Source organism: Musa acuminata, chromosome BXJ2-6 (assembly GCF_036884655.1).
Source record: "Musa acuminata AAA Group cultivar baxijiao chromosome BXJ2-6, Cavendish_Baxijiao_AAA, whole genome shotgun sequence".
Taxonomy (NCBI): domain Eukaryota; kingdom Viridiplantae; phylum Streptophyta; class Magnoliopsida; order Zingiberales; family Musaceae; genus Musa; species Musa acuminata.
Window position 1 is genome coordinate 30329651 of NC_088343.1, and position 72089 is coordinate 30401739.

Here is a 72089-nt window from a genome sequence, read left to right on the forward strand (position 1 = left end):
AAGTCCACTTTGGGATTCTTGATGATATTTGTAGGAGGAGCAGTCTCTTGGTAGTCTAAGTTACAGAAGTGTGTTGCTCTATCAACCATAGAAGTGGAATACATAACAATTACTGAAGCCTGCAAGGAAGCTTTATGGATGAAAAAGTTTCTATAGGAATTGGGCTTGAAATAGGAAGGATATACTATTTACTGTGATAGTCAGAGTGTCATTCGCCTCTCTAAGAATTCAACATACCATTCTAGATCCAAGTATATTGATGTGAGATATCACTAGATTCGTGATGTGCTTGAGATGAAAGAATTACAATTGGAAAAAGTGCATACCAATGAGAATGGTTCAGATATGTTAACAAAGTCTTTACCTAAGGAAAAGCTTGAAGCATGTAGGCGAAGAGCGGGCTTGGTACAACCCACCATATTGTTGAATCTCGTATTTTGATGATGAAACCACTTGATATGTGTTTATAATTTAAACTGCATTTTGAGTGATGCAGGTCTACTCGATTAGGATTAGACAGTTGACGTAGGAGGAATTGACGTTGCGCCGGAAGAGATCACGTCAGGATATTGGATGGCTGAATGCTTCGGACGTCGGGCATCGGGCCAAGGAGAGCGAAATTGCGCCAAGGATATCGGGGTTGCGGAGGTCAACCGCCGATTGGGCAACCAGCCGCAAGAGAGGACGATGCACCGAAGAATCGGACGAAGCACCAACCAATGACGTGCCGAGCAATAGAATGTCAATTCGCGTTGTAATAATTGTCTAGATCGGAGTAGAGTTTTGGTTTGTGTGTGCAGGATTAACTACGATAACGATGAAGACATAAAGCGAAACAAAGTGCTGGAGTCAAGCGCGAAGGATTCGTTGGGAGTTCGAGAGTTCGACGGAAGTCCGAAGGTTCGTCGGGAATGTTGCCGGAACTAGCCGAGAATGAGTAGGGAGCTTGCCGAAGGGTTTTTCGGAAGCTCGTCGAAAGGTTCATTGGAAGTTCGCGGAGCTCACTGAGAAAGATCGGAGCTTACCGAAGAAGCTCGTTGGAACTCGCCAAGATCAAATCGTGAAGTCTAGGAGCTTGCCGGGAGTCCGCAGAATGGTTTCCGAGAGTTTATCGGAAGACCGTCGGAAGTTCGCCGGAAGCTCACCGAAAGAAGTCTTGACTTACGGACTTTGTAATAGCTTAGAAAATATCTTTTAATTCGTAGTTAGCTCATTAATTAGGGTTAGGATTAGGTATTAATCCTATAACCCAAGTAGGGGCCAATTGGGCCCGAGTTTGGACTGGTTTGGGCCAAGTTTGGAGCCCAACCAGTGAGCTGAATTGGCCTAGGCGGTGGCAGCGCCTAGGCTGGGCAGTGGCACCGCCCAGCACCCGAGAGCTGGGCGGTGACACCTCCTGGGCTGGGCGGTGGCACCGCCAGCATCGGGAACATAAGAGAATTCAAATTTTTGGAGCCCAAATTTGAATCCTCTTGAGGCCTATAAATACCCCTCAAATCTCAACTGAGATTACAACTTTTTGAGCAGCAATTGATTGAGAGAAAGGTCTTAGAAAAGTCTTAAAAAGTCTTGTTTTCAATTTGCTAGTGTTCACCTCCTTCCTTCTCAAAAATCTATAAGAGAGTGAACCGCTTGTAAAGAGTTGTAAGAGGGGTATTTACCCTTCCCTTTCAAGAGATTTGCTAATGGAAGGTGGGATCCTCATCGAAGAGGGGCCTTGCAAGTGGATGTAGGTCATTTGACCGAACCACTCTAAAATTGGAGTAATCTCTGGTTTGCGTTTACTTATCGTAATTTATCTTACTTCTTTGTCTCCGTCTTACTTATCTCTTCAAGTTAAAACACAATCGAAATGGTTTTAAACGAAACATTATTTTTATCGTACGAAAGATTTTCTAAAACCGAAGTTTTAATCCGCTGCACTAATTCACCCCCCCCCCCCCCCCCCTCTTAGTGCCGCTCCGATCCTAACAATTGGTATCAGAGCCACGTTTTTCTACCTTGGTTTAACACCCAAATAGAAATGGCTCTTTGCGGCTTTCAAGAGGGTCACTCTCTCATTTGTCCTCCCTTTTTCAATGGGACGGACTACACTTATTGGAAAACTCAAATGAGAGTTTTCTTACTTTCTTTGGATTTGAATTTATGGCACATAGTCGAAAATGGATTTGAAATGTCTTCTCTTCCAATGAACCAATGGAATGATTTGGAGAAGAAGATGTTTTCTTTAAACGCAAAGGCTATGAATGCCTTATTTTGCACTTTGGACAAAAATGAGTTCAATCGGGTTTCTTTATGCGAAACGACTTTCGACATATGGCACACTCTTGAAATCACACACGAAGGCACTTCTAGAGTTAAAGATTCGAAAATCAACATTTTAATGCATGATTTCGAGCTTTTTCAAATGAAGCCGAGCGAAACCATTGTTGACATGTACACCCGTTTCACGGATGTCGTCAATGGTTTACAAGCTCTTGGCAAATGTTTCTCAAATTTTGAACTTGTTAGTAAAGTTTTACGATCACTTTCTAAAGCTTAGGAATCAAAAGTAACGGCAATACAAGAAACAAAAGATTTAAATATTTTTCCACTTGAAGAACTTATCGGCTCATTAATGACAATAGAAATGGTGCGCAATGCACATAATGAACACAATGAACACTTGAACCACCTTCCAAAGAACAGGAAAGATTTGAAACCTCGGACAAATGAATACCACTTGAGCGATGACTCAAGTGATGAGGACAATGATGAACTTGAACTTCGAACACCAACTCTTAATAAGTTCATTAAACAAAAATCTAAAATAAACAATGAACTTGAATGGAGGAAGAGGCCAAAGAAAAGGAAGGCACCCAAGGATGAATCAAGAACTTCTAAAGGTGAAACGACGAATTGGGCTTTGACGGGCTTCGACTACAAGGTAAGTAACTCAACTCTCTTGAATTATTTTGAAATTACTTGAAGTTTTTCATGAGTTCTTAATTTAGATAGTAGGAATAGGAAATAAAAAAATTATTTTTCAAAATTTATATCATGTTTTTCTTTTTTAGCATCTTTGAAAAAATTAAAAATTTGATCAATGAAAAGTATATTGCTAAGGTTTCATGCATGTTGTTAGGATCGAGAGCACTAAGAGGGGGGGGGTGAATTAGTGCAGCGGAAATCTTTCAGCGACTAAAATCGAAAGCTGCGTTTGTTCGATAAGAACTGTTTCGATGCAAACGCCGATTCTAAGATTACTTATGATTGAGTACAGTTTACGTCTAAACACAGTTTGCATCTGAGCGCAGTTTACGCAGTTTGCGTCTAAATGTAGTTTGTGTCTAAGTGCAGATTGTGACTAAGCGCAGTTTGCATCTAAGTGCAATTTGCGTCTTAGGCTCAGATTGCGTCTAAGCACAGTTTGCGCAGTTTGCGTCTAAGCGCAGATTGCGTCTAAGCGCAGTTTGCGTTTAAGCGCAGTTTGCGTCTTAAGTGCAGTTTGCGTCTAAACACAGTTTTACGTTAAAACGTAGATTCGGAAAGATTTGAACTTAGACACTCGTTCATAAAAGCGCAGAAGTTAGTTTGCAGTTATAAATGGAATGTAAACGTAAACTGCAGAGAAACTCGTTCGTAAAAGCGCAGAAATCAGTTTGCAGTTATAAACATAATTAAGACGTAAACATAAACTGCAAAGAAACTCGTTCGTAAAAGCGCAGAGAGCAGTAGCTATGTAGGAGGTTTGCAGTAATGATAAAGTGCTCAAAATGAAAGCAAACCAGAGATTTAGAGTGGTTCGGTCAGTCTTGACCTACTCCACTTTTGGCTTCCTCCACCGACGAGGTCACTGACGTCGACTAGAAGCCTTCCTTCAATAGGCGAAGGCCAACTACCCTCTTACAGATTCACTCCTTTTGACGGGCTTAGGAGACAACCCTTACAGAAGTTTTCTCTCCTCTCTTTACAACTCAAACTTGAAGAATAGAAAGAGGAGAACTAGCAGTTTTGAGCTCTAAGAAACACAGAAAGATAGCAAGATTTCGAGTGTGTGTTCTGTGCTTTTAGTGCTGAATGGGTGGGGTATTTATAGGCCCCAACCCAATTCAAATTTGGAGATCAAAACGATCAAATCCCGGAATTCCGGGATCAGGCGGTTGCACCTCCTGACTGGAGAGGTTGCACCGCCTGGCAGAGCTCGAGGACTGAGCCCAAGCGGTTGCACCTCTCTGTCAAGGGCGGTTGCACCGCCTGAGTCTGGCTCGGAGACTGAGCCCCAGGCTGTGCCACCTCTTGACTGAGGCGGTTGCACCTCTCTACCAGAGCTCGAAGACCGAGCTCAGGCGGTGCCACCTCTCTGTCAGGGAGGTTGCACCGCCCAGTCTAGCTCAAAGACTGAGCTCAGGCGGTGCCACCTCCTGGCTGGGGCGGTTGCACCGCCCAGTCTCGCTGGGAGGCTTAGCCCAGGCGGTGCCACCTCCTGGCCTAGGCGGTTGCACCTCCTGGTGCAATCAGGGTCTGAATGGTTAGCTCCATTCGGCCCAATTTCAGTCTTTCAGGGGCCCAATTGCCCCAAGATTAAGCTAATGGGATCACCTCCCATTTTCTAACTTAATCAATATGCTAACTACGATTAGATCTAAGACAATTTCTGCAGCTTTGCTTCGGTGCGTCAATCGCTTCTTCCGGCGAGTTTCCGGCGAACTTCCGTCGATCATCCGATGAACCCTCGGTGATGCTCCTGCGGACTTCCGGCAAACTCCTGGACTTTGCGACGATCCACTTGGCGAGTTCCGACGAGCTTTGCTTGGCAAGCTTCTGGACTTCTCGGATCTGTTCTCGCAGAACCTCCGACGACCGTCCGAAGTTCCATCGAACTCTCGAACTCCCAACGTGATCATGAACTTGACTCCGGCGCAACTCCTGCTGCTTGTCTAAATTTCATCGTAGTTAATCCTGCACACTTAAAACAAAACTTCGATCGAGACAATTAATCCTAAGCAATTAACCAAGTTGTCCGGCATGTCATTGGTCCCTCGACGCTTCGTCCGATTCTTCGGCGCATCGTCCTTTCCTGCGGCCTATTGCCCAATCGGCCAGTTGGCTCCGCAACTCCGATATCCTTGGCACAATACCCGCTCTTCTTAGCCCGATGCCCGAGTCCACGGCCCGAAGCCTTCAATCGATACGTCGACCGATCCACCGGCCCGACGTCCAATCTTCTGACATGTTCCTCCGGCACAACATGATTTTCCTGCTTTAATTGTCTCATCCTGATCGAGGCATCCTGCGTCACTCAAAACGCAGATTAAATCATAAACATATATCAAGTAGTTTCATCATCAAAATACGAGATTCAACAATCTCCCCCTTTTTGATGATGACAACTACTTGATGACGGAGTTAAACTTAACTCCCGGAGTTTAAACAAACTCCCCCTATCAATATGCCATATTGATAGAAACTCTTAGATTCAAAAATCTAAGCTACATGTCATCATAAACGGAGTTAACCTTAACTCCTAGAGTTTAAACAAACTCCCCCTATTAATATGCCATATTGATAGAAACTCTTGGATTCAAAAATCCAAGCAACATGTCATCATAAACTTATGCATAACATGTCATGTCATCAACATACTTCTCCCCCTTTGTCATCAACAAAAAGGAGAAGTACCACAATCAAGTGTTTGTGATATTGGTTCAACTCATTGCATGAAAAACATAATATCAAGTTTTATCATCATGCAATTTTGCTAGAAAATATAGCAAGTTTTATAGCATACAAGATAGCACTTGGTATGAAAATTAGAGATGTTCAAGATAGCAAGTTCTACATCATGCAAGCTAGCAAATTAGAGATGTTCAAGAAGGCAACTCTTGCTTCTTGAAATATGAAAATTTTGTCCACTTTGCTAGATGCGCAAGTTAGCATGTTTTGCTTCTTGAGATAGGCAAGATAGCACCTTTGTTCTTTTTGTTTCTTAAGATGTTCAAGATAGCAATTTCTTCTCTTTTGAGAAGTGAAAATTTGCTTTCTTCTTGAATTGTGCATGCAAGTTATCTCCTCCTTAGTCATTGTCAAAAAGAAGGGAAAACCCTTTCTGTCAATTTCTAAATCATGACAAAGGTGAGTAATCATTCTTATTTCAAAATTCCATAATTGAGATAAACCTTGAATTCAAATCAAGGCAATTTTAATCAAGGTTCATATCATATGCAATACATTACATAGAAAGCATAAGTATTGCATGCATCATTTTAGCAACAAATCGTAGCATTTCATCACATGGCAAGATATCATCAAGTAGAATTACGATGCAAGTTCTTGATATCTTAATATGATGAAAATTCAAATATGGCACTTATAGTATCAATTCATATATTTCTCCCCTTTTATCATCAACAAAAGGAGAAGTAGCTCTAGCTATTTTAAAATATATGCAAGTTTTTATAACATGAAGCTATATTTTCATCACAACATATAAGCACAAAAGCATAGCAAGATTCTTAGGTTCAATCATGGCAATTCAACACTTGCTTCATGTGCAAGATTGCACTTGCTTTTCTTTGCATGTTCTGACTAGCAAAAGCTTTCTCCCCTTTGTTTTTGTCGAAAAGAAGGGAGAAATCAATGGCCAAAAATTTTTAATTATTATACAGGCCATATTACAAAATCTTGTCATGATATCAAGAAAGTTCAAGAAGGACATGATCCATTCAACAAATCCTTTTAATAGGGCAAAGGAATTATATAACCAAGAATCATGATTAAAATATTTCAATATCATAGATCAAGTCATGATTCGTGATTCATCATAAAGCAAATTAATTTTCAGTCATCACATAAGGCATTTAAAGAATTTTTGAAACATAGAAGAATTATTAATTTAAGCATGTAATTTTTCAATCAAAATCAAGTCATGAATACCAATACTTTCATATTGTGAGTATCAATTCATGAATACCAAAAGATATTATTTGTGATTTCAATTTTGCAAGATCATGATTATGATTTAGACATAACTTATTCAAATCAAATCGTCAACTTGAAACTCATAATCAAGTCATTAAAATTAATTTCGAAATTCACAAAATATCATGAAATCAAAAGACAAGTTGCATTTCATTTGAAGAACTCCTTTTTGATAAATGTAGGGAGCATAATGAACGATCTTGATTTATAAAGAGCTTCATGTTATAATTATCAAGATCATGATTTTAATAATTATTCTCTTTAGCAAAGAATCACAAAAGCACTTTATTTTTGCATAAGAAATCTCATTGTATTATGATTTATAAATTCTTTTTCTGCACATGAATCATAGGAGATATGTATGTGAAACAAATCTTTGCAAGCAAGGACACTATCATTCATATTTCAAGATGGAATTTATAAGCAGGAATCATTTCATCAAATCCATTTTAGAAAAATATTTTTCAAAAGTGTATGAGAAAATTGGATTGTTAGGATATCAATTGTTAAGTGAATCCGAAAATGAAATTAGTACTTTCATGCATTCGGATAAGATTTTGCTATAGATTTTCAAGTTCAATTATGAAGATAAAACATGCTCATGATCATAAAAATTTATGTATCCAAAACATATAATTTCCAACATGTTATAGTGTAAAATCATCATGGCAATTAAGTGTTTTGAACATTGAATCAAGAATGTCCGAAAAATAATCTTAACACGTTCATGCATTCGAGCACATTTTTGCCATAGTTTTTCAAATATACTCATGAGAATAACACATGCTTATCATCGGCTTAAAATCTCATGCATAAAATTGTTAATCAAAATATTTAATTTCATCATTATGCATTTCTTCAAATCAAACATGATCTTTAATCAAAATCGAGAAATAACAATGGAAATCAACGTAATACGCATTATTACTTCTTAACCATGATTTCATATTTTCAATCAAGATCATTTTATTTGTTTATCATAAAATATGCAATATTATCATTTTCGAAATTACTTAGTATGATCATAATAATTTTTTTTTTAACATGTAATTTTTAAGAAAATTAATTCTAAACTAAAAGAGAAAAATACATCATGAAAGCATCAAGTAATTTCAAAATAAATTAGGGGGATTTCGATCACCTCATCATTGTAGGCTGTTAAGGCGTAGTTTGCCGCCTTGCTTTTGTTGACTTTCTCTTCTTCGGAGGAGCTCGATTCATCCCAATTTTTGTTCTTCTTCTTGCGTTTAAAGCAAGTAGTTCGATTCTTTTTGCTTTTTAATTTTCGTTTCATTTGTAGTTTAAGTTCACCATCACTTGAGCTTATGCTCGAGTGGTCTTCAAATGTTCTATGTCCCAAATCCTTCCTGTTCTTTGGAAGGTTGTTTTGTTCATCATTGTTCTCATCACTTGAGTCATCGCTCAAGTGGCATTCATTTGTCCAGAGTTCCAAATCCTTCCTGTTCTTTGGAAGGTAATTGTGTTCAACATGTTCATCATGTGCATTGTGCACCATTTCATATGTCATCAATGAACCAATTAGTTCTTCAAGTGGTAAGTTGTTTAGGTTTTTAGCTTCTTGTATTGCAGTTACTTTTGAATCCCACTTCTTAGAAAGAGAACGTAAAATCTTGTTTACGAGTTCAAAGTCCGAAAAACATTTTCCAAGAGCTCTTAAACTATTGACGACATCCGTGAAACGGGTGTACATGTCGCCTATAGTCTCGCTTGGTTGCATTCGAAAAAGCTCGAAATCATGCAATAAAAAGTTAACTTTCGAGTCTTTGACACTACTAGTTCCCTCGTGCGTGATTTCAAGTGTTCGCCAAATGTCAAAAGCTGTTTCGCACGTAGAAATCCGATTGAACTCATTTTTGTCCAAAGCGCAAAATAAGGCATTCATAGCCTTTGCGTTTAAAGAGAAATACTTCTTCTCCAAATCCGACCATTCGTTCGTTGGTTTAGAGGGAAGTTGAAAACTATTTTCAACGATATTCCATAAATCCAGATTTAGAGAAATCAAGAAAACTCTCATTCGAGTTTTCCAATAAGTATAGTCTAATCCGTTAAAGAACGGCGGACGAAAGATCGAAAAGCCCTCTTGAAGAGCCATTTCTCTCGGGTGTAAATCCGAAATGAGAAATACCCCGCTCTGATACCAATTGTTAGGATCGAGAGCACTAAGAGGGGGGGGGGGTGAATTAGTGCAGCGGAAATCTTTCAGCGATTAAAATCGAAAGCTGCGTTTGTTCGATAAGAACTGTTCGATGCAAAAGCCGATTCTAAGATTACTTATGATTGAGTACAGTTTACGTCTAAACACAGTTTGCGTCTAAGCGCAGTTTACGCAGTTTGCGTCTAAATGTAGTTTGTGTCTAAGTGCAGATTGCGACTAAGCGCAGTTTGCATCTAAGTGCAGTTTGCGTCTTAGGCTCAGATTGGGTCTAAGCGTAGTTTGCGCAGTTTGCGTCTAAGCACAGATTGCGTCGAAGCTCAGATTGCGTCTAAGCGCAGTTTGCGTTTAAGCGCAGTTTGCGTCTTAAGCGCAGTTTGCGTCTAAACACAGTTTTACGTCAAAACGTAGATTCGGAAAGATTTGAACTTAGACACTCGTTCGTAAAATCGCAGAAGTCAGTTTGCAGTTATAAATGGAATGTAAACGTAAACTGCAAAGAAACTCGTTCGTAAAAGCGCAGAAATCAGTTTGCAGTTATAAACAGAATCAAGACGTAAACGTAAACTGCAAAGAAACTCGTTCGTAAAAGCGCAGAGAGCAGTAACTATGTAGGAGGTTTGCAGTAATGATAAAGTGCTCAAAATGAAAGCAAACTAGAGATTTAGAGTGGTTCGGTCAGTCTTGACCTACTCCACTTTTGGCTTCCTCCACCAACGAGGTCACCGACGTCAACTAGAAGCCTTCCTTCAATAGGCGAAGGCCAACTACCCTCTTACAGATTCACTCCTTTTGACGGGCTTAGGAGACAACCCTTACAGAAGTTTTCTCTCCTCTCTTTACAACTCAAACTTGAAGAATAGAAAGAGGAGAACTAGCAGTTTTGAGCTCTAAGAAACATAGAAAGATAGCAAGATTTCGAGTGTGTGTTCTGTGCTTTCAGTGCTGAATGGGTGGGGTATTTATAGGCCCCAACCCAGTTCAAATTTGGAGCTCAAAACGATCAAATCCCGGAATTCCGGGATCAGGCGGTTGCACCTCCTGACTAGAGAGGTTGCACCGCCTGGCAGAACTCGAGGACTGAGCCTAGGCGGTTGCACCTCTCTGTCAGGGGCGGTTGCACCACCTGAGTCTGGCTCGGAGACTGAGCCCCAAGCGGTGCCACCTCTTGACTGAGGCGATTGCACCTCTCTGCTAGAGCTCGAAGACCGAGCTCAAGCGGTGCCACCTCTCTGTCAGGGAGGTTGCATCGCCCAGTCTAGCTCGAAGACTGAGCTCAGGCAGTGCCACCTCCTGGCTGGGGCGGTTGCACCGCCCAGTCTCGCTGGGAGGCTTAGCCCAGGCGGTGCCACCTCCTGGCCTAGGCGGTTTCACCTCCTGGTGCAATCAAGGTCCGAATGGTTAGCTCCATTCGGCCCAATTTCAGTCTTTCAGGGGCCCAATTGCCCCAAGATTAAGCTAATGGGATCACCTCCCATTTTTCAACTTAATCAATGTGCTAACTACGATTAGATCTAAGACAATTTCTGCAGCTTTGCTTCGGTGCGTCAATCGCTTCTTCCGGCGAGTTTCCGGCGAACTTCCGTCGATCATCCGATGAACCCTCGGTGATGCTCCTGCGGACTTCCGGCAAACTCCTGGACTTTGCGACGATCCACTTGGCGAGTTCCGACGAGCTTCGCTTGGCAAGCTTCTGGACTTCTCGGATCTGTTCTCGCAGAACCTCCGATGACTGTCCGAACTTCCGTCGAACTCTCGAACTCCCAACGTGATCATGAACTTGACTCCGGCGCAACTCCTGTTGGGAAATCATAGGGGGGGGGCGACATCATATGCGCAGTGGAAGAACAAGAAAACAAAAATCCCCGATTCCCAAAAAGATGTTCATCGTCGTGCGAAGATTGGTGCGCAAAATCCGCAAAAACACAAAACTGCGTATAGAGATTGTGTTACCTAGGGAGATCGTATATCCCTGTTTCCTTGCAGATCCTTAGGAGAGGGTGAAGGAGGTCAAGCGTCCTCCTCTCTAGCGGTGATCCACACAGCAGGGTTGCGACGACGCTCCTCAAAACTCCAGGCCTACTCTGAGGTGGAGAGGGAGAGGAGAATAGGAAGGGCAAGCAAAGACTCTAGCCTATGAGGCTGTGAATCCCTCCTATTTATAGAGATCCCGTGTCAAAACCCTAATGGGTCCTTTCCCTAGTGGGTATTGGATCTGCATCCAATAAGACAAGGGCTCCGTCGGATATCTCATATCTGAACCTCTACTCATCGCAATGCCTACCATATGTGTGTGACCCTCTAGGCCCAATATCGAGCTGGCCGTGAGTCATACCTGTCAGAACTCCTTCTAACTAAGTGAATTATTATCTCTGTAATAATTCACTCGACTCATCGACTACGGAAGTACTAGGCCACTACGCCGTAGTCCCCAGACGATACAGGGGAATCCAATCCATTGGACCTGTCTGTCCTCAGTTACCATGTACCTATAGTCCCTCATCCATCTAATATCCCAGAGACCGTATATCGAGCATGGTGCTGTCAGACCCATACGGTTTCTTCTCGAGTCTCGCTCTAATCGGATTCTCCCGGAGAACTCTTTCTCTCTCAACCCGAATGACCCTGGCCAGGGATTTGTCTGAGCAAGAACACATGGGATATTCCTCTCATGATACCGAGAGTGGATGATCCTCTATCGACACTCAATAGCCCTCGTAAGGTCGACTACCACTCCCAATGACCAGCTGTACTAGATCTGGGAACAGCCAAACCTATAAGTCTGGTATCAAAGAGTGGAGCACTCATACAGGACATCCTTGGTGTCTCAAGTCTAAGAACCAGATACACCACTAGGACTACGGAATCGTTGTCTGACAATAAGGCATCATCAACCATCCAGCATTCCGTAAGCGGATCAATCAGTGAACTCATTCTCCAATGAGCACCTGTACTGTATCCCTAGTGTCCCTACACGAGCAGCTATGAGACCAGCTGCATCCATCATATGGACGGGTATACAGCACACCAGTCTATCCGGTTATCACGATGTCCCTCTCGAGTAACCTATGACCGGGATTATTTAGGATATGTGTTTAAAGGTGAATCGATCTCATTATCGTGATCTCATCACGATCCGATTCCCATTGCACAAATCCAAGGACATCACAATATATATGCATTTATGCAATAGTTATAAAGTGATATACGCCAAAATATAATAAGCAAAAAGATTCTGTATCAAGTCACACGTGCCATCACTCACGTGATTGGCTTGCTGGGCACTTATGACTAGCAATCTCCCACTTGACCTAAAGCCAATCACCTATGTGTCTGATCCCCATCAGACCCCTGTGACGCTCAAAGACAATCTGAGACAATGGCTTTGTTAGTGGATCTGCAATGTTATCTTCGGATGGAACTCTTTCCACTGCTACATCTCCTCGGGTCACGATCTCTCTGATAAGGTGGAACCTCCTCAGAACATGCTTAGATTTCTGATGAGACCTAGGTTCCTTCGCTTGAGCAATTGCCCCGTTGTTGTCGCAATATAGGGAAATCGGCTCCTCACTATCCGGCACGACTCCCAAATCTGTGATGAACTTCTTCAACCAGACTCCCTCCTTTGCTGCATCTGATGCAGCAATGTACTCCGCCTCTGTGGTCGAGTCAGCAGTGGTATCTTGCTTGGAACTCTTCCAGCACACTGCTCCTCCATTCAAGGTGTACACATACCCTGAATTCGACTTGCTATCATCGACATCAGACTGAAAACTTGAGTCAGTGTAGCCTTCAACCTTAAGGCTATTACCTCCATATACTAGTAAAAGATCATTAGTCCTTCTCAAGTACTTAAGGATACACTTTACTGCTTTCCAGTGCTCCAAGCCTGGATCCGCCTGATACCTGCTCGTGACACTCAGAGCATGCGCTATATCAGGCCTAGTACATAGCATGGCATACATGATAGACCCTATTGCTGAGGCATAAGGTATCATATCCATGTTCGCCCTTTCTTCTGGAGTCTTTGGGGACATACTCGTAGAAAGCGATATCCCATGTCTCATCGGTACGAGACCTCTTTTGGAATTTTCCATGCCAAACCTTTTGACAATAGTTTCTATGTACCTGGACTGGGACAAGCCAAGCATCCTTTTGGATCTATCTCTATAGATTCTAATCCCCAAGATATAAGATGCTTCTCCTAAGTCCTTCATGGAGAAGTGTCTAGATAACCAAGCCTTTATTGTGGATAGCATTCCTATGTCATTCCCAATGATGAGGATGTCATCCACATATAACACCAAAAAGCTAATAGCGCTCCCACTTACCTTTCTGTATACACAAGGCTCATCTTCGTTCTTAACGAAGTCATAAGATCTGATTGCCTCATCAAATCTTATGTTCCAACTTCGGGAAGCTTGCTTTAGTCCATAAATGGATCTAAGCAACCTACACACCTTATCTGGGCAGTTCTTGGACACGAATCCCTCAGGTTGCATCATATACACCTCCTCCTCCAGGTTCCCGTTGAGGAATGCGGTTTTCACATCCATCTGCCAGATCTCATAATCATAGTGTGCTGCAATAGCCAATAGAATTCTGATGGATTTTAGCATTGCTACGGGTGAGAAAGTTTCGTCATAGTCAACACCTTGCCTTTGACGATACCCCTTAGCCACTAGCCTTGCTTTATAGGTCTCTACCTTTCCATCTACTCCGATCTTTTTCTTAAAGATCCACTTGCAACCGATGGGTACAATACCTTCGGGTGCATCAACTAGGTTCCAAACCTTATTGGAGTACATAGAATCCATCTCAGAATTCATGGCTTCTTTCCACTTCCCGGAGTCTATACTCATAATAGCCTCCTCGTAGGTCTGAGGATCAATATCCTCTACATCCTCTGCTCTAATATGTCCCACATATCTCTCAGGAGGATGGGATACTCTATCAGACCTGCGTAAAGTTGAAACTTGTGTATTAGATACCTGAACAGACTCGGGCTGTAGAGTGGTGCTTGAGCTTGGTTCTCCAACCTCGCTCAATTCTATCATTCTCCCACTGTCTCCGTCAAGAATGTGTTCCTTCTCAAGGAACACTGCTCTCTTAGCTACAAAGACCTTTTGGTCCTCAAGATGATAGAAGTAATACCCACAAGTTTCCTTGGGGTATCCCACAAATTTACATCGCCCTGTCCTTGATTCTAACTTATCGGGGTTGTGTCTTTTAACATGGGCAGAGCAGCCCCAAATCTTAACTACTTTAAGATCAGGCTTCTTCCCTTTCCATATCTCATATGGTGTAGACACCACCGACTTAGTTGGAACTCTGTTCAGAAGGTAAGCTGCGGTTTCTAGGGCATATCCCCAGAATGAGATGGGTAGGTCAGCGAAACTCATCATGGACCGTACCATATCTAATAATGTACGATTTCTCCTTTCAGAGACACCATTGAGCTGAGGTGTATAAGGAGGTGTCCATTGGGATAATATCCCATGGTCCTTGAGGAAGTGAGTAAACTCTGTACTTAAGTACTCACCTCCTCGATCTGATCGAAGAGTTTTGATACTCTTTCCAGTCTGGTTCTCCACCTCATTCTTATACTCTCTGAATTTCTCAAAGGCCTTGGACTTGTACTTCATTAAGTACACATATCCATACCTTGAGAAATCATCAGTAAATGTAATGAAGTAGGAGTAACCTCCAATGGCATGAGTTGACATGGGTCCACATACATCACTATGTATGAGTTCCAACAACTCAGTGGCTCTCTCTCCAGTTCCACTAAATGGAGAGTTGGTCAGTTTTCCACGAATGCAAGGCTCACAAGTTGCATATGACACATAGTCGAATGGATCTAGATATCCATCATTTAGCAACTTTTGAATCCTTCTTTCATGGATGTGACCTAGCCTACAATGCCACAGGTATGCACTGTTCAACTCATCTCGTTTCCTTTTGGACACATTTATATTCATGATATGTGGAGTGGTGTCTAACATAAATAAACCATTATGCAATGTTCCTTTCGTGATGATCTTATCATCTAATAATATCGAACAACCATTGTTCTCAAAAACAAATTTATATCCACTAACTGTTAAACATGAAATGGAGATAATGTTTTTGATAATAGAAGGAACAAAATAACATGCATCTAATGCAATAAAAGCTCCACTAGGCAGATGTAGGGCGACCTCGCCAACAGCTAATACAGCAACTTTTGCTCCATTACCCATCTTGAGGTCCATCTCGCCTCTCTCTAGTCTCCTAGGCCTTGCCAGAACCTGCAACGAATTACATATATGATAAGCACTACCGGTATCTAATACCCATGTGTTATCATAAGAGTCTGACAAATGGAGACTGATCATGAATGTACCTGAAGCTTCATCAAGCTTTTATTTCGCCCTTTCTGCAAGGTACTCTTTGCAGTTTCTCTTCCAGTGCCCATCTTTACCACAGTGGAAGCACTGGCCTTTGTCCTTTGTTGGGTCTTTCTTAGCAACCTTTGCTTTACCTTGTTTGCCCTTGCCCTTTCCCTTCTTAAGGGACCTTTCTGCTTTCCTTTTCTTTCTGGTCTCACCAGTGTAGAGAACTGGCTTCTCTTTCTTAATAGTACTCTCTGCCTCCCTCAATATATTGAGGAGCTCTGGGAGAGTCACCTCAAGCTTGTTCATATTAAAGTTCATTATGAACTGTGAAAAGGAATCTGGTAGGGACTGAAGCACAATGTCCACACACAAGTTATCCTCTAGGACCATTCCTAGACCTGTGAGTTTCTCTATCCACTCAATCATCTTTAGGACATGGTTCTGAACCGGTGTCCCCTCAGTCATCCTAGCGCGGAAAAGGCTCTTGGATATCTCATATCGTTGAGTCCTTCCCTGTTCCTCAAACAATTTACGGATATGTAGGAGAATGGATCTGGCATCCATCTTTTCATGTTGTCTCTGTAACTCTGGAGTCATAGAGCCCAACATATAGCACTGAGCAAGAGTGGAGTCATCAATGTACTTCACGTAGCGAGCGATCTCATCCTCGCTTGCCCCTTCTTCGGGCGTAGGCATCACTGTATCAAGGACGTACACGATTTTCTCCGCTGTGAGAACAATTCTCAAGTTACGGAGCCAATCCGTATAATTTGGACCAGTGAGGCGGTTGACATCAAGTATGCCACGTAAGGGATTTGAAAGCGACATTTTTTGAAAATAAAGATGTAGCAAAAATGAATAACATGCAGATTTTGCAAGAAATAAACTATCAAGATATGGACTTCTATCTTAATATGCTCCCACTATTTTACTAACGAGTCACGCGACACCCTCAGCACGTGAAACGGAAGTCTCCGGCAGACTTCTAGTGGGGATCAGGATCCAATCAGCGTCTTAGTGTAACCTCGAGGGACTCGACCAATCACACTAAGCCTAAAAGGTAGACAACTCTTGCCGATCACAACTCCTTGTGATTCCCGTCCTGTTCGGCCTCCGAATCACCATGGCCTCGAGGGACTCGACCAACCATGATGCTCGGTTAAGTCAACACCTTCGTTACAAGATGAGTCTGATTTGATGATATACCCTCGAGGGACTCGACCAAGCATATCATGCCCTCAGGTCACCAGTGACATCTCTATGTCGTAAGCAAGATAGCGAATCGCGATATAGGTGAGTCTCGAGGGACTCGACCAACTCAACCTACACCGGGATTCGGTTCCTACTCATAACGATGGAAGGCCACGTGGGTCAATCTAATTGCCTCACGTTTACCGACTTAATATTATCGAGAGATGTTTCTATGATTTGGTCTCCTAATATGACATGTCACACATATACATATTTAATATATATCTACATCGCATGCAAATATATATACATATCTAGTATGTGTATAAGCAATCACACCAGATGATCATGGACCACAACCTAATATGATTAGGCCCGAGCCAGTAGGCCTAATCACTCACATCAAGATCTATGTGTGCAACGGTGCATCTCCATGCCTTGTGATCGTCCATCTCGTCCTCGTTGGTTCCGTCGACATCTTGATGCATCTTCATGCATCACGATCGTCCGTCTCGTGGGTCCCGCTATGGCTTCCACGCTCCCGCTGCGCCTCCTCATGTGATTACAACTTAATCATAGGCACGCAGGCCCGACAATAAACGAGAAATATAATGGAGGTTCGCAGACCTCAATAATAATAATCACAAGTACACACATCACACGGTCCATGATCATCCGTCCACTCATCATACATCACATGTATAAATAATCATCATCATGTAGGACTACTAGATAATAATAAAAATAATAATCAACTAAACCTTTTAATTAATTAATATTTTCTGAAATCAGGGATATATAGGGAATTTCTCAATTCCTAAGGGTATTTTCGTAATTTGGACAAAAGACAGAAACTGGAATTTCTAAAATTCCGAGGGGCAAAACTGTCTTTTGCGTAGAAAACCCTAATACCCTTTCCCCTTTTTCGCTGCTGTGACGCCGCCGCCGCCACCCTGCTGGCGGCGGCTTGTGCGGCGAGGGCGAGGGCACTGCCCTCGCCTGTAGGTGGCACGCCCGCTGGGGTCGCTGCCGCTGCAGGTGGGCGCCCCCGCGGGCGCCGCCGCCTTCGCGGGCGGTTCTGCCCGCGAGTCAGCGCCCGCAGGTGGTGCTGTCTCGCTGGCGGCCGCCCCTGCGGGGTTTTTGCCCGTGGGAGCAGCGGCCACAGGCACCGCTGCCCTGCGGTGCCTCAGCCCGCGCTGCTGCCCCGCGGCGCCTCTGCCCGCGGGCTCAGTGGCCGCAGGCGCTTCTACCGAGCGGGCTGCCAGCCCCGCCGGCCGCAAGCCTGCTGCAAGCAGACCGCCGGCCGGCTGCTGCAGGCACAGCGCTTGCGCATGCGCCGGCGTTGTGCTGCCTGGCTGCGGCTGCGGCTGGCTGCAGGCATGCAGATCGAGAGCAGCAACTGTTGCTGCCCGTCCTTGCTTTTGCGTCAACGATTTTGACGTCAATATTCTTCCTAAACACAACACACGCAGTTCAAAAACCAATCATTCGCACGAACAACCTGGCTTTGATACCACTGTTGGGAAATCATAGGGGGGGGCGACATCATATGCGCAGCGGAAGAACAAGAAAACAAAAATCCCCGATTCCCAAAAAGATGTTCATCGTCGTGCGAAGATTGGTGCGCAAAATCCGCAAAAACACAAAACTGCGTATAGAGATTGTGTTACCTAGGGAGATCGTATATCCCTGTTTCCTTGCAGATCCTTAGGAGAGGGTGAAGGAGGTCAAGCGTCCTCCTCTCTAGCGGTGATCCACACAGCAGGGTTGCGACGACGCTCCTCAAAACTCCAGGCCTACTCTGAGGTGGAGAGGGAGAGGAGAATAGGAAGGGCAAGCAAAGACTCTAGCCTATGAGGCTGTGAATCCCTCCTATTTATAGAGATCCCGTGTCAAAACCCTAATGGGTCCTTTCCCTAGTGGGTATTGGATCTGCATCCAATAAGACAAGGGCTCCGTCGGATATCTCATATCTGAACCTCTACTCATCGCAATGCCTACCATATGTGTGTGACCCTCTAGGCCCAATATCGAGCTGGCCGTGAGTCATACCTGTCAGAACTCCTTCTAACTAAGTGAATTATTATCTCTGTAATAATTCACTCGACTCATCGACTACGGAAGTACTAGGCCACTACGCCGTAGTCCCCAGACGATACAGGGGAATCCAATCCATTGGACCTGTCTGTCCTCAGTTACCATGTACCTATAGTCCCTCATCCATCTAATATCCCAGAGACCGTATATCGAGCATGGTGCTGTCAGACCCATACGGTTTCTTCTCGAGTCTCGCTCTAATCGGATTCTCCCGGAGAACTCTTTCTCTCTCAACCCGAATGACCCTGGCCAGGGATTTGTCTGAGCAAGAACACATGGGATATTCCTCTCATGATACCGAGAGTGGATGATCCTCTATCGACACTCAATAGCCCTCGTAAGGTCGACTACCACTCCCAATGACCAGCTGTACTAGATCTGGGAACAGCCAAACCTATAAGTCTGGTATCAAAGAGTGGAGCACTCATACAGGACATCCTTGGTGTCTCAAGTCTAAGAACCAGATACACCACTAGGACTACGGAATCGTTGTCTGACAATAAGGCATCATCAACCATCCAGCATTCCGTAAGCGGATCAATCAGTGAACTCATTCTCCAATGAGCACCTGTACTGTATCCCTAGTGTCCCTACACGAGCAGCTATGAGACCAGCTGCATCCATCATATGGACGGGTATACAGCACACCAGTCTATCCGGTTATCACGATGTCCCTCTCGAGTAACCTATGACCGGGATTATTTAGGATATGTGTTTAAAGGTGAATCGATCTCATTATCATGATCTCATCACGATCCGATTCCCATTGCACAAATCCAAGGACATCACAATATATATGCATTTATGCAATAGTTATAAAGTGATATACGCCAAAATATAATAAGCAAAAAGATTCTGTATCAAGTCACACGTGCCATCACTCACGTGATTGGCTTGCTGGGCACTTATGACTAGCAACTCCTGCTGCTTGTCTAACTTTCATCGTAGTTAATCCTGCACACTTAAAACAAAACTTCGATCGAGACAATTAATCCTAAGCGATTAACCAAGTTGTCCGGCATGTCATTGGTCCCTCGACGCTTCGTCTGATTCTTCGGCGCATCGTCCTTTCCTGCGGCCTATTGCCCAATCGGCCAATTGGCTCCGCAACTCCGATATCCTTGGCACAATACCCACTCTTCTTAGCCCGATGCCCGAGTCCACGGCCCGAAGCCTTCTGTCGATACGTCGACCGATCCACCGGCTCGACGTCTAATCTTCTAACATGTTCCTCCGGCACAACATGATTTTCCTGCTTTAATTGTCTCATCTTGATCGAGGCATCCTGCGTCACTCAAAACGCAGATTAAATCATAAACATATATCAAGTAGTTTCATCATCAAAATACGAGATTCAACACATGTTATGTTTTGAAATGTTGAATGATGTATGCAACATTATGGATTATAGTTATATGATATGTGATAATGCTTAGGATTAATCTATGCATGTGTACTTTGATGATTTTATGTCATGCATGAGTTTTTGAAGTGAATATTGATTTGATACTCTCATTTTGGATTAACATGTTTTTGGTTTAATCATTTTTATGATGAATTAAGATGACATTCTCATGATATATTAAGATGACAAAGTGTATGTACATCTATGTATGAATTTCTTGATAGTCTTTTGATGATAGATGTGATATCATGATGTTTTATTTTTGATGTGTTTGGTCTTGACGGCTTTATTACGAAACTTATATTTTGACTTTAAATGATTATACAATGTTTTCATAAAAAGACTTGAACACCCTCACATGAAATCAATTGTATGAAATGGAAATAAATTTTATATCCTATTGAGATCAATGAATTTATTTTACCAATCTTGTGAATCTTATGAAAATAAACATGATGAATAGTTTGAAAATAAATGAGTGTATCATGCATTTGGTCTTAATGAATTCTCTTGAACATACTTTTTGAAATCATACTTGATAATGAATATCAAGATATTAAAAGAATGTTATCATGGAATCATGCTTGATAATTTATTTTACGAAATTTACCTTTCTATCTTAAATGTTGACATTTTTTTTTAAACCAAAGGCATGCTCATAAGAAGCAAATCACATGAATAGAAATTTATAAAAATGAAATATAATCCTCTATCTTATTGATTTTTCAATAAATCTATGCTTGTCATATATAAATTTATTGAATGTAATTTTAAGGATGATTTCAGATTTGACAAATGCTTGATTCGTATTTACGACACAAGATACATTTTAAATATGAATCATGCTTCAATCATGTTAAATGCTTCAATCATTTTCTATCTCTAGAGTTCTCGGTTTTGAGGAAATACAAGTGATAAATTCATTTATGATATCTTGTAAATCACTTGAATTATAAATAAGTTTTTTTTTTATGTGTTAAAAGAATCACTTAAAATGAAAATTCTTTTCCCATCTTATCGAGATTAATGATTTCATGATATCGTGTGAATATCGAAATTGAGTTTGTTGAAATAGTAATAACGTTATTCATGTTATGAATCTCAAAAATGATGATTTGATTATGATTTTTTTTAATTAACTTGAATGAAATTTTGTTTTAACCGAATCATGAACTTTCCCTTGACTTCTTGACTTAAGAATTTTGAAGAAACATGATGATTACTTGATATTTGATTCTTGAAATTTCTTGTAAAATGTGATCTTGATAAGAATGTTTCAATTTGCTCTTTGTGCTATATCTTTTCAAATGAATCATGAGCCTTGATATCATGATATAGAAATTACAAGATTTCTTTGCCTTGTATGTCTTGTGTGATGATTGTACATCAATTTGCTTTATTATGAATTATATGAATCTTGATCGTGAACTTGTTAAGAAGAATTTTAATGAACCATGAATCATGTCTTTGGTATTCATGAATTGATCCTTATTGATATCTTTCATGAATTCTTTGCATATTTGGCTTGTTGAATGGTTGAAAATTTTAGCCATTGAGTTCTCCCTTCTTTTCGATAATGATAAAGGGGGAGTTAGTTTACTAGCCTGCATATTTCAAAGGAAGAAAAATTTGCTAGGTCGATTATTTCATTGAAAGAACTTGCTATCATAAACACTACCAATGAATTACAAATCTTGCAATATAAAGAGAAGCAAAGAATTGCTATTTCGAAAGAAGCATAAAAAAAAAATGCAAAATTTGAAAACTTGCACATTGCAAAAGAAGCAAAACTTGCAACTTGCACATTGCAATAGGAAGCAAGAATCATGAGCTTACACAAGAAAGCTATCTTGTATTTGCTTTCGTAATTTTTTTGCTAGCTTGTATGTAGTAAAACTTGCATATTGTAAAAATTGCTAGCTTATAGTCTAAAGAGAAGCAAATAGTTGCTATCTCAAAATGCAAAATATGCTAACTTGCTATAGAAGCAAAATTGCTAGCTCAAACATTGCAAAGGAAGCAAAAATTTGCTAGCTTGCAACTTGCATATCGTGAAAACTGCTAACTAGTAGTCTAAAGAGAAGCAATCAATAGCTATCTCAAGAAGACCAAACATGTTAAACTTACACATCTTTGATCATTAGATTGCATGATGATAAAACTTGATATTATGTTTTTCATGCAATAAGTTGAACCCATATAACAAACACTTGATTGTGGTACTTCTCCTTTTTGTTGATGACAGGGGGAGAAGAATGTTGATGACATGACATGTGAAGCATAAGTTTTATGCATATGTTCATGATGATGTGTTGCAAGTATTCATGATGAATATTGCAATGACTTGAATTCAGTTTGAAATCAAAGTTCTATCAATATGACATATTGATAGGAGGAGTTGGTTTAAACTCCGGGAGTTAAGGTTAACTCCGTCATCAAGTGGTTGTCATCATCAAAAAGGGGGAGATTGTTGAATCTCGTATTTTGATGATGAAACCACTTGATATGTGTTTATAATTTAAACTGCATTTTGAGTGATGCAGGTCTACTCGATCAGGATTAGACAATTGACGCAGGAGGAATTGACGTTGCGCCGAAAGAGATCATGTCAGGATATTGGATGGCTGAATGCTTCGGACGTCGGGCATCGAGCCAAGGAGAGCGAAATTGCGCCAAGGATATCGGGGTTGCAGAGGTCAACCGCCGATTAGGCAACCAACCGCAAGAGAGGACGATGCACCGAAGAATCGGACGAAGCACCAACCAATGACGTGTCGGGCAACAGAATGTCAATTCGCGTTGTAATAATTGTCTAGATCGGAGTAAAGTTTTGGTTTGTGTGTGCAGGATTAACTACGATAATGATGAAGACATAAAGCGAAACAAAGTGCTGGAGTCAAGCGCAAAGGATTCATTGGGAGTTCGAGAGTTCGACGGAAGTCCGAAGGTTCGTCGGGAATGCTACCGGAACTAGCCGAGAATGAGTAGGGAGCTTGCCGAAGGGTTTTTCGGAAGCTCGCCGGAAGGTTCGTTGGAAGTTCGCGGAGCTCACCGAGAAAGATCGGAGCTTACCGAAGAAGCTCGTTGGAACTCGCCAAGATCAAATCGTGAAGTCTAGGAGCTTGCCGGGAGTCCGCTGAATGGTTTCCGAGAGTTTATCGAAAGACCGTCGGAAGTTCGCCGGAAGCTCGCCGAAAGAAGTCTTGACTTACGGACTTTGTAATAGCTTAGAAAATATCTTTTAATTCGTAGTTAGCTTATTAATTAGGGTTAGGATTAGGTGTTAATCCTATAATCCAAGTAGGGGCCAATTGGGCCCGAGTTCGGATTGGTTTGGGCCAAGTTTGGAGCCCAACCAGTGAGCAGAATTGGCCTAGGCGGTGGCACTGCCTAGGCTGGGCGGTGGCACCGCCCAGCACCCGAGAGCTGGGCGGTGACACCTCCTGGGCTGGGCGGTGCAACCGCCCAGCACCCGAGCGCTGGGCGGTGGCACCGCCAGCATCGGGAACATAAGAGAATTCAAATTTTTGGAGCCCAAATTTGAATCCTCTTGAGGCCTATAAATACTCCTCAAATCTCAGCTGAGATTACAACTTTTTGAGCAACAATTGATTGAGAGAAAGGTCTTAGAAAAGTCTTAGAAAGTCTTATTTTCAATTTGCTAGTGTTCACCTCCTTCCTTCTCGAAAATCTGTAAGAGAGTGAACCGCTTGTAAAGAGTTGTAAGAGGGGTATTTACCCTTCCCTTTCAAGAGATTTGCTAGTGGAAGGTGGGAGACTCATCGAAGAGGGGCCTCGCAAGTGGATGTAGGTCATTTGACCGAACCACTCTAAAATTGGAGTAATCTCTGGTTTGTATTTATTTATCGCAATTTATCTTACTGCTTTGTCTCCGTCTTACTTATCTCTTCAAGTTAAAACACAATCGAAACGGTTTTAAACGAAACATTATTTTTATCGTACGAAAGATTTTCTAAAACCGAAGTTTTAATCTGCTGCACTAATTCACCCCCCCCCTCTTAGTGCCGCTCCGATCCTAAGACATATGAGTTGGAGGGGGAGAATTGTTGGGTCTAGCCCATATATGGGTTTGGACAATTGGGCTTTTGGAGCCTATATCAATAATTAAGAGAGATAGGGTTTGGTGAAGTGTGTGCAATGTAGCATGCAAGAGTATAGTGAACATGTGCCACGGTGTGCATAAGAAAGAGGAGAGAGAAATAGAGAGAGAAAAATTAGGTTTCTGAGTTTTTTGCTTGACGATCTGTGGCCAAATGTTGTCAGTTTCGACCCAAATTTTAAGTGGAGAATCCTTGCAACAAACTCTACAATACTAACATTGTTGATCTACAATTTACTCTCTCTAAGGTACTTTCCTGCGATATCCACTTTGTGAGATCTAGAATTCTCTTTTGAGGAGATTCATCTTATATGATGATATGCTAGAGCCAAGATCTATGTTCTTGATGTTATTATGATCCTCTAGTTATTCTAGAGAAGACCTACTGTAAACCTGTTATCATTATTATTGATAGTGGAAGTTTGAGGTGGACTACGGTCCCGTGATTTTTTCCACATTGGGTTTTCCACGTTAAAAGATTTGGTCTCACTGTGTGATTGATTTTTGCTCTGCTATTTATGCTGTGCTGGTTAATATTTACATTTGGATATTAAGTTGGTATTTTGATGAGGAACCCACACAGAGGGAAAAGAATATTATGCTTTAACGTGTTTTTCCCAACATTGTTTTTACTTGCAGATGGATGAGTGATATAACTGAGCTTTCCACAACTAAGTGTGTTCAAACCATGGTGCATATTGTAAGCTTAATGATCTCTAATGTATAATTCATTATTTTAAATTATCAGCTTAAAGGGTTCACCTTTGTGGTTTGATTTTTGTTACAGGATTTTAAGAAATTGTGGACTGTCAGGAAGAATCCCTGAATATATTGGAATTTTTGTACATATACTTGGTTGACCCTTTTTTGGACTATAATATATTCCAATTGTTGCCTTGCTATCGCACGAGTATATGATGCAGTTCAAAATATTTGCAAGACAATACTTGTCTCAGTTTCCCTGATTCCTGATTCCTGATTCCTGATTCCTGCTTCCTCCTCCTATATGGATGGATAGGGAATTAATATCTCTAACTGTTACCCTCAATCAAGATTTGAATCGGACATTGTAGATGGACTCGGACTGGAATAGATAGATCATGGTTCATAAATTCGTTCATTTGATGGAAAAAATTATAGCGTTACAAATGATTCAAACTGTTCACGAGCATCCTCGGCTCAATAAAGGCCCACATAGCTCGCTCAGTTGCCGAGGTTACTGAACCAAGTTTATCCTATTTCTAATGCTCACTTTTAAGTGACTTAATGACCTAAGATTGAACCAAAGACTAGGCTCGTTTAGGTTTGTGAGCTAACTCACTAATAACATTGTGAATAAGCATTCTTGTGGACTTGAGCAAACTCATGTCTAGACTTGTGAATGAGTTCACTTACAGGCTTGTAAGTGGAGAATCTACTTAAGGCAGTACTAACGATGGCCCCCACCCCATCCCTGACCCATGTGAAGAAGTACAATACCATCCCCGAACTACATTAAAGAGGTACCATCTTGGTTGTTCATCATCCTGCTTGATGAGAATAAATTTTGTGAATGTTTGTAAATATATTTTAATAAAACAAAGGAAACTATTTATATATAGAGTGAGGAGGATTTCGATTGGGAATAAATGATATCATCCCATCCCTAGCCCAATTCAAATTTTAGAAGTTATGTGCAACTCTGCCCAGTCCCTCGTCAGAGAGTAAATCCAACTGGATAAATCAGTACAATAGGTTTAGATTGAAATAAATATCTTGTCAAGTATAAAAGATTTAATTAGGTTTTAACCATAAAAAACCATCCAACTCCCATTGAATTGGAGATGCCATCCTACCCAAGCATAGGATGTCATAGGCTTGCACAATGAATGAAACAGATGCTAGGAGTTGACTATATTCTTTGACAGCAGCGTTTTGATGCTCACCAGCAGTAACTTGAGGACCCGCCACATGATTTTGTTGAGCTGACTATTCATCAATATCATAGTAGAGCTATTTTCTCTTGCTAATGAATCAGAATACCTGTGTACTTAATGGAAGTTCTGCAATCATGTCACAAATCTAACTTCGTCCATATCATAATTCTGAAGTACACTTCTGCTTCAACTTCATAATGCTGACCTGGAAGTTCTGCAATCATGTCACAAATCAAACTTCGTCCATATCATAACTCTGAAGTACACTTCTGCTTCAACTTCATAATGCTGACCGTAAACGACCTGCAAATAGAATGTCAGAGTCGTCAAGAAATGTTCCATCGAAGAGGAATGGATTACCGAAAATCACTACGTTTTCATTATCATAAATATCTAACATTGTCAAGATCATGATACTTCAGTGCTTCAAATGAAGAAGTTGCATTAGAACAGAGTATGTATCAATCAGATGATACATACACAGAAGTTACAGACCTAAAAATATCACAAAATGGTTTTTGCCTATGGATGGGTACAGTATCTATCTGTGTATGGGTTTCTAGCCGGACTAGCATAAATGGTTAGATATTTGCACCGATGCCAACCAGTTAGCATTGAAGTAAAAAATAAAGAGTTATATATTAATAGATTGTAAATCTCTAAGGCAGCCTGAAAGTACAAACACAAAAGACCCATGACCTAACCACACATATACATATCCATGACCTGAGAAGTACATGCATATAGGTGGTGCTTGGCGGCAGACTAAATCAGCATGTGCATGGTAGTAGTTTTTTGTACTTTTGTACTGTATGGACTAGATATTTTGTGAAAACCATTCAGGCCTGATGACATTACATGGATTACAAAGCAAACATCCCACAATGCTTCAAAAGTATCAAGATATCAGTCAAGCAATGGAGTTCATATGGTTCATCTAGTTTAGAAAGGAAACAAAATGATACATGTAAGAGATCCGAAAGGATTTCAATGTTTATAGTCCATTAATTATTAGGAAATCATAGAACACCTGACTATAATGTCTTCTGTAGTATGATTGACGTTTGTGTGTGCCTCACGTTTAATCAAAGTCTGATCCAAATTTATTAGAAAGGTTAAATATCAATTTCCTTACATTCATGACAAGACTGGTAAGATATTAGATGCAAGGTCTGCAATTTCGTACCATATCGAAGTTTTGACATTCACTCCGTACGGTACGAAATTGTATACCGAGCGGTATACCATTCGGTATATCGCTCAGTACATATATATATATATATATATATATATATATATATATATATATATATATATATATATATATATTTATTTATAACTCGGCGACGTCACCTCTCTCTTCTCTCAAACTCATTTATATATATATATATATATATATAAATTAATATATATATATATAAGATTATATATATATTTATATATTATTTTTTTTATTTAAAAGGCGATGTCACCTTTTCCTTCCCCACGCGAGGCGACGTCGCCGAACGTCGCCTTTTTCTAAAATATTTATATATAAGTATAAATATATATATATTATTTTATTATTATTTTTCGTTCCGCCTAGTAGCGGACGGTCCGCGTACCGGTATGCCATCGGACCGGTACGTACCACTCGTACCAGACGGTATCATTCGGTATTGCCTACCTTGATTAGATGAATGTTACAAAATTATAGAACCAGATGTCAAAAAAGATAAACTATATTCTCACTAGTCACTACAATAAGCAACTTGTTGATCATTGCCACTACTACATGCATAACTGTCATACAAATATACAATAGCCACATATGCTTTCAAATGAAAAGATAGCAATTAAATTTGACGTGTAAAAATATTAACAAAGTGAAAATGGAATGCTTTCAAATGAAAAAGAGCAACTATGTTTGAAGCATAAAAATATTAAAGTGAAAATAAAAAGCTCACCATTTTTGGAACATCGTTGAAGATTAGCAAGAGCAACTGCAATTTTTGCACCCACAAATGCATTATTCTTCACAAGTGTGATATCTGATACTTGTTAAGGAAAATCATCAGAAGAATATAACTGGACTTCTAAAATACAGAATGAAGTATCACAGTACTGGATGAAATTATGTCAACTCAATAATCAAGATCTAAAATGTCACCATGTAAAAAGAGCAACATTAACGTTCGTACAACAGGATGCTGGCAGCCAATGATACACCCCCAGTTAACTCATTGACTCTAGCAAGCAGAAAAGGTGTGGCAGCATTTCCTGTCACATTTTTTAGCCTGAGGTAACAGATCAACAGACGGCATTAGCACAATCCTGCTGGTCACTTTTCCATAGTTGGCATGTATATTTAGTTAATTATACATTACATATATAAAGATAAATCTAGTCAATGATGGTACAAGTTGAAGTAAAATTTAAAGTTCTATAGATTATCTTGGATCTTTATTACCATCAAAGATTCTAATAATAATGTAACTGCTCATGCATTACACATTTGAGACTTAAACAAAAACATAGTTGCAAGTTTCTAAGCAGAATTGGCAGGTACATATGCAAGTTGTGACATGAAGGCAGGTAAACAAGTACCTCAAGCCCAGCTTCTTGGTCTTCCATGTATATATATATGTATATATATGTATATGTATGTATATATATGTATATATATGTATGTGTATGTATGTATGTATATATGTATGTGTATTTATGTGTATGTATGTGTATGTATGTATTGTATGTATGTGTATGTATGTATATGTATGTATGTATGTATGTATGTATATATGTGTGTGTGTATATATATATATATATATATATATATATATATATATATATATATATAGATATATATATATATATATATAGATATATATATATATATATATAGATATATATATATATATATATGTTATGTAACAGAAGTACAACAGTAAGACACTGACAAAAAAAGGTTGCTAATAAATTAGGTTGTTTCTTTGAAACATCAATTGGAAAAAAAAACTATTAAGTTTAGACATTAATGTTGCTGCCTAAGGAAATATTGCCATTTAGGCATCAGATAGAAGAATGTCTTCTTGGTCTGCATTCAAGCATGTCAATTGAGAGACGGTTTTTGGTATACTTGAGCAGAAGAACCAGAAGGTCCACAATGATGCCATAAGCAAACACATGCAATTCACAAACATAACAGACTCGAGCAGATGAGAGTGAATCCTAAAAATAACATCATAATAGAGAAACAATTTACTATAGATTGCTAAAGGTATTATTACTTTGCTTCTTCTAGGGATTTTTGTATTGCAGATTCTATGACATTTCCTGCAGATACATGTTTTTCCGGGATAGGTACTGCAATTAGCATTCCACTTCCAAGTCCTAACTTCAAGTTTGCATCTGAGGTCCACAAGAGAAAATAAAGTGATATATGCGGATGGATTATGAAGCTTGGGAAAAAGATAAAGAATCAATATTGCTTACGTATGAGCCTAGCACACTGTTCTGGAGTGTCCACACGACAAGGCACCTGCATTCAGAAGATCAAAAGGACTACCAAATATTTGTGATTACACTATCGTACAATCTTATATTGCTATAAGAACTGTATTTTTTGCATAAGCACCCCCACGTAATGAATGGTTCCAAGATCCTAATTACTAATATGAAGGCATAAAATAGCCTTAAAGAATTCGATGATATGTAAAACAATGTGACTTCTTGGAATAAATCATAAATCATGCATTAAGAACACATTTAACAACGCAAATGTTGAGCCAAGTGTCATCATCATTTCTATCTATATAGCCATAAAGCAAAATCCAAGTCAACAAACACATAGAAGATAATAACTGAGGTTTGTGATTTGGTTATCAGCCCTCTAAGAAATGTCACATTCCTGATTAAGAAAAAACGACCTTTGTCAACGAGCCTTAAAGGATAGTAAATGGTTAAAAAATGTAATAAACCATATCACAATCAACCTCTCTCATCTGCCACATAGTTGTGATGCAATTGCATTGACCTATGGAACTATTTCAGATTTGAAACCTATACAGAGAGGACTAAAGGTAGACTAATCATAATTTGAGCTTCAATGACAGTCTAGGCTAGGTTTGACTTTGTCCAGAACCATACTTTACATGAAGACCTTGTCTTACAAGGTTCTTACATTATGAGAACGAATGAGAGAAGTTGATCAAAGTTCAGATTGTTTGATATTGTCAAACATAAGGTAAGGACCTGACTAGTCGACATAGGGCTAATAAACAACAAACTAATCAGCAAGTTTGGGGATTATCTCACGGATATATTTTATCCAGCTAAGCTTAAGTTAGCTTGGGACAATGTTCAACTATTTCACGGAGGATGACTAAACTATTCTGACTAGTAAATGAACAATATCCAACAGCATGCACACACACACACACACTCACTCTCTCTGTCTATCTTTTTATCTATCTGTCTCTCATGTGTATGTTTGCAATTCTATTAATGCCACTGAGACTACATACACATGGAAGAAAAAGAAAATTAGTAAAATATGAAGCATAGTACAGAGCATAGTAGATTATTTCATGGAAGTGTCAGAGATAATAAGTCACGACAATGCATCAACAACAAATGAGAGAAAAATAGAGTAAGCGCTTATTACTTTACATCCACTTGTTCCACTGAAAAATGCAGGAAACTCGTTGGTCTTGTAAGCAGCAACTGTCACTCCTTGAGTTTCCTGCAGTAAAAAGACGTTTCTGTGGTCAAAACAACATTAAGAAAAACTCTATATTAGATCTTGTTACTAGTCAAATTCCTTCCAATTGTTTAATTAAAACTCTCACAGTTTGCAATTTGCAAGTACTTGGTTTAACTTGATGCCAGTGACTAACCAAAACGCATATATTTGATAGATCACTAAAAATTGATTGGCTTACCTGACGATGATTCCAATAATTTAAGGGAGCCATATATTTCATTTTGAAATTTTCAGCCAAAGTCCAATTACTAACAATAGTTCCTAGAATTTGCCTTAGTTGGAACAAAAGAAGTAGACTGTAAATTCAAAGCCAACAGAATCCAACCACTACAACTATCATTACTCACTCAAATATTGAGGACAATTTAAAAATAAATGTTGAGGACAACTTAATGAGTAATAATAATACATAATCCTTGACTATTTATTGTATTCCAAAAAGGAAAACTCAGATTTGTCTCAATTAGGAATCAAATAAGACCTAAACTAAACCCATGGAAACCTATCACGCCATCACTGTGATTTAGGAGATAGTGTTGATCACCAATCAGCAACAAAATCATCATTCAACTTTTTGGGAAACACTACAGCTAATGCAAAGTTCACTTTGTTACATGAGACAAACAACCTTTTCTATACTTTTTTTAGGAAGACCTTCATTCAAGAGCCATAGTGGCTGTCAAAAAACATGGCTGGATACAGAAAGAGAGACAGAATCAACTCCCCAAGCATGAGTTGAGTTGCCAGATCTAGCAAAATTGGCCAAGTGGTGGGCCATCGCATTTACATATCTGCTGTGAAAGAAACTAGATGTTAAGGAGTTGTGCCAGAAACAAGATATCTGAGACTCTTGATTTTGACTCTAGGGAACTCCACTAGTTCAATTAAGCCAAATGATTGTTTCCAGCACATCAGATTTTACCCAGATGTTACTTAGACCTTCCTGCTTTGCTCTATTTAGAGCATCCAAAATTGCCATTCATTCCACCTCTTTACTGTTCTGGCCTTGTGACACTATACATTTGACCGCAATGATGCGGCCCAAGTGTTTTATACATCAAATGTAATTTTGCACTGTCATTCAGAATTATGTATATCATGCATTGCACCGAAATAGTCCCTGATGTATCCTCCCGAAAAGAAGACAAACAACTTTTTTATGCATCATATGCAATCTTTTGTCATTCAGAAATGTATATCATGTCATTCATCAAAAGACGTTCCCTGATATATCCTCCTTTTCTGATGATGTCAATCTAAAGGATCTTTTGAGATATATTTTCTTTTTTCTAACAATTACATGGACATTGACCATGGTATACAAGAAAGATGTGGACATCTTGATGATACTTATGTTCATGGTTCACCTTACCGATCCATACCGACTAGTTGTTGGTACAGTATATACCAAGTTGTACCGAGCCATATTGAGCGTACCGACACACTGTACATGGGGCATACCGATATACCGCCCATACCGATCTCCTGTCAGATCGATACATGTCGCCCATACTGAGCGGTACGCCACGGTACGATGAACCTTGTTTATGTTACAATTTTGTTTCCTTTATACATCTACTCAACAATAGATCATAACATATATTTCCTACAACAGCAAAGAACTCGAGTACCAGGTGTTCAAGGGCTCTAGTAACACTATATGTACTTGAGTGTAAATTTACTTGTACAAGGACAAAGCATCTATACCAGATACTCAAGGGTTCTGGGAATATCTAAAATTGACTTCACCCCAGCTGAGATTACTGCCACCGGGGTTTTGCCAAGCTCGGTGAGATCAGATGATATGTCCATTGCTGCATATTAAAAACAATAACATAGTAAGAAATAAAGACAGGTAAGTTTATGGTCAGAAATTAGGTTAGCCACAATGTTGATACAATTTTCAAAATTTAACTGGAAAAAAAGATCCAGTTCCAAGACATGTAGACCAATGATACATTAAACAGGCCAAGATTAAGAAACCGAACTTTAGTGGTTCTGAGGAAAGAAGCAACTAAATTTAGTTAACATCTTTTGATTTCATATTACTTCTTTTATCAAGAAACTGCAACATAACAAGTGACTGCTCTCAGATTACAGTTCCTTCAGCCAATTGCTTCATATACATTCTGCTGATTTTTTTAAAAATAACAAAAAATGAAGAAGAAGATATTCTTACTCGTTTCCCCATGTCTATGTACTCCTCCAATACCCCCAGTTACAAAAACTGGTATGCCAACCTGTAAGTGCAACATTAAGTATGCTAATTAAATAAAAACATCGTCTAAGATACTGTTATTTGCTAGTCTTGTATGATTGAGCAGGCAAAAATACATGTGAGAGCATATATGCTTACTCATCATAATATAGTTACCAAGTAGCCAGGTATCGAGAAATAAGATGAATATAACTAATGCATCTGTCAGTCACAATTTCCAACATATTGTCATGGACAAACTTCTAAACAGGATGTTTAATGTAATGCTTATGTATGTCCGTGTCTTTTGGTATGTTCATGCTTTGAACAGCATGTAGAGGGACGGCCGAAGGCTTAATAGTCCAATTTTAGTTGGTTTGGTGGCCGCTTTAGGCTTGTAAATAAAGGTTGTGTCATGTGGACACTTGTGAGAGATTTTCGGTCTGTAGTGGACCATTTTGACCCTTTGATGTGCAACTGTTCAGAGCTTGTAAAGTTTGTTTGTAATTTGCATTGTCTATGAAGTGTTTCATGGAATGTTTGCTTGTGGATCCCGAGTGAGGTGTTCTCTCTAACCCGTTTTCTTTTTTGTGGGTCCTAAGGGACCGTGGGAGGCTTCGGGGAGGCTGACCTTTGCGGACGGACACGCAAGGGTGCTGCACGACTTAGGCAAAACCAGCTAAGTCCGTGATAGATGGTATCAGAGCGGGACAAGCACTCATAGAAATAATTAGCATGCAAACGTGGGGGACCTAGCGGGGCTACGTTGAGGGCAGTCAGCACACGCGCGACCGTTTGGGGGAAAACGGGCATGGAGATGTAGGGAAAAGGAGTCGCTCGGAGGAGCGAGCATCTGAGATTGGCAATCAGAGGAATGGCCAACCCTTCGCGCAAGAGGCACCACGAGAACAGGCAAGCTTGGAAGAATGAGGAGCGCACAAAGGTAGGGATGGCTGAGTTTGAGCTACAGCTCAACGTTGACAACTATACTTGATGGTGCTCAAGGCAAGCAAGGCGCTTGGTAAAGGATAAGACCATGCAAGGTGGAATGAGTTGCTCAGCGACCGAAAGAGTTGTGCAAAGCTCACAGAGGTGAGGGGAATTGCTAACTCAAAGAATTTGGCACTCATACATGGGCTTGTATACGGACGATAGAATGTTTGCGGCCATCCCAAGCCGACCGAAACTCGGCGCCATGGAGCATTGAAACTTTCTCTTCGGCATGTGAGGGATACGTCCGTAGGAGGCTGAAGTGTGCAACAAGTTCAGCATGTTGCTAGGCCTTGAGTGGTGCAGCGGGGGCTGTATTGACGTGGAGTCGCAATCTAGCAAGTGCGTTTGCAGGAGGCAGAACCATGTACAATTTGTTTAGCAAATCGGAGTAGTCCAAGGGGATGGTAGTCTCCGAAACGAAGAGAGATGTTGCTTCAACAGGACAGTTATCCAGGAGGGATAAGTTTCGGCTCTCCAGAGAGAGAATCATGTGGGACAAACCACACAAATTGAGGAGGAGTACCTCAACAAACAACAACTCCACGAAGCTCAATGGACCGAGCAAGCGGCGAGGAGTCGTCGCATGATCTCGCTTGAGAGAATGCATTGGTGGATGCATTGCGAGATCAAGTGGGGGAGTGACCCAAAGCAACACAAATGAAGGCACACTTGGAGTCGATATGGAGATCGAACTCAAGGGAGGGCTGACCCGTGGAATGGTGGGCGCGAGGGCCACCATCAACTCAATGCAAAAACGAGGAGCGGAGCAACTTGGGTGTAACTTGGCGAAGTACCCAAGCCGCATGAAGAGAGACAGCATAGAAGATGGAACATGGAGCGGAGGCACAGTGCTTTCCTTGGACAGAGGTCAAGGACATGAACTCTTGTAGAGGCAAGAGCAGGGTCATGTTGTTCCATGGGTCCTTCATTCTAACAGAGCAGACTCATCTTGCATGGTGCCAAAGACGAAGGGAGCTTCTGGGCACATGCACCTTATCTCGGAAAAGCATTTGATGGAGGAACTAAGGCGACTCAATTTGCGGAGGCGAAGTTGGGTTTAAAAGGCCTTGGCACGGGGCAAGAAGACGCGGGGGCGGATACTCTTCAAGAATATACCACAGTGTTGCCATTCAAGTTGCCATGAAGGAAGCAGTGCGTAGCGAAAATTGTGCTGGTAGGGGCAGAGGCCTAGGATCCAGACAATGGTGCACTAATTGCAGCAAAGTCAGGGGACTTCGGGAGCTACTAGGCGACGAACTGTCCTAGAGCGGTGTTTCATCTAGGTGTGACCCAAGAGTGGGTGGATGAAGGTCGATTGCCAAAGAAGCGAACAAAATCGAAGGTGGAAGAGACCCTGCGATGTATTAGCAAAGGCCACACATGGAGGGATCACAATTCGAGTTCATCCCACAAGGATCATAATGCAATTGAGATGTCACCAGGAGGCGACATGGTGCAGCGGATCGTGATGGAACAATTCGTGGCAATGTGATACACACGGCATAGTCCCGTGAGGGACTAGATCATACGAAGGTATGATCGGGAGCTACTGGAAGCTCCACTTCGGTGAACAACATGACGGCAAGAAGGGCTATGGATTCGAATGAAGGCCATGGTACCGCAGAGGCGGGTCTTCCGTGCGTGCATCGAATTTTGCATCGGATGAAAGCCTTGGTCATCAGTATATGGGAGTTGTGTTCCACCAAGGGAAAAGTTCGAATGCAAGTACCAGTGAGTCCCATGGGAGGGACTTGATCATACAGAGTTATGATCGAAGCAACTGGAGAGTTGGACTGCTCTAGAGCCCATATTCGCTTAAGGGAGCCCGGCAAGTCAGAGGACAAGGTCGAGTAAGCGAACGTTACTACCAAGGAAGCTAAGGAGAACAGAATCGGTGCAAACCCTATAATGCGATGGCAGAGGCCATGCATGGGAGTTGCAGTCTGTCTTTCCATCGACCAAAGGATGCTACTTAAAGAACACAGAGGTGTTGAAGCAAGGGGTCGAAAGGGGCGAGGAAGCGACGACGAGTCCAGAGGGACTTAGCTACCCAAAATCAAGCATCACTTAGAATGGAGGTAGACTCGGAGAAGTGCCACAGAGACATATCTACTGATTGTGACAAAAGGGGATACAGATGCGAGGCGACGGATAGTAGGGCCATGGGCATGGCAGAGCCATGGTACCGTAGAGGCGGGACTTCCGCGAAAGTTATTGATCCCTTGCTCTCATGGAGGGAGAGCGCTTGGTCGTGAAAGGGGCCGAGGAGGTGGAGCATGCAGAGGCAAACTCCAAGTACCGAGATAAGGCTGAAGGGCAGAGGTCAAGGAACTTCGTAAGACTGGTGTCAACGAGCTTCTCAATAAGATAGCCGAAAGTGAAGGACTTTGAGTCATGCAAGAATGCACAACCAAGGAACGAAGCAGGTAGTACGCGGTGCTATACCTTTGCTACTCAGGGGAGTAGGCGGCAGGGTTGATGGAGAAGACGGTACAATCCCAGAGGCGACCAAATCTATTAGAGAATTACACCAAGTTGGGGTGAAAACTTCTTGCATTCTAGAAGTTCGATGGCATTGAGAAGGTGAATCACAGCAGATAACTCAATGCAAGGAGTGCAAACACTTCAAGTGCTTCAGAAGTGTGAGCAAAAGAGCAGGCGAAGGCCAGTAACCAGCTCGATGCATGGAGTACAACCTCGAGGAGGCGGGCGAAGTCAAGTAACCTTTGCCTTCTCAACCTTTAAGAGAATGGACGAAACCGAGTACCCCAATTCTCTTATCTATCCAGCAGAGGAGCTCTGCATAGGTTCAAAGACCCTTCGAAGATAATGGAAGACAATAGTTGTCAAATCCTCACCGACGGTGATCAGTGCTACTGAGAGTAGATTGTCCGCTTCATTTCCCAACGAAATGCCAATCGAAAGCGGAAGTGATGCAAACCTACTTAGAAGTGACAACTAAGTGAAAGAAGAGTCAATGGATAAATTTTGTGGAGGAAGGACCCAAAACTTTAGAAGTTTGCGAGACGATGCTCGTTAAAGCTCCAACAAGCATCCACCCAATTCAAGCAGGATGAGGCATTTGAGAGATTAGCGTAGTAAGGATGGTCTTTTCCTTCATCTGGAGGTTCCGCAGGAATCAACAAGGATCAACACAACTCAGCCAACCCCACACCAGAGTCAGAGTCATTGGCGAGTTGAAGCAGCATGGCGGATCAAAGGTTCGACTACTCAAAAACAGCAGCGGAGAGCAATTGGGAGCCAGGAGGCGCATTGCAGCTGGAGCAGAAGATTAAAAACTCAACAAAGGCAAGTAGTTGCAGTGTCGGCAAAGGCTTCGACGAGGACGTCGAAGGAATAAGTGGGGAAGAATGTCATGGACAAACTTCTAAATAGGATGTTTGATGTAATGCTTATGTATGTCCGTGTCTTTTGGTATGTTCATGCTTTGAACAACATGTAGAGGGACGGCCGAAGGCTTAATAGTCTCATTTTAGTTGGTTTGGTGGCCGCTTTAGGCTTGTAAATAAAGGTTGTGTCATGTGGACACTTGTGAGAGATTTTCGGTCTGTAGTGGACCATTTTGACCCTTTGATGTGCAACTGTTCAGAGATTGTAAAGTCTGTTTGTAATTTGCATTGTCTATGAAGTGTTTCCTGGAATGTTTGTTTGTGGATCCCGAGTGAGGCGTTCTCTCTAACCCGTTTTCTCTTTTGTGGGTCCTAAGGGACCGTGGGAGGCTGACCTTTGCGGACGGACACGCAAGGGTACCGCACGACTTAGGCAAAACCAACTAAGTCGTGACAATATGGTAAGCCAAGCATTGCCAATTACCAGCAATTAGCATGTCTTGGAAGTTCCAACACCCCCTAATGACAGAGCAGTATAGAATTTTGATTTTTACTGATTGATGATTCTTACTTCATGAGTGATAAAACAAAAAAGACAATGAGTAAATATCAAGGATTTCTCTAATCTTAGCTTGTTCCAACTTGTTCTTTGTTTATCTCTCACTACTTTCAATAATATTAATTGGGCTCAATGAGCAAAAATGCTGGTGATATCACATTTTGTTACTTAAAGAGAAAAATAGAAAGCTTATGTAGAAAGGACTCTACTTCTTGATCGATGCAATTTGAACACATGGGGGCATAAGAAATGTAATCAAATGAGGCTTCCAGCTGTAGTCAAATAGGCTGCAAGGGTCCTAGAATGTGAAAGCATGAGAAGTGTCCGAAAGGAAAGGAGCAACGGAGGTTGGCATGTTGCTGGACAATTATATAATATAATTCGATAAGACTAAAGGTGAAGGTGGCAGATGGAGAGTTTAAAACGGAGAGAGAAGAAGAATAGCTAACTCAAGAGTTTAAAACTTGACCTGAGAACTAAGATATCAATTCAAATCCTTTCAAATGCAGCCCAGCAATAAGGAAAGAAAACATCAGAAAGGCTCTTAGATAAGAGAGAACTTTGATATATCCCAATACTTGTACTTTATCTCATAAGAATCACCATTTTTTCCTTTGTTGTCAAACTCCCATCATGGACAGAGGTATTGAAATGGTCATGCATACAGAAGCACTCTTAGTCAGCAGTGATTGTTTGACATTGTGGCTGAATAAATCATACTAATTAAACTACCTTTGAAGCGAAAAACATGGTTGCAGAAACTGTTGTTGCACCATTACTGCCAGCTGCAACCTGTCAACTTATGTGAATTAGAATATCAATCACAGAAAAAGATAAACAAGCATAAACAAATGCAAATGTCTAACAAGAAATAATTGTAAATCCATGGTCCTGCTTCAAAAGTATTTTCGTCATTCAGATTGTAAATTACCAGCGGCACAAACCTAGGATCTCATCTTGGATTATGCAAGGACTGCCAAGCCAACTGGCATCAGCACAGGCTGAAACATACATGTGCGCAAAACATACCAAAACTATCACATAGGCCAATGTTGGAAATGTTGATATGAATATAATTTTTAGCTTGTTCTGACCAGCATAATAGTGTCAGAAAGTATCAGAAAGGTATCTACATGCCCCATTCTCATGCCACATGTACCAGCTGGTATGTAAACTTAAAAGGGATATTGCAGGGGAAACAGGTGCATGCACCTACTCTGTGCCACCACATAAACGCCACCCACAAATAAAAATGCCTCATGTACCGCCACATTTTTTTTACCCTTCTAATCAAGTATCAGACTCACATCATAGGGAAGTTCATCTTTCCTGAATTTAGTTACTTCAAGAGTGACTTATGTAACAATGTACAAAATAAATGTCCAAAAACAGAGAAAGAAGGCACTCACGACATGTGGAATATCTCTACGAGATGTCTTCTGAGCATTGATTCCAAGCTTTGCAAGCCTTTCTAGTTGTGCATTATTCAGACCTAGCAAATTATAAAAGAACACTATGTTTTGCAGGATGTTGTTGAGTCAAATTATCAAAAACAAAGGAGAAAACAAAAAGGAAATTTACATCCATCAACCTTAGAAAGAAACTTGTGTAAGATGACTTTTTGCAACAATGAACAGCAATGCTTTCATTGTTATCAAGAATATCAAATGACATCAATTGGTAGAATGGTAGATGCCCCTAATAAAGGCTAGGATCAGCTTTAAGTCCATATTGCACAGGTGAATACGAAAGCCAACTTAGCAGTGCAAGATAACTTGAATAAAAGCACTTTGGAAACTAAGATAAAAAGCTTATCCAGAAAGAACCTGGACACAGCAGTATCGAACTATTTGTTTAAATGCCAAATCCATGTACTTGATCATACTTTAAGTTGGCAAAAGAGTCTAAGCCAAAGTATCTTCCTCAGATCATAACTTACAAGGTAATTATACATGTAATCAAGTATCCTAGTTGAGTCTTGAACATGGTTCAAATCTAAATGCAGCTTCTCTTAGAAAATCCCCAAAAATGAACAATTTATTTATGGCATGAAAAAATAACCAATCCAACTATCACAACAAGGCATCGCTAGTTCTGTGCGCTTCGCATATGGCAGTTACCTTCTAGGAATTAAATGAGTCACGAATAGTTGTTCAAACTTCAAACACCATTTTGAAATGTGGGATCTGGATCATACATTCACAGGGTTGGTAGCATGGAGGAATAATCACCGAGATTGATAATATAATGTTTGCGCCTTTTGCTTGTAGAAATTGCTATCGTAGATAAATCCCAAAATGAGAATGATGTTTGGATATCATTTTACCCAGTTCATTGCAGCCATCCAGGAAATACTAAAATTATCTGCTATAATAAACACATTAAACAATCTCTAGATTAACATACCAATGCATGGAACTCCATCTAAAATGGCAATGGTTGCTGGAACTGCACCATTCTCCCTCACAATAGCTTCAACTTCTTTGGCAGTTTGAAGATTTTGCGGATAGGGCATACCTAAGCAAAATGAATTAATTAGCAATATCTCAAAAATAAAAGGCAACATGACCATCAAATTTTCACAATATAATAAATACATTATTATAAACTCGAAAGAACTAACTAAAACATAATTAATAATTTATGTTATGCAGGGTCATTTGCTGTTATGATTGTATGCATTTTCTTTGTCCCATTCTGAAAAGAGTCAATGACTTCTCAAATTATTCAGTACCAATTTCGAGTTCAGCTTTCTGTTTTATATGAGAGAAACCAATTCTAAACCTCCATTTTTTCTGGTTGTATGTTCATATGGCTCACTTTCTGTGTATCTTAACCCTGCAGAGTTAACCGCCTTCAATGAGACTATTCTCTTTGTAAGGCATCTATCTATGAGCCATACTCATATTTTCCCACGTTAGAGCTATCAATGGTAACCTCCTCATTCAGCCAACCACATGTACAGGCCACATATGGGATCACCGATGTCAACAAAGTGTGCTAAATGTATAGCAACTTCCATACCAAACCTTCTTAAGTTTTGTTTCATTTGAATGCATCACAATATAATTCCTTTGCAACTGAGGAAATAGGAAAATGAATAAATGATATTGTTGAAGTCATGGATTTATATGTTGAAACACACAGATCAGTCCACTATTAGATCTGTCAAACATGCAAGATAATAAAATAATAAAAAATCTCATCTCATAAAGAAGGTTGATCAACTAAATCTAGGTGAAAGTTAATTTCTAGGTTAATGTTGTTACTTGTTTTAACAAAGGCAGATAGGGGAAAGCTCATCTACAGTATAGGTATTTTGATGGCTAGAAAGAACCAGTAACATGCTAGGTGAATTTCTGACTTAAGCAGCTGGACGTTTGCAAAATCAAATAATCTAAAGTGTCTATATATATATATATATATATATATGTATCTATACATACATATATATATATATGTATAGATACATACATATATATATATATATATATATATATATATATGTATGTATACATACATATATATGTATGTATAGATACATATATATATATATATATGTATACATACATATATATGTATGTATACATACATATATATATATGTAAACATACATATATATGTATGTATACATATATATATATATGTATACATACATACATATATATATATATGTATAGATACATATATACATATATATGTATGTATACATACATGAATATATATATGAATATATATATATATGAATATATATATGAATATATGTATGTATACATATATATATATGAATATATGTATGTATATATATATGAATATATGTATGTATACATATATATATATATGTATGTATACATATATATATATATGTATGTATACATATATATATATATATGTATGTATACATATATATATATATGTATATATACATATATATATATGTATAGATACATATATACATATATATGTATGTATACATACATATATATGTATATATGTATCTATACATATATATATATATACATAAATATATATATGTATACATATATATATATATGTATCTATACATATATATATATATATACATAAATATATATATGTATACATATATATATCACCAATATGATTACAACCAATCACTTGTTATCCTTGTTGCAGTCATCAAAGACAACCATGCATATGCAATCAGAAAATTTTTGGTCCATATCAAAAGTTTCATAACAATCCTACAATCTTTAGGATGTTCATTTTTTAGATGAACATCACAGAATCAGCTCAAGTCAAAAAGGTAAAATGGCAAGCTCGCATAATAATACTACATAGCTGTGTCGTTAATCACTACCACAAATATAAAATATTAATATTAGCAATATATTAGAAAAATGGTTTACTTTATTCAAGATAATTAATTGTTGACCAAAAGAAGTTTCAGTACAGCTGAAGTTGAAAAAGGTAAGCCTGCCTTATCATCACACTGATATATTCTTACCATGAGAAATAATTGTCGACTCCAGCGCCACAACTGGATTTCCATGTAAAAGGGCTTCATAAATATCTGGGGCTATTTTCAAATTCCCTAAGATGAAGTCATTTTGATCCTGAAAAATACAATTATGAATAACTAATATGCAATTTACTTCGTAAAAGCTACATGCATTGTGGTATCATTGCTCTCCTATTGATAACATTACTTCCAGTCACAGATTTCAGTTTCAGTTTGCATCCACAGATAAAGGGTATGTTAGCACATATTTGGCACGATATGGAGCCCCATGTCATTAACATGCTTACAGAATACATACTGACCAATAAAAACTAGCATAACCAACATGCTGGCCCTTGCGTCTGACTGAAAATATTAATCAAATAGAACATGGATGAATTGGGTCGGAAGTATGTAAATACATAAGTGACTATCACAGTTTCACTTGCCCCACCCCAGCCCCCACCCTAAAAAAGAAAAATGGGGAAAAAGGATCATCAGATATGTGTGTATAAACAGAAACATGTCATTGTCAAAAGAAATCAAATTTGTCATGTTTGCAATTCTTCAGTGATGGTAACAATCACACCTATGTAAATGTGCTCATACGCTGGCAGCACCATTTATTTCATCATCCGGTCCAATCCGTACCTGTTGCTTGGATGAAATGCATGTGGAATACATAGAAGCATAAAGATACTTAATTCAGATGACTGGAGTTTCACCTAGCATGTGCTCATTAAAAGCATTATTTTAGAAGCATTGCATTATTAGGTATACTAAAGGCATGTTAGGACTCTAGCTAGGAGAGTCTTAATTGAGAGGGACATTCATGTAAAACCTACCTAAGCCGACCCCTATTAAAGAGGTGAAGTGGCCGGCTAGGGTTAAGAGGTTATTTCTTAGAGAAGAATAAGGAGTTGTAAAGGAATAGGAGTCTTGAGTAGGAGTCCTATTAGGAGTTGGTTAGAAGTAGGAGTCTTGAGTAGGAGTCCTATTAGGAGTTGGTTAGAAGTAGGAGTCTTAAGTAAGAGTCCTATTAGGAGTTAGGGTTTACAAGCCTTATAAATAGTCATGTATTACATCTCTTTTCATAAGCAATAGATGAATCTTTTCTGCAGCCTTTGAGCAGCAACTTGGAGGGAGGAACCCCTATAGAGTTTCAAGGAGGCCGATCCCCTAAAGAGATCAACCCCAAGTTTAGAATCTGTAAGGGTTCTAACAAGGCATACATCTTAAACATTATCTCAGATCATCAGACTAGCATTCCTTTTAAGCAATTTTAATGTTAAAGTGAAGCCCAAGACTTATGTTTAAAAATTTATAAGATAGAACTGAGACTGGCATGGGCTTGTTTTACATATTACCCTTATGATTATTGTCATTAATTAAACCAACAAAAACTAAAAATATATTCATAATGCTAGTGCACAGAGAACCATAGAAATGTGAATGATCCTCTCATTTTTCTCCTCTCTACTTGATCTCAAGAAACCTTAAATTACACATTAAACATGGATAACTGACCAAGTCATTAATAAATGCTGGTTAATTGTTGTATCAAACACCAGACTCATACCAGTCTCTTCTCATAATTATACAGTATATATAACATACTACTACAAGAGTTGGTACACTCAATATGGGTATTGGTCCAACCAAGGTAGACAAATAAACAAACCCTTTATGGTTTTGAAAATATCATCTAAGATACTTGTCTCAAAAGAAATGCAATATGTATCACAAGTATCAGGATACAGCCATACATATATTTTTGATGATAATAACAAATTATGAGTATAATATCTCAAAAAAGATAATATATGATAATTTAATGAGATAATCATATACATTTAACTTGTCCTAAACACAGCATATGACATATGTTCAATGCAACACAACAGCATTTTATGAGCCTCAAATCACATTGACGAGTGTCAGCGACCAAGGGAATTATCATCACAAATACAAAAAATTTGTAGTTCTATCTAATTTCACATCATAGCAATAAACTAGATGTGCATTGAATTATGTATATGGTAATGTTTTTAATTTCGTACCATACCGCCTGGTACGGGCAGTACATATCGGTCTGCAAGCCTATCGGCACACGGACCGCCCGCTACCAGTACAATTCTTCTTCCTGGATCTCGAAGTCAGGATGCAAACCCCAAAATTTTGATCCTAAGAGAGGAGCAGGAGCAGGAGAGGCAGAGAGAGAGAGAGAGAGAGAGAAAGGAGAAAGTGAGGGAGAAGGATGGGGTTGTACGTCTTGAGACCAGATAGGTGCGTGACAGGGCGACGGAGCTCGCCGGAAGGGACGCGACGATGACAAAGGAGAGCGACCAAGCGGCGGGCGTCAACATGGAAGGTGATGGGAGGAGCAAGAGAGAGAGAGAGACAGAGAGAGAGAGAGAGAGAGAGAGAGGAGGAGGGTGGGGAGGGATGGGGTTGTGCGTCTCGAGGCCAAACAAGTGCGTGGGAGGGCGACGAAGCTTGCGGGGAGGGATGCGACGGTGGCGAAGGAGGGCGACCAAGCTATCACGGACTTAGCTGGAATTGTCTAAGTCGTGAGGCACCCTTGTGGCAAAGTCATGAACTTAGCTGGAGTTGCCTAAGTCGTGAAGCACCCTTGCGCCAACTCTTTAAACTTAGCTGGGATTGCCTAAGTCATGAGACACCCTTGCGACATATGCGTCCGCAAAGGATCAGCCTAGTTGCAACCTCATATAGGTCCCGAAGGACCTGTAAAATAGAAAGTTGATTAGATTGAAAATGAGCGACGAACAAGTCCCGATGTCTCGCGAATAGGGAAGCTTTACAAGCAATTCAGCGAGCACCTTGAGTGTAAGAGAGAAAACAGAGGAAGGAGAAAACAAGGACTTTAGAAGGTAGAACGAATAGTTGCAAGTCCACAAACAACTGTTCACCGGGTGCCGGGCGCGAAGGCAAGTTCCCATCAAGTTAACGTGCGAACTTGTGAAGATTATTCAACGCCCGACAATATACCGAAACCCCATCCAGCCCTATGCCACCCGGGGGGCTCCAGGGTGCCGAGATGGCTGACGTTTTGTGTGCAGCTGCGGTTTGCAGAAAACAAGCCGTGGTACATGAAAACGGAGACATTTTGAGGTAGTTCGGCCCGACGCGGTGATCAGTCGCACTGCAGCGCTACGAACTGTCGTTGCTTACATTTTCCAAGCAAAAATACACAAAACCAAGGCAAAACATACTGTCATATCTCTGTACAAGCATGCAAAAGCGATAAACGGTTCGTTGAACGAAGTTGTTATGGGTGCGCGACAACCGTTCGTGACATTCTCCCCCACTTAAACTGTCGACGCTTGTTAGTAGTTGTTGACGACTGCTTCTTCATGTCGTAGGGAATTTTCGGGCTCCCAACTGGCTAAGGCTCGGGGAAGCTTTTGCCACTTCACTAAGTACTCGATCTGCTCAGCTTCATTGGGTAGCTTTATCTTGCGAACCGCTAAAATAGTTTCAACTCGCTTCTCATAGGAGGCTCTGGTGGGGGGTAGCCGAGTTGGAACACTTCGGGAAGCATCTTGCGGATCGGAGTAGTAGGCTTTCAAGTTGCTGGCATGAAAAACATTATGAATTTTGAGCCACGCCGACAGCTGCAACTTATAGGAGACGTTGCCCACCCTACTGATAATTGGGAAGGGCCCTTCATGTTGGCGCACCAATCCTTTGTGTACTTTGTGCCTAAAGAATTGGAGTGATTCTGGTTGGAGTTTCACCAATACCAAATCGCCAACTTTGAACTCTTGTGGTCGCCTTCCCAAGTCTGCCCACTTCTTCATCTTTTTGGTCGCCTTCTTCAAGTAAACCCGCACAATATTTGCATTTCGGTGTCATTCTTTTACAAAATGATATACCGACGAACTACTCCAAGTACACCCGATAGCCAAGGTGTGAGGAGTCGACGACTGTTGTCCTGTAATGATCTCGAAGGGGCTCTTGTTGGACGCAGAGCTCCACTGCAAGTTGTAGGAGAATTGGACTATATCCAACAGCTTTACCCAATCTCGTTGGTTGGCACTCACGTAGTGCCGAAGATATTGCTCAAGGATCGAGTTTATCCTTTCGGTTTGGCCATCCATCTGGGGGTGGAGGCTTGTGGAGAAATATAACTTAGACCCCAACAATTTGAATAGCTCGGTCCAGAACCGTCCCAAGAACCGAGCGTCTCGATCATTGATGATATTATGTGGGACTCCCCAATACTTCATCCCATTCTTTATCATCAGCTTGGTCGCCTCCTCTGCTGAACAGTGTAGAGGTACAGCAATAAAAGTTGCATACTTTGAAAATTGATCGACCACCACAAGTATCGATCCGAGTCCCCCTATTGCCAGCAAGCTTGATATGAAGTCCAAGGAAATGCTCTCCCACGACCTTTCTAGTACTGGCAACGGGTCCAAAAGTCCCACTGGCTTCCACTGCTCCACCTTGTCTTGTTGGCAAGTAAGGCACATTCGAACATATTCCTCCACATCAGTCCCCATCTTCGGCCAGTAGAAGGCCCTCTCCACGAGAGCCAATATTCGGTGAATACCCAGATAACTTGCCCAAAGGGAATTGTGATACTCTCTCAAGATTTCGCACCTCAAATTGTCCACTCAAGGAACATAAACCCTATTCCCTTTGGTATAGACGAGTCCCTCCCGGACACAAAATCGTCGTGTCTTGTCTTCTTTGATTAGTTACATCAGGGTTACTGCTTGGGGATCATTGTACAGTCCATCCCTGATTCTGGAAAGGAAGTTGGAGTGTAGTTGACTTGCTTGGCCTCCGCCTTCCAACTGCATGGCATTCGCCCGCTCCACTTTCCGGCTCAGGGCATCGGCCACGACATTTGCTCTTCCGAGCTTGTACTCCATTATCATATCAAATTCGGCCAGGAAGTCCTACCATCGTGCTTGCTTCGGGGAGAGTTTCTTTTGAGTTTAGAAATAACTCAAAGCAATGTTGTCCGTCCTCAACACAAATCGCGATCCGAGAAGGTAGTGCCGCCAAACTCACAGACAGTGGACCACCGTTGTCATCTCCTCCTCGTGCACCGGATACCGCCGCTCAGTCTCGTTGAGCTTGCGGCTCTCGTAGGCCATCGAGTGACCCTCCTGCATGAGTACTCCCCCAATAGCGAAATCTGAAGTATCTATATGGACTTCGAAAGGCTCCCCATAGTCAGACAATTTGAGCACCGATTCTTCCAACACAGTAGCCTTTAGATCTTGGAATGCAGCTTCACATTTGTCAGACCATCTCCAAGGCTACTCCTTCAGCAACTTCGTCAGTAGAGTTGCACGCTTCGAATACCCAGCTATGAAGCGCCGATAGTAGTTGACGAAACCAAGGAAGGATCTCAACTCTAGCACCTTCTTTGGAGTTCGCCATTCCGCAACAACTTACACCTTTTATTTGTCCATCCGAATGGAACCATCACCGATTCGATGCTCCAAGAATAAGATCTTCGTTCGAACAAAGTAGCACTTCTCCCCTTTCACAAACAAAGTGTACTCCCTTAGAACCTTGAAAATTGTCCAAAGGTGCTCGGCATGCTCCTCTAGCGCTTGGTTGTAGACGACGATATCGTCCAAGTAGACGACCACAAACTTATCCAAATACTCGTTGAATAGTTGGTTCATAAGAGTGTAGAATGTGGCCGAAGCGTTGGTTAAGACAAAAGGCATCGCCAAGAACTCAAACGCTCCGTACCTGGTCACGCAAGTAGTCTTCGCTTTGTCGCCTTCAGCTATGCGCACCTGCTAGTACCCCGACTAAAGGTCGAGTTTGGAGAAGTACTTTGCTTTGCCCAGTTGGTTGAACAAGTCTGCGATGAGCGAGATGGGATACTTGTTCTTCATCGTCACCTTGTTGAGGGCTCGATAGTCGACGCATAGTCGGAGGCTCCCATCTTGTTTCTTTTGGAAGAGAACTGGAACTCCGAATGGTGCTTTAGAACTGCTGATGAGACCACCGCTTAGCAGTTCATCTAACTGCTTTCTGAGCTCTACCAACTCTAGAGGGGACATGCGGTAGGGTGATCTCGCTGGAGGTTTCACTCCCGGCTACAACTTGATACGATGATCTATGCCTCTATGTGGTGGTAGAGTTTTCGGCAACTCAGGTGGCATAACATCTGTGAACTCCTTCAGAACGTTCGCCACCATAGCAGGTTCATGAATGGCCTCCCCGGCGAGGGGTTCTAGCTTCACAACAGCTACGAATGTTAATTCGCCTTTTAGTACCCCTTTCTTCAGTTATAATGCCGATATTTGTTGGGGGTCCTTGGTTCCTCTCCGAGAGACGAGAACCACACAGGGTCATTACCTCCCATCAAAAATAGGGAGTTTAGGAACGGCATTGGTACCAACTTCACCACGTGCATGAACTTCATTCCGAGAATCACTTGGAAGTCGTCCAATGGCACCACCATCATGTTTGTGCTCCCGCTCCATGTTCCGATCTTGATGGGGACTCCCTTTGTCAGCCCGGAGATCTGCTTGACCTCCGAGTTCACCGCCTTTATTTTACTTGGGTTCTTCACCAAGATCAGCCCAAGTCGTTTTGCTTCTCGTAGGCAATAAAGTTGTGGGTAACGCCCATGTCCACCATTGCATGGGTTATTTGGCCATTGAGCTTAATGTCCACGTACATCAACTCACTACTCCTTGCTTTCTGTGGCTTTGCCTTCATGTTCTTCCCCACTTAACCTCGTTATACATTCAACAAACGCATTGCTCCCATCCGGGGACCTTGTGACTCCTCATCGTCGTTGCTGGATTCTAAACTATTTGAACTGAGGGCAACGACCTTGCCCTTGTCTGATTTAGGGGGATGGATTGAAGCTGTTAAAGCATTGAGTATCAGTTTTTATAAGCACTCCCTCACCATGTGCGGCCCTTCGCACAAGAAGCATCCGTCAGGTTTTAGGGCCTTGCCTTTTGAGCTTGGCCCTTTGTCATCAGCTTGGTCGCCTCCTCTGCTGAACAGTGTAGAGGTACAGCAATAAAAGTTGCATACTTTGAAAATTGATCGACCACCACAAGTATCGATCCGAGTCCCCCTATTCCCAGCAAGCTTGATATGAAGTCCAAGGAAATGCTCTCCCACGACCTTTCTGGTACTGGCAACGGGTCCAAAAGTCCCACTGGCTTCCACTGCTCCACCTTGTCTTGTTGGCAAGTAAGGCACATTCGAACATATTCTCCACATCAGTCCCCATCTTCGGCCAGTAGAAGGCCCTCTCCACGAGAGCCAATATTCGGTGAATACCCAGATAACTTGCCCAAAGGGAATTGTGATACTCTCTCGAGATTTCGCACCTCAAATTGTCCACTCAAGGAACATAAACCCTATTCCCTTTGGTATAGACGAGTCCCTCCTGGACCCAAAATCGTCGTGTCTTGTCTTCTTTGATTAGTTACATCAGGGTTACTGCCTGGGGATCATTGTACAGTCCATCCCTGATTCTGGAAAGGAAGTTGGAGTGTAGTTGACTTGCTTGGCCTCCGCCTTCCAACTGCATAGCATTCGCCCGCTCCACTTTCCGGCTCAGGGCATCGGCCACGACATTTGCTCTTCCGAGCTTGTACTCCATTGTCATATCAAATTCGGCCAGGAAGTCCTACCATCGTGCTTGCTTCGGGGAGAGTTTCTTTTGAGTTTGGAAATAACTCAAAGCAATGTTGTCCGTCCTCAACACAAATCGCGATCCGAGAAGGTAGTGCCGCCAAACTCACAGACAGTGGACCACCGTTGTCATCTCCTTCTCGTGCACCGGATACCGCCGCTCAGTCTCGTTGAGCTTGCGGCTCTCGTAGGCCATCGGGTGACCCTCCTGCATGAGTACTCCCCCAATAGCGAAATCTGAAGTATCTATATGGACTTCGAAAGGCTCCCCATAGTCCGACAATTTGAGCACCGGTTCTTCCAATACAGTAGCCTTTAGATCTTGGAATGCAGCTTCACATTTGTCAGACCATCTCCAAGGCTACTCCTTCAGCAACTACGTCAGTAGAGTTGCACGCTTCGAATACCCAGCTATGAAGCGCCGATAGTAGTTGACGAAACCAAGGAAGGATCTCAACTCTAGCACCTTCTTTGGAGTTCGCCATTCCGCAACAACTTACACCTTTTATTTGTCCATCCGAATGGAACCATCACCGATTCGATGCTCCAAGAATAAGATCTTCGTTCGAACAAAGTAGCACTTCTCCCCTTTCACAAACAAAGTGTACTCCCTTAGAACCTTGAAAATTGTCCGAAGGTGCTCGGCATGCTCCTCTAGCGCTTGGTTGTAGACGACGATATCGTCCAAGTAGACGACCACAAACTTATCCAAATACTCGTTGAATAGTTGGTTCATAAGAGTGCAGAATGTGGCCGAAGCGTTGGTTAAGACAAAAGGCATCGCCAAGAACTCAAACGCTCCGTACCTGGTCACGCAAGTAGTCTTCGCTTTGTCGCCTTCAGCAATGCGCACCTGCTAGTACCCCGACTAAAGGTCGAGTTTGGAGAAGTACTTTGCTTTGCCCTGTTGGTTGAACAAGTCTGCGATGAGCGAGATGGGATACTTGTTCTTCATCGTCACCTAGTTGAGGGCTCGATAGTCGACGCATAGTCGGAGGCTCCCATCTTGTTTCTTTTGGAAGAGAACTGGAACTCCGAATGGTGCTTTAGAACTGCTGATGAGACCACCGCTTAGCAGTTCATCTAACTGCTTTCTGAGCTCTACCAACTCTGGAGGGGACATGCGGTAGGGTGATCTCGCTGGAGGTTTCACTCCCGGCTACAACTTGATACGATGATCTATGCCTCTATGTGGTGGTAGAGTTTTCGGCAACTCAGGTGGCATAACATCTGTGAACTCCTTCAGAACGTTCGCCACCATAGCAGGTTCATGAATGGCCTCCCCGGCGAGGGGCTCTAGCTTCACAACAGCTACGAATGTTAATTCGCCTTTTAGTACCCCTTTCTTCAGTTATAATGCCGATATTTGTTGGGGGTCCTTGGTTCCTCTCCGAGAGACGAGAACCACACAGGGTCATTACCTCCCATCAAAAATAGGGAGTTTAGGAACGGCATTACCAACTTCACCACGTGCATGAACTTCATTCCGAGAATCACTTGGAAGTCGTCCAATGGCACCACCATCATGTTTGTGCTCCCGCTCCATGTTCCGATCTTGATGGGGACTCCCTTTGTCAGCCCGGAGATCTGCTTGACCTCCGAGTTCACCGCCTTTATTTTACTTGGGTTCTTCACCAAGATCAGCCCAAGTCGCTTTGCTTCTCGTAGGCAATAAAGTTGTGGGTAACGCCCATGTCCACCATTGCATGGGTTATTTGGCCATTGAGCTTAATGTTCACGTACATCAACTCACTACTCCTTGCTTTCTGTGGCTTTGCCTTCATGTTCTTCCCCACTTAACCTCGTTATACATTCAACAAACGCATTGCTCCCATCCGGGGACCTTGCGACTCCTTATCGTCGTTGCTGGATTCTAAACTATTTGAACTGAGGGCAACGACCTTGCCCTTGTCTGATTTAGGGGGATGGATTGAAGCTGTTAAAGCATTGAGTACCTGTTTTTATAAGCACTCCCTCACCATGTGCGGCCCTTCGCACAAGAAGCATCCGTCAGGTTTTAGGGCCTTGCCTTTTGAGCTTGGCCCTTTGTAGGAACTATTTTTCCTTTGCTCGCCCTCGGGCTCCTTCCCTCAAGAATGTTTTGAAGGGCGATTTCCTGAAGATTGTTTCCATTTCCCTGAGTCCTCCGAGGAAATAAAGTCGGTGAGTCTTTCTGCGGCCGCAATTGCCCTGATCACATCGGTGACATTCCTTCAATGCAGTTCCTGTTGAGCCCATGGCTTCAGACCATCGAGGAAGTTGAACAGCTTATCCTTCTCAGACATGTCTTGGATGTCCAGCATTAGTGCAGAAAATTACTTTACGTAGTCTCGAATGTAAGTACTTTGGCGAAGTTGTCTCAGCTTCCTCTTTGCAATGAACTCTGTGTTCTCGGGTAGGAACTGAGTTCTCAACTCCCGCTTCAATTCCTCCCATGTGTCCACTCGACACCGACCTTGTTGGATCTCCTCCCAACGGGTTCGCCACCAAAGTTTTGCATCCCCATTAAAATACATGGTTGCTATTGAAAATTTGGTATCTTCAAAATCGAGCCTTGTAGCTCGAAAGTACTATTCCATGTCAAACAAGAAATTATCGAGCTCCTTTGCGTCCCTAGCACACCTCCATAGCAATGAGGCTTAGGTACCCTCAAGTTTTATGGCAGTGCAACGCGGGTGTTGCTCACAGTGATTTAAAAAGCGTTAGGCGCCAAAAGGCGCCAAGATTCAAAAACGCCCGAGGCGCTAGGCGCTCGCCCGAGCGAAGCGAGGCGCTAAAATATAAAAATATAAAATATAATTAATAAATATAATTATTTAAAATTTTAAATTAAAATATGCTATTAAATTAAGAAAATCTATTAACAGTATTGAAAATTAATAATTTCAAATAAACCTAACAATATTAACAGTATACAGTATACCGTATACTGTTAACAAAAGGAGAAGGAAGTGTAAGGGATTGCTGAGCCTGCTGACTGAGAAAAGAGGAAGCGACAACGGCAGCGGAGTGTAAGGAGGCAGCGGTAGCGGCGAGAGCAGCAGCGGCAGCGGCGACAACGGCAGCGACAGCGGCGAGCAGCGGGAGCAGGAGCAGGAGCGGCGAGCAGCGGGAGGCGCGAGCGGCGACAGCGGCAGCGTTTGCGAGCAGCGACAGCGACAGCGTTTGCGAGCAGCGACAGCGGCGAGCAGCGACAGCAAGAGCGGGAGCAGGAGCGACGAGCAGTGAGAGGCGCGAGCAGTGACAGCGGCAGCGTTTGCGAGCAGCGACAGCGGCAGCGCTTGCGAGCAGCGACAGCGGCGAGCGGCGACAGCATTTGCGAGCAGCGGGATCGGGATCGGGATCGGGAGCGGCAACGACGAGGGTTAGGGTTCGGTTGTCACTTATAGCAGTTTTAGTTGGTTCGATTAAACCAACTAACCATCGGAGACCGAACCAGGACCGAACCAAACCTAAAATCCTGGTTCGGTCGCCTTGGTTAACCCAGGAGCTCGCCCGAAGCGCCCAACGCATGGGCTCGGGAGAGCGCCCAAGCGGCGCCTGTTTGAAGCGCGCCGCCTGGGAGATTAGCGAGGCGCTCGGGCCTCGCCTCGCCTCGCCTGAGCGCCTAGGCGAGCGCTCGAGCGCCTAGGCGAGCGCTCGAGCGCCTTTTTAAATCGTTGGTTGCTCCCTCCCGCATTTAGTGCCCTTGTGAGCGCTATCACTCTGGAAGTGAGTTCTGACACGACTTCATGCAAATGTTGCACGGAGTCTTTGGTATCGTCCGTCAGTCGATCGACTAGGGCCTCAACCTTGTCGATTCAGGATTTAGCTTCTTCTTGCGAGCTCTCTACCCCAAGAACCTTCATTGGCCTTGGTAAAGTTCCTCGAAGCTTGCTTCAAGAACATCTAGGCAAGTTTCCATCGTCGTGAGTCTCTCCTTATGGCTCTTTTTCCCGGTTGGCACTCCAGATTGTGCCTTCTCTGCTCGCAAAGAGTAGCCAACTTCTCGCTAATCATGTTTGCTGCCACGGTCCTCCAGAGCGACTCAACGAGCATAAGAGCGAGTTTACACTTGTAGCCCACCTGCGGTTGCTTGGGGCAATGGCTCGGCTTGCCCTGTCTTGCTCGATTCGCCACGATGCTTTGCCATAGTGAGATTGCGAAGTTTCTTCGCTGCTTGCTCGAATTGCTTACCCGCTCTGATACCACAATGTCACGGACTTAGCTGAAATTGCCTAAGTCGTGAGGCATCCTTGTGGCAAAGTCATGGACTTAGCTGGAGTTGCCTAAATCGTGAAGCACCCTTGCGCCAACTCTTCAAACTTAGTTGGGATTGCTTAAGTTATGAGGTGCCCTTGCGACATATGCGTCCGCAAAGGGTTAGCCTTGTTGCAACCTCGTACAGGTCCCGAAGGATCTGTAAAATAGAAAGTTGATTAGATTGAAAACGAGCGACGGACAAGTCCCAACGTCTCGCGAAGAGGGATGTTTTACAAGCAATTCGGCAAGCACCTTGAGTGCAAGAGAGAAAAGAGAGGAAGGAGAAAACAAGGACTTTAGAAGGTAGAACGAACAATTGCAAGTCCACAAACAATTGCTCACCTGATGTCGAGCGCGAAGGCAAGTTCCCGTTAAGTTAACGTGGGAACTTGTGAAGATTGTTCAACGCCCGACAATATATCGAAGCCTCATCCAACCCTATGCCACCCGGGGGGTTCCAGGGTGCTGAGATGGATGATGTTTTGCATGCAATTGCGGTTTGCAGAAAACTAGCCGTGGCACGCAAAAAACAGAGCCATTTTGGGGCAGTTCGGCTCGGTGCGGTGAGCAGTCGCACTGCAGCATTGCAAACTGTCGTTGCTTACATTTTCCAAACAAAAACACACAAAACCAAGGCAAAACATGCTGCAATGTCTTTGTACAAGGCTACAAGCATGCAAAAGCGACGAACGGTTCGTTGAACGAAGTTATTGCGGGTGCGCGACGACCGTTCGTGACAAAGCGGTGAGCGTCGATGTGGAAGGTGATGGAGAGGATCAACGAGGCCCAAAGGTTAGACAGGGCCGATCCCATGTCTTACAATAGCTTGGGGGTCACGGGTCCTGACTGACCATGTCAAGTCAACTAACCCGCATCCGATGTCCACTGTGGTTGAAGCAACCCGCATCCGCTCGCTAGAATCTTGGCATACCGCTCGGTACGCCTTGATGTACCGCTCAATACGCTGGTACTGTACCATACCGAGCAAGGCTCGGTACGCCGGTATGGTATGAGATTAAAAACCTTGGTATATGGATGAAGTTAGGAATATAAATTGAGCAATATGATAAATCTGGGACTAATTGAACCTTAACAAGATGCAGACCTGTACAAACATATACCGGCCAATACTAACTTTGTATCAGATCCATGCCATCTTGTACTGAACTTGTACAGATCTGCATTGGTCTATATACTACAATCCACTTTGATACAACTAGTATAAAAGACAGTTTGCATCTTGATATTTCAATTGACAACACGTACCGACCGGTTTAGGTTGATACCAGAATCCATGGCCAACTTCTCTAAGGCCAGAAGAATATCTAAGGGATTGGAGGGTCCTTGTCTTGAAGAACTCAGAATTAGGACTAAAAAGCAACTAGCTATCATACCTCCTATGTCTTTATTTTCAAAGTACTCTCACACGACAACAATTTGTTCCAAAAATTTTAAGTTAGAACCTGTCTTAATTTGTATATGCTGGCATTGTTCATTAAGAAAATATTGCATCTAAAATATGTCGATCAATCCTAAGCTCCATATAGGAAGTAGGTCACAGCGCAAAGAATATGTTATCTCAACTTAACAGACCATAATATCCTTATTGACATCTGAAGCTTTCATTCAAGGATTAACACAATGATCCATGAGTATGGCTTCAAAGATCATCTTAAAAGCAGTAAGAAAAACAAACAATTTAATGTATAATATCACACAAGGGGATACGGTACAAGTAGTTAAATTAGCAACGATGGACTAGAGGCATCAACTTGCAGTATTCGTTCTGAACACGAAATTTTAACTTAAAGGTGTTGCTTTTTCTATGTGCTAGATACGAAAATTACTAGCCTAAGAGTAGAACCAGCAGTAGGAATCGAATTATAGGTTCAATAAAGGGGAGAAAAATGAAGTGCCCATCATCTGCTATCGTATCAGTGAACAAGCGGTGTTCAACTTTGCGGTCTGATTTTAACCAAGGAGCAAAATCTACCTTTAATGTAGTCAAAAGATTTGGCTTCAAAAGTCCACCCCTTCTTTAATTCCTGATATACAACTATTGAAAAAGCCGGTGATTGAGCGAGAAGGGCGCCGGGCGGATGAGCACCGCCTCGAACAAGAGAGAGAGAGAGAGAGAGAGAGAGAGTACCTCCTCTCGCTTATCAAATACACGCATCAGCTTCATTCTCCTCCCGATCGGGTGGTTCGAGGGAGATGACGGAGGAAGAGATGGTGGTCAGATGCCAACCCCACTTCGGTCTTCCAACAGCGGCGAAGACGAGCAAAATGGTCTGAAACATCAAATATTGATAGGGGAAGGAACGGACCAAATGGTGCGGACCACCCTCCAGCCTAGTCCACATCACCCCTGACGCATTGCAGGGCCGATTCAGTCTGCCCGAAGCCCATTTTATATAAGAGGTCCCGGCACGACAGGAGCATCTCGCGCAGCCTCATCCGCGGCCCGCCTCTGCATGCTTCGCCCACTCCTACGAGCCCGATGTTTGTCTCTTTTAGGACTTTGCTCGACCACGGAGCAGGTGAAGCAGATCCACGCCCAACTGATTACGAACTCTCTCCTCGGCCAGCCGTCCGCCGTGGCCAAGTTAATCGAACGCTACCTCGCCGTCGCCGATGGCAATAGCCACGCTCATCTCATCTTCCAGCACAACGCAGGTAGCTTCGCTGTAGTATGAAGCACAATAGTCCGTTACAGCCGTCCTGGAAAGGCTTTGGCCCTCTTTTCTCATCAAATAAGATGGTACACAAATATGTTTCTGATGATCTTAAATCAGATGTCCAACCAGCTCTTACCTGATCACACATATCATGTTTGAAGAATTCATTATGTTTGCGTCGTTAATGATGGGGCTTTCGTGGGAGTTAAATTTTTTTTTTATCAAAAATAAATGACCAAGATGAAATTTGAGTTTAGGAGTTTATACTAAACTATCAAAGTATTTATCAATTAAACTAGTTAGTATCTTCGTTAATTAAATTATTTTAAGAGTAAAATGTGCACCAGCCTGGTTCTTTCAGTTGCCACCATTGCCACCGTTCTACTCCGATCAAACTGAGCACCCTTTTAGATCGTACTCGAACAGAATCGAGTCGAGGGTACCTCCATGGACCTGTCGTCATCCCACGGGTTTCCTCCCTGCCCTCCCCACGGCCCCACTTGAATCGACCTCTTCTTCTCCCCACCGTCCATGAAGCTTTAGTAACCAACATCATCAATCAATCAATGATCAGCACACATGCTTATTACATATATACACATCTCGAACATTGCTGCAATTCAAAACTACATTTCGTAGTTACCATCTCGAACAGCTACTGATCATCGACGGAGCTCAAGAAGGCTAGGGGTTGTTTATTACAGCAACGGGACGATCTATGACCACATCATCCAGATGGTGGAAAAATTTCAGTCGTCTTCTCTAACGAGGGCCACTTAATTTCCCAATTCGTGTCACGAATAGACGTTTGGGTTAAGATTTCCCAATTCGATCGAACCCTAATTGACATTTAGTTGTGTTTTCTCTTATGATGTTCTAGTCATTTTGTATATAATGCTTTATATATTCATTAATTATTTTTTCCTTTAGCATGCTTGTAGTATGATAATTTTATAATGCCATCTAATTTCTGCAATTACTAGTTTCACATATTGAATTTTTTGATAAAATGACAGTACAATTCGCTATTTTTCACGTTGCTAAACTATCAAAATAATTATTTAAAAAATTTTAATTACATTAAACAATATATAAGATAGTCAAATAACGATCGAGTTTGGTCAAACTTGTGTAAAGATGCACTAACCAAAAGATCTTGATGGAAGAGTTTTGGATGCATAAGATGTTATATATAGTGATAGATGTATACATCTATCACTATATATGTATTATAATAATACCATTTAATTCGGGAACAATTTCAAATAATTCATAGCAGCATGTTTTACAGATTAAGGTACGTTACATTCGGATGCACTTATATTAAGATTGACTTATAATTTATTTCTATTAGGATATCTAAGTTAGCCCGTGTATTATCACATAAGTAATATATCTCATGTATAAGTTAGACATCATCTAAATTTTAAATTTTGATAATAAAATTAATTGATGAAGTTATAAACTAATGAGCATTTAAGATGAGTGATGCAAGAGAAACTTCATGGATTTAAATCATTAAAGTAGAATCAGACATTGGGCATCATGTGAGAGATCGGATGTCGAATCGAAGAATTGGTCGATATGTCAGAGGATAGACTTGTGTCATGAGTTTGGGTATCGGGCCAGAAGGATCGGGTATTGTGCCAAGAAGATCGAATATTACAGGAGGTCAACATGTTGATGGATCGGGCAATACGTCAAGGGAGAGGACGGTGCATCAAAAGTTCGAATGAAGTGCCGGATGAACTAATGATATGTCGAATAACGTAGGCTTCATGATTTGTAATTGTTGTATCTTGATCGAAGTAGTTTAGAGTCTAATTAAGTTAGTTTTAGATGTATCCATGCCAACTTGATTAGGAGTCTATTGGGCCTGAATCAGGGCTGAAGTGGGCCTATTGGAAGGTTAATTCAATGATTTGAGGTTGGGCCAAGCGGTGGAACCGCTTATGAGTTGAAAAATATAGAATGTACGTTTTTTGAAAAACCTAACAGTGGTACCACTGGAGTCAGCGGTGGTATTGCCTAGATTGGTAGTGGTATTGCTAAAACATAGTATCACAGATTATATCAAGCGATGGTACCACTAGTACTCAGGGTGGCAAGTTGTGGTACCTCCCAATGTAGGCGGTGGTACTAACAATACCTCAAAAACCTAGAGATTTAAATTTTTAGTTTTATTTCTAAAACTATTTGGGTCTATAAATATCTCACTCATTCTTGCTTGATGTAGCAATAAATAGAAAAGAATTCTTGAGGATAAAAGTATTGTAAACTCTTAAAAAGTGTTGAGTCTCCTCCTCCTTATGTTTAGAAGTTATTCTAAGGGAGGTGTGAGGTCTTTTATAAAAGAGAGATGTAAATTTTCTCTCCTGGAAAGGAGAAAGGGTTGTAACAATGATAGTTGATCTTTGTCGATTGAAAAAAAGATTAGTAGTAAAAGCCGATGCCCTCGAGGGAAAAGAAATTGAGAATAGACGTAGGTCGAGATAACCAAACTACTATAAATCAATTTACTATTGCATACTGAATTACTTACTAAGCAATCATTATTCGCACTTCTTGTTAATCACATTTTCGACATGGGTTTCATCAAATGAACTTACAAACCGAAATTTTTCGAAAGCACTAATTCACTGCCCGCCCCTGCCACCCCTCCCCCCTCCCCCCTCCCTCTCTCTCCCCCCCCCCATGCCTTTATGATCCTAACAATTTGTATCAAAGCTTGGTTCTCTCATTTAGTTTTATAGGAAAATCTAAGGGCAACATCACATGCGCAACAGAATAACAAAAAATCAAAAACTCAAAATTTTCTGAAAATGTGTTCATCATCGTGCGAAGATTGATGTGCAAAACTCACGAAACTTAAAACCACACATGAGATTGTTGTGTTACTTAGGGAGATCATATATCCCTGAATCCCTACAGATTTATAAGAGAGGATGAAAGAGGTCAAGCATCCTCCTCTCTAGTAGTGATCTACACATAGGGCTGTGACGACGCTCCTCCTCAAATTGCTGCCTAAATCTCCACACTTGCTATCTAAAGAGGAGAAGGGGAATAGAGAATAGGAGGTGGCAACCAAGAAACCTCTAGCCTATAGGTGTTTGGTTCCTTCCTATTTATAGAGGCCCCTTGTCAACTTAACCCTAATGGATCCTACCCTATTAGGTATTGGATCTCCATCCAACTACCCAAGTCTCTTAGATTAGTGAATCTCTATCCAATAATCTATCGTTGGCTCTTATTGGATATCATCTATAGGATCCAATAATTCAGGGGCTTATTGGATATCCAATAAGATAGGGGCTCTAGCGGATATCTTATATCCAAACTTTTACTCGTCACAACGCGAACCATATATGTGTGACCCTCTAGGCCCAATATCGAGCTGGCCATTAGTCATACCTGTCAGAACTCCTTTTGGCTCAATGAATTATTATCTCTATAATAATTCACTCGACTCATCGACTACAGATGTACTAGGCCACTACGCTGTAGTCCTTAGACGATACAAGGAAATATAATCCTTTGGACCTATCTATCCTCAATTACTATGTACCTATAGTCCCCCATTTATCTAATATCCCAAAGATCGTATACTGGGCATGGTGCTGTTAGACCTATACGGTTTCTACTCAAATCTCGCTCTAATTGAATTCTCCCGAAAAATTCTTTCTCTCTCAATCCGAATGACCATGGTCAGGGATTTGTTTGAGCAAAAACACATGAGATATTTCTCGCATAACACTGAGAGTAGATGATCCTCTATCGACACTCAATAGTCCTTGTAAGATTGGTTGCCACTCTCGATGACCGATTGTGCTAAATTTGGAACTTCTAGGCCTATAAGTCTAGTATCAAAGAGTGAAGTACTCATACAACACATCATTGATGTCTCAAGTCTAAGGACCAGGTACACAACTAGGACAATGGAATCACTATTTGATAATGAGGTATCATTAACCATTCAGCATTTTGTGAGCGGATCAATTAGAGAACTCATTCTCCAATAAGCACCTGCACTGTAGCCCTAGTGTCCCCACACAAGCAGCTATAAAACCAATTGCCTCCATTATATGGATGGGTATACAATACACCAATATGTTTGGTTATCTCGATATCACTTTCGAATAACCTATGATTAGGATTATTTATGGTTTGTATTTAAAGGTGAATCGGTCTCATTATCGTGATCTCATCACGATCTGATTCTCATTGCATAGATCCATAGACATCACAATACATATGTATATATGTAACAAGCAATATAAAGCGATAAAATATCAAATAATATAATAAGCAAAAAGAATGCGTAACATATCACACGTGTCATCATTCACGTGATTGATTTGCAGGGCACCTATTACTAGCAATCTCCCACTTGACCAAAAGTTAATCACCTATGTGTCTGATCCCCATTAGACCCCTATGACACTCAAAGACAATCTGAGATAATGACTTTATTAGTGGATCTATAATATTATCTTCGGATGAAACTCTTTCTACTGCTACATCTCCTTGGGTCACGATCTCTCTAATCATGTGGAACCTCCTCAAAACATGCTTAGACTTCTGATGAGACTTGGGTTTCTTCACTTGAGCAATCGCCCCGTTGTTGTTGCAATATAAGGGAATCAACTCCTCACTACCTGGCACGACTCCCAGATTTATAATGAACTTCTTCATCTAGACTCTCTCCTTTGCTGCCTTTGTTGCAGTAAAGTACTCCACCTCTATAGTCGAGTCAGTAGTAGTATCTTGCTTGGAACTCTTCCAACATGCTACTCCTCCATTTAGGGTGAACACATATCTCGAATTAGACTTGCTATTAACGACATCAGATTGAAAACTTGAGTTTGTGTAGTCTTCAACCCTAAGGCTACTACCTCCATATACTAGTAAAAATTCCTTAGTGCTTCTTAAGTACTTAAGGATATACTTTACTGCTTTCCAATGCTCTAAGCCTGGATCCACCTAATACCTGCTCGCGACACTTAGAGCATGCGCCATATCAGGCCTGGTACATAGCGTGACATATAGAAAGCGATATCCGATGTCTCATCGGTAATGAGACCTTTCTTGGAATTTTTCATGCCAAAACTGCATCGAGAAGTGTTTAGATAACCAAGCTTTTACTATGGATAGCATTCATACATAATTCCCAATGATTAAGATGTCATTCACATATTGCTAGTCATTTATCACTTGACTTGTCCCACTCCAGGTACATAGACACAAAGTACATAGACAACAAGTATCATTCACGTGAGTGATGACACATGTTGTCACGACCCGAGTCTGATGAGCCAACTGGCCAATAACTCCATTTTGGTCCTTCAACCACGGACCAAAATGCTTAAGCGGGAGTTAATGTAGTACACTCATCAGGCCCATATAAGCTAATCATACACATTGCCCACTTCTGATATGGGACTATTACAATATCCCCAACTCAATTAGCTTGACGTCCTCATCAAGGCCCGACATAACCCAGATCGAACCCTAGCATAGTGCATGTGAGGTTTAACTCAGTGGTGGCTCCACGCCGTAATGAGTTCTCGACTCCATCCACGAGTAAGCCCTTTCCTACTCGAGCCTTCTCACCCTGCCCAAATGCTAGGTCGGCTCTGATACCAAATGTCACGACCCGAGTCTGATGAGCCAAATGGCCAATAACTCCATTTTGGTCCTTCAACCACGGACCAAAATGCTTAAGCGGGAGTTAACGTTGTACACTTATCAGGCCCATATAAGCTAATCATACACATTGCCCACTTCCGATATGAGACTAATGGGATATTACACATGTGACTTGACACGTAGTTTTTTTGCTTATTATATTTTTAACATATATATATATATATATATATATATATATATATATATATATATATATATATATATATTATAATATCCTTGGATCTGTGCAATGAGAATCGGATCATGATGAGATCACGATAATGAGACTGATTCACCTTTAAACACATATCCTAAATAATCCCGGTCATAGGTTACTCGAGAGGGACATCGAGATAACCAGACAAACTGATGTGTTGTATACCCATCCATATGATGGATGCAGTTGTTGGGAAATCATTGGGGGCGACATCATATACGCAGCGGAAGAACAAGAAAACAAAAATCCCCGATTCCCAAAAAGATGTTCGTCGTCGTGCGAAGATTGGTGCGCAAAAATCCGCAAAACACAAAATTGCATATAGAGATTGTGTTACCTAGGGAGATCGTATATCCCTATTTCCTTGCAGATCCTTAGGAGAGGGTGAAGGAGGTCAAGTGTCCTCCTCTCTAGCGGTGATCCACACAGCAGGGTTGCGACGACGCTACTCAAAACTCCAGGCCTACTCTGAGGTGGAGAGGGAGAGGAGAATAGGAAAGGCAAGCAAAGACTCTAGCCTATGAGACTGTGAATCCCTCCTATTTATAGAGATCCCGTGTCAAACCCTAATGGGTCCTTCCCTAGTGGGTATTGGATCTGCATCCAATAAGACAAGGGCTCCGTCGGATATCTCATATCGAACCTCTACTCATCGCAATGCCTACCATATGTGTGTGACCCTCTATGCCCAATATCGAGCTGGCCGTGAGTCATACCTGTCAGAACTCCTTCTAACTCAGTGAATTATTATCTCTGTAATAATTCACTCGACTCATCGACTACGGACGTACTAGGCCACTACGCCGTAGTCCCCAGACGATACAGGGGAATCCAATCCATTGGACCAGTCTATCCTCAGTTACCATGTACCTATAGTCCCTCATCCATCTAATATCCCAAAGACCGTATATCGAGCATGGTGCTGTCAGACCCATACGGTTTCTACTCGAGTCTCGCTCTAATCGGATTCTCCCGGAGAACTCTTTCTCTCTCAACCCGAATGACCCTGGCCAGGGATTTGTCTGAGCAAGAACACATAGGATATTCCTCTCATGACGCCGAGAGTGGATGATCCTCTATTGACACTCAATAGCCCTCGTAAGGTCGACTACCACTCCCAATGACCAGCTATACTAGATCTGGGAACAGCCAAACCTATAACTCTGGTATCAAAGAGTGGAGCACTCATACAGGACATCCTTGGTGTCTCAAGTCTAAGGACCAGATACACCACTAGGACTACGGAATCGCTGTCTGACAATAAGGCATCATCAACCATCCAGCATTCTGTAAGCGGATCAATCAGTGAACTCATTCTCCAATGAGCACCTGTACTGTATCCCTAGTGTCCCTACACGAGCAGCTATGAGACCAGCTGCATCCATCATATGGACGGGTATACAGCACACCAGTCTATCCGGTTATCACGATGTCCCTCTCGAGTAACCTATGACCGGGATTATTTAGGATGTGTTTAAAGGTGAATCAATCTCATTATCGTGATCTCATCACGATCCGATTCCCATTGCACAAATCCAAGGACATCACAATATATATATGCATTTATGCAATAGTTATAAAGTGATATACGCCAAAATATAATAAGCAAAAAGATTCTGTATCAAGTCACACGTGCCATCACTCACGTGATTGGCTTGCTGGGCACCTATGACTAGCAATCTCCCACTTGACCTAAAGCCAATCACCTATGTGTCTGATCCCCATCAGACTCCTGTGACGCTCATAAACAATCTGAGACAACGGCTTTGTCAGTGGATCTGCAATGTTATCTTCGGATGGAACTCTTTCCACTACTACATCTCCTCGGGTTACGATCTCTCTTATAAGCTGGAACCTCCTCAGAACACTTCTGATGAGACCCGGGTTCCCTTATTTGAGTAATCACCCCATCAGTTGTCGCAATATAAGGAAGTCGACTTGTCGCTATCTGTATCGACTCCCAAATCTGTGATGAATTTCTTCACCCAGACTCCCTCCTTTGCTGCATCCGATGCAGCAATGTACTCCGCCTCTATGGTCGAGTCAGCAGTGGTATCTTGCTTGGAACTCTTTCAGCACACTGCTCCTCCATTCAAGGTGTACACATACCCTGAATTCGACTTGCTATCATCGACATCAGACTGAAAACTTGAGTCAGTGAAGCCTTCAACCTTAAGGCTATTACCTCCATATACTAGTAAAAGATCCTTAGTCCTTCTCAAGTACTTAAGGATACACTTTACTGCTTTCCAGTGCTCCAAGCCTGGATCCGCCTGATACCTGCTTGTGACACTCAGAGCATGCGCTATATCAGGCCTAGTACATAGCATGGCATACATGATATACCATATTGCTGAGGCATAAGGTATCATATTCATGTTTGCCCTTTGGAATTTTCCATGCCAAACCTTTTGACAATGGTTTCTATGTACTTGGACTGGGACAAGCCAAGTATCCTCTTGGATCTATCTCTATAGATTCTAATCCCCAAGATATAAGATGCTTCCCCTAAGTCCTTTATGGAGAAGTGTCTAGATAACCAAGTCTTTACAGTGGATAACATTCCTACATCATTCCCAATGATGAGGATATCATCCACATATAACACCAAAAAAGGTGATAGCGCTCCCACTTACCTTCCTGTACACACAAGGCTCATCTTCGTTCTTAACGAAGTCATAAGATCTGATTGACTCATCAAATCTTATGTTCCAACTTCGGGAAGCTTGCTTTAGTCCATAAATGGATCTAAGCAACCTACACACCTTATCTAGGTAGTTCTTGGACACGAATCCCTCAGGTTGCATCATATACACTTCCTCCTCGAGGTTCCCATTGAGGAATGTGGTTTTCACATCCATCTACCAGATCTCATAATCATAGTGTGCTGCAATAGCCAATAGAATTCTGATGGATTTTAGCATTGCTACGGGTGAGAAAGTTTCGTCGTAGTCAACACCTTGCCTTTGACGATACCCCTTAGCCACTAGCCTTGCTTTATAGGTCTCTACCTTTCCATCTACTCCGATCTTTTTCTTAAAGATCCACTTGCAACCGATGGGTACAATACCTTCGGGCGCATCAACTAGGTTCCAAACCTTATTAGAGTACATAGAATCCATCTCAGAATTCATGGCTTCTTGCCACTTCCCGGAGTCTATACTCATAATAGCCTCCTCGTAGGTCTGAGGATCAATATCCTCTACATCCTCTCCTCTAATATGTCCCACATATCTCTCAGGAGGATGGGATACTCTATCAGACCTGCGTAAAGTTGATACTTGTGTATTAGGTACCTGAACAGACTCGGGCTGTAGAGTGGTGCTTGAGCTTGGTTCTCCAACCTCGCTCAATTCTATCATTCTCCCACTATCTCCGTGAAGAATGTGTTCCTTCTCAAGGAACACTGCTCTGTTAGCTACAAAGACCTTTTGGTCCTCGAGATGATAGAAATAATACCTACAAGTTTCCTTGGGGTATCCCACAAATTTGCATCGCTCTGTCCTTGATTCTAACTTATCGGGGTTGTGTCTTTTAACGTGGGCAGGGCAGCCCCAAATCTTAACAACCTTAAGATCAGGCTTCTTCCCTTTCCATATCTCATATGGTGTAGACACTACCGACTTAGTTGGAACTCTGTTCAGAAGGTAAGCTACGGTTTCTAGGGCATATCCCCAGAATGAGATGGGTAGGTCAGCGAAACTTATCATGGACCGTACCATATCTAATAAAGTATGATTTCTCCTTTCAGAGACACCATTGAGCTGAGATGTGTAAGGAGGTGTCCATTGGGATAATATCCCATGGTCCTTGAGGAACTAAGTAAACTCTGTACTTAAGTACTCACCTCCTCGATCTGATCGAAGAGTTTTGATACTCTTTCCAGTCTGGTTCTCCACCTCATTTTTATACTCTCCGAATTTCTCAAAGGCCTCGGACTTGTACTTCATTAAGTACACATATCCATACCTTGAGAAATCATCAGTAAATGTAATGAAGTAGGATTAACCTCCAATGGCATGAGTTGACATGGGTCCACATACATCACTATGTATGAGTTCCAACAACTCAGTGGCTCTCTCTCCAGTTCCACTAAATGAAGAGTTGGTCAATTTTTCACGAATGCAAGGCTCACAAGTTGCATAAGACATATAGTCGAATGGATCTAGATATCCATCATTTAGCAACTTTTGAATCCTTCTTTCATGGATGTGACCTAGCCTATAATGCCACAGGTATGCACTGTTCAACTCATCTCGTTTCCTTTTGGACACATTTACATTCATGATATGTGGAGTGGTGTCTAACATAAATAAACCATTATGCAATGTTCCTTTCGTGATGATCTTATCATCTAATAATATCGAACAACCATTGTTCTCAAAAACAAATTTATATCCACTAACTGTTAAACATGAAATGGAGATAATATTTTTGATAATAGAAGGAACAAAATAACATGCATCTAATGTAATAAAAGCTCCACTAGGCAGATGTAAGGCGACCTCGCCAACAGCAACTACAACAACTTTTGCTCCATTACCCATCTTGAGGTCCATCTCGCCTCTTTCAAGTCTCCTAGGCCTTGCCAGAACCTGCAACGAATTGCATATATGATAAGCACTACCGGTATCCAATACCTATGTGTTATCATAAGAGTCTGACAAATGGAGACTGATCATGAATGTACCTGAAGCTTCATCAAGCTTTTGTTTCGCCCTTTCTGCAAGGTACTCTTTGCAGTTTCTCTTCCAGTGCCCATCTTTACCATAGTGGAAGCACTGGCCTTTGTCCTTTGTTGGGTCTTTCTTAGCAACCTTTGCTTTACCTTGTTTGCCCTTGCCCTTTCCCTTCTTAAGGGACCATTCTGCTTTCCTTTTCTTTCTGGTCTCACCAGTGTAGAGAACTGGCTTCTCTTTCTTAATAGTACTCTTTGCCTCCCTCAACATATTGAGGAGCTCTGGGAGAGTCACCTCAAGCTTGTTCATATTAAAATTTATTATAAACTATGAAAAGGAATCTGGTAGGGACTGAAGCACAATGTCCACACACAAGTTATCCTCTAGGACCATTCCTAGACCTGTGAGTTTCTCTATCCACTTAATCATCTTTAGGACATGGTTCTGAACCAATGTCCCCTCAGTCATCCTAGCGCGGAAAAGGCTCTTGGATATCTCATATCGTTGAGTCCTTCCCTGTTCCTCAAACAATTTGCGGACATGTAGGAGAATGGATCTGGCATCCATCTTTTCATGTTGTCTCTGTAACTCTGGAGTCATAGAGCCCAACATATAACACTGAGCAAGAGTGGAGTCATCAATGTACTTCACGTAGCGAGCGATCTCATCCTCGCTTGCCCCTTCTTCGGGCGTAGGCATCACTGAGAATAATTCTCAAGTTACGGAGCCAATCCGTATAATTTGGACCAGTGAGGCGGTTGACATCAAGTATGCCACGTAAGGGATTTGAAAGCGACATTTTCTGAAAATAAAGATGTAGCAGAAATGAATAACATGCAGATTTTGCAAGAAATAAACTATCAAGATATGGACTTCTATCTTAATATGCTCCCACTATTTTACTATCGAGTCACGCGACACCCTCAGCACGTAAAACGGAAGTCTCCGGCAGACTTCTAGTGGGGATCAGGATCCAATCAGCGTCTTAGTGTAACCTCGAGGGACTCGACCAATCACACTAAGCCTAAAAGGTAGGCAACTCTTGCCGATCACAACTCCTTGTGATTCCCGTCCTGTTCGGCCTCCGAATCACCATGGCCTCGAGGGACTCGACCAACCATGATGCTCGGTTAAGTCAACACCTTCGTTACAAGATGAGTCTGATTTGATGATATACTCTCGAGGGACTCGACCAAGCATACCATGTCCTCAGGTCACCGGTGACATCTCTATGTCGTAAGCAAGATAGCGAATCGCGATATAGGTGAGTCTCGAGGGACTCGACCAACTCAACCTACACCGGGAATCGGTTCCTACTCATAACGATGGAAGGCCACGTGGGTCAATCTAATTGCCTCACGTTTACCGACTTAATATTATCGAGAGATGTTTCTATAATTTGGTCTCCTAATATGACATGTCACACATATACATATTTAATATATATCTACATCGCATGCAAATATATATACATATCTAGTATGTGTATAAGCAATCACATCAGATGATTATGGACCACAACCTAATATGATTAGGCCCGAGCCAATAGGCCTAATCACTCACATCAAGATCTATGTGTGCAACGGTGCATCTCCATGCCCTGTGATCGTCCATCTCGTCCTCGTCGGTTCCGTCGACATCTTGATGCATCTCCATGCATCACGATCGTCCGTCTCGTGGGTCCCGCTATCGCATCCACGCTCCCGCTGCGCCTCCTCATGTGATTACAACTTAATCATAGGCACGCAGGCCCGACAATAAACGAGAAATATAATGGAGGTTCGCAGACCTCAATAATAATAATCACAAGTACACACATCACACGGTCCATGATCATCCGTCCACACATCATACATCACATGTATAAATAATCATCATCATGTAGGACTACTAGATAATAATAAAAATAATAATCAACTAAACCTTTTAATTAATTAATATTTTTCTGAAATCAGGGACATGTAGGGAATTTCTCAATTCCTAAGGGTATTTTCGTAATTTGGACAAAAGACAGAAACTGGAATTTCTCAAATTCCGAGGGGCAAAATTGTCTTTTTCCCAGAAAACCCTAATGCCCTTTCCCCTTTTCGCCGCACAGGCCGCCGCCACCCTGCCGGCGGCGGCCTGTGCGGCGGGGCGAGGGCGCTGGCGGCGCTGCCGCTGCAGGTGGGCTCCCCCTTCGGGCATCGCTGCCTCCGCAAGCGGTGCTGTCCCGTCGGGCGGCCGCCCCTGTGGGGGGGGGTTTCGCCCGTGGGAGCAGCGGCGGCAGGCGCCGCTGCCCTGCGGCGCCTCTGCCCGTGGGCTGCCAGCCCCGCCAGCAGCAAGCCTACTGCAAGCAGACCGCCGACCGGCTGCTGCAGGCACAGCGCTTGCGCATGTGCCGGTGCTGTGCTGCCTGGCTGCGGCTGCGGCTGCCGCTGCAGGTGGCTGCAGGCATGCAGATTGAGGGCAGCAACTGTTGCTGCCCTTCCTCGCTTTTGCGTCAACGATTTTGACGTCAAAATTCTTCCTAAACACAATACACGCAGTTCAAAACCAATCATTCGCACGAATAACCTGGCTCTGATACCACTGTTGGGAAATCATTGGGGGCGACATCATATGCGCAGCGGAAGAACAAGAAAACAAAAATCCCCGATTCCCAAAAAGATGTTCGTCGTCGTGCGAAGATTGGTGCGCAAAAATCTGCAAAACACAAAACTGCATATAGAGATTGTGTTACCTAGGGAGATCGTATATCCCTGTTTCCTTGCAGATCCTTAGGAGAGGGTGAAGGAGGTCAAGCGTCCTCCTCTCTAGCGGTGATCCACACAGTAGGGTTGCGACGATGCTCCTCAAAACTCCAGGCCTACTCTGAGGTGGAGAGGGAGAGGAGAATAGGAAAGGCAAGCAAAGACTCTAGCCTATGAGACTGTAAATCCCTCCTATTTATAGAGATCCCGTGTCAAACCCTAATGGGTCCTTCCCCAATGGGTATTGGATCTGCATCTAATAAGACAAGGGCTCCGTCGGATATCTCATATCGAACCTCTACTCATCGCAATGCCTACCATATGTGTGTGACCCTCTAGGCCCAATATCGAGCTGGCCGTGAGTCATACCTATCAGAACTCCTTCTAACTCAGTGAATTGTTATCTCTGTAATAATTCACTCGACTCATCGACTACGGACGTACTAGGCCACTACGCCGTAGTCCCCAGACGATACAGGGGAATCCAATCCATTGGACATGTCTATCCTCAGTTACCATGTACCTATAGTCCCTCATCCATCTAATATCCCAGAGACCGTATATCGAGCATGGTGTTGTCAGACCCATACGGTTTCTACTCGAGTCTCGCTCTAATCGGATTCTCCCGGAGAACTCTTTCTCTCTCAACCCGAATGACCCTGGCCAGGGATTTGTCTAAGCAAGAACACATAGGATATTCCTCTCATGACGCCGAGAGTGGATGATCCTCTATTGACACTCAATAGCCCTCGTAAGGTCGACTACCACTCCCAATGACCAGCTGTACTAGATCTGGGAACAGCCAAACCTATAAGTCTGGTATCAAAGAGTGGAGCACTCATACAGGACATCCTTGGTGTCTCAAGTCTAAGGACCAGATACACCACTAGGACTACGGAATCGCTGTCTGACAATAAGGCATCATCAACCATCCAGCATTCTGTAAGCGGATCAATCAGTGAACTCATTCTCCAATGAGCACCTGTACTGTATCCCTAGTGTCCCTACACGAGCAGCTATGAGACCAGCTGCATCCATCATATGGACGGGTATACAGCACACCAGTCTATCCGGTTATCACGATGTCCCTCTCGAGTAACCTATGACCGGGATTATTTAGGATATGTGTTTAAAGGTGAATCGATCTCATTATCGTGATCTCATCACGATCCGATTCCCATTGCACAAATCCAAGGACATCACAATATATATATGCATTTATGCAATAGTTATAAAGTGATATACGCCAAAATATAATAAGCAAAAAGATTCTGTATCAAGTCACACGTGCCATCACTCACGTGATTGGCTTGCTGGGCACCTATGACTAGCAGCAGTTAGTCTAATAGCTGCTCGTGTGGGGATACTAGGGATACAATACAGGTGCTCAATGAGGAATGAGTTCACTGATTGATCCACTTATGAAATGTTGAATGGTTGATGATGCCTTATTGTTAGACAATAATTCCGTAGTACTAGTGGTGTATCTGGTATTTAGACTTGAGACACCAAGGATGTCCTGTATGAGCACTCCACTCTTTGATACTAGACTTATAGGTTTGAATGTCCTAGATCTAGCACAACCGATCATCGGGAGTGGTAGTCAACCTTCAGTTGGATATTGAGTGTCGATAGAGG

At 41.9% G+C, this 72089-nt stretch overlaps 1 protein-coding gene across 4 annotated transcripts; it reads right to left on the reverse strand.

Annotated features, from left to right (window-relative positions):
* Window positions 1–26037: 26037 nt before the first annotated feature.
* Window positions 26038–56766, reverse strand: LOC135584976 (pseudouridine-5'-phosphate glycosidase-like). Of its 4 annotated transcripts, none has more exons than XR_010487930.1 (14): window positions 56610–56766; window positions 42569–42677; window positions 40489–40599; window positions 39492–39574; window positions 38815–38874; window positions 33163–33223; window positions 32691–32797; window positions 30885–30962; window positions 29714–29759; window positions 29509–29629; window positions 28430–28515; window positions 28186–28269; window positions 26445–26542; window positions 26038–26345 (listed from the first exon to the last, which is right to left on the reverse strand). XR_010487930.1 is itself a non-coding variant. In XM_009407433.3 (14 exons), exons 4-14 carry the CDS (start codon window positions 40595–40597, stop codon window positions 26520–26522), a joined length of 858 nt encoding a protein of 285 aa, XP_009405708.2. In that variant the 5' UTR covers window positions 40598–40599; window positions 42569–42677; window positions 56454–56516; window positions 56610–56756; the 3' UTR covers window positions 26038–26519. The 4 variants fall into 4 exon arrangements, 2 of the variants coding, with proteins under 2 accessions (XP_009405708.2, XP_064969543.1); XM_009407433.3 differs by adding an exon at window positions 56454–56516 and having other exon boundaries at window positions 26038–26542; window positions 56610–56756; XR_010487931.1 differs by having other exon boundaries at window positions 26038–26542; window positions 28389–28515.
* Window positions 56767–72089: the final 15323 nt, after the last annotated feature.

Excerpts from the sequence above, each read along its gene's own strand:
- LOC135584976 (XM_065113471.1), bottom strand. The coding sequence starts at position 56,645 with ATGAAGCTGATGCGTGTATTTGATAAGCGAGAGGAG. Across the intron at positions 40,600-42,568 it reads GTCGACAATTATTTCTCATG|GTATGCCCTATCCGCAAAAT; the intron begins GTAAGAATATAT and ends CATTTTGCTTAG. Across the intron at positions 26,543-28,185 it reads TCAACGATGTTCCAAAAATG|GTCGTTTACGGTCAGCATTA; the intron begins GTGAGCTTTTTA and ends TTCTATTTGCAG.